Source organism: Crinia signifera, chromosome 2, assembly GCF_055691185.1.
Source record: "Crinia signifera chromosome 2, ASM5569118v1, whole genome shotgun sequence".
In the NCBI taxonomy this organism is placed as follows: Eukaryota; Metazoa; Chordata; class Amphibia; order Anura; family Myobatrachidae; genus Crinia; species Crinia signifera.
Window position 1 is genome coordinate 138,550,400 of NC_139218.1, and position 72,089 is coordinate 138,622,488.

General features: G+C 42.7%; 1 protein-coding gene across 8 annotated transcripts; it reads right to left on the bottom strand.

Moving 5' to 3' along the window:
- Positions 1-6,161: 6,161 nt before the first annotated feature.
- On the bottom strand, positions 6,162-60,614 carry LOC146060089 (uncharacterized). Of its 8 annotated transcripts, none has more exons than XM_083172964.1 (10): positions 60,335-60,473; positions 50,138-50,216; positions 41,943-42,001; positions 26,785-27,146; positions 24,486-24,538; positions 23,893-24,402; positions 22,979-23,014; positions 16,728-16,955; positions 11,394-11,546; positions 6,162-6,652 (listed from the first exon to the last, which is right to left on the bottom strand). In XM_083172964.1, the coding sequence occupies exons 2-10, from the start codon at positions 50,189-50,191 to the stop codon at positions 6,452-6,454; spliced, it is 1,656 nt and encodes a 551-aa protein (XP_083029090.1). In that variant the 5' UTR covers positions 50,192-50,216; positions 60,335-60,473; the 3' UTR covers positions 6,162-6,451. The 8 variants fall into 8 exon arrangements, with proteins under 8 accessions (XP_083029090.1, XP_083029091.1, XP_083029093.1 ...); XM_083172965.1 differs by having other exon boundaries at positions 60,328-60,466; XM_083172967.1 differs by lacking the exon at positions 60,335-60,473 and adding an exon at positions 59,920-60,074.
- Positions 60,615-72,089: the final 11,475 nt, after the last annotated feature.

Below are 72,089 nucleotides of genomic sequence, written 5' to 3' on the forward strand. Positions count from 1 at the left end.
TGGAAAAAAGGTCACTTAAGAACAACTTAAGGGTGACTGGGCTAGCTGATTCTATAAAGGGAGCTGAGCTGCATAAGTTTCTACAAACCACTCTGCCTGAATTTTTGGACATAACTGATATTTGTGGGGATATGGTGGTGGAGAGGGCGCACCGCATAGGCCCTATACAGAGGGGCTCTGGAGGACGGCCCAGAGTAGTGATCTTTAAAGCTTTAAACTTCCAGCATAATGAAGCCATTTGGCACGCATCTAGGAAAAAGCATGACCTGAGCTGGGATGGCACAAAAATTTGTATCTTTCAAGACTACTCTGCTGAGGTCACCAGAGCTCGCAAGGCATTTACCCCAATCTGTACGCGACTGTTCAAGGATTCTAAAAAGTTTGCCCTAATATACCCTGCAAAACTACGTATATTCAAGTGGGACACCTGCCACGAATTCTCTACAGCAGCGGATGCTGAACAGTCTTTAAATGAAGGCCTCCCGCTCATGGCACATGATGATATATGAGACTTGAGGAATACCGTTTGTTGAGTTTGACTGTATTGACTTACAGGTATTGTTTATACCACGGATGCTTTAACTATAATTACACCGTTGTCTCAGTAACGCACGAGTGCACGTCTGGGATGGGACGAAACACTTAAAGGCTTGGATGGTTCGAGGTAACACGGGCCCTTATCTTTTAACTGAACCAGCACTAAGATGTCGACTTTCTGGAGCCGGGTTAGGCCAGGAGTTTTTCTTTTTCTTAGGATTTAGACTGATGTTAAAACCAGCCCCAGTACTGGTTTCCAAAATACAGGGGACAAAATAAGTAGGAGTCCCCCGTATTTTAAGAACCAGCCCCAGGCCAAACCAGCCAGCAGGGTAATGGCACAGCCAGGGGGAGACTTTTTATACAAGTCCCCCCAGCCAAAGTATTCATCCCTCCTGACCAGTCAGCCTGGCCAGGGGCCCTGGGGGAGTGGGTACCCCCCAATAAAGGGGTCCCCCCCCCCTCCAGGACTGGAGCGGTGGCCACCGGACTGATTCAGTGTAAAAAAACAGAATAAACAATTTTTTTAATACTGTGAAACTATACTCTCCCCCCAAACTGGGAGTTGGAGAACCACAAGTCCCAGCATGTGAGGCATTAAAGGGCCCGCTGGCACTTGTAGTTCCACAGTATGAAAAATAGTCAAATAAACACCCTGAAACACATGAAAAATAAAGCTTTATTACATCCAAAGCCCACACATACTGATACTTACCTATCTTGATCCCGTCTGTAGGTCCCTGGGTCCGGGGCTCCAGGATCCGGGGTCCGGTGCCTTGGTTCCTGGGTCTGGGGCTGCAGAGTCCGGGGCCTTAATTCTGGGGCTCCAGGGCTGAAGAGTCCGGGGTCCTGGATCCGAAGAAATCCATAGGGGGACCTGTGGAAGGAAATCCAACTTACCAAGGTCCTCAGGCGAAGATCTGTCCTCTTCGTTCCAAAGTAGTCCAAGTCTTCAGAAAATAAGAAACACCGGCTATTCCGGCCGGTAACCGAGACGGACTGAGGAGAGACGCAGAGATGTTTCATCTTCTGAGCCTCTCCTCTGAATGATGCAGGAGCCGGCTTTCTTGTTGACCCAATGCATGTCGACCTAAGGACCGTATACCAAAAAAATGCCGTTCTCAATTTGTTGACCCAATGCATGTCGACCTAAGGACCGTATACCAAAAAAATGCCGTTCTCAATTTGTTTAGCATACAACCTATGAGGTTTACGGTAGTGGGAGACTTCCCACCTGTTGGTGGTTATTATTTCCTTGATGAAGCTACATGTCTGCTTATCAACAGTGAAACTTAACGCAATCACATTCAGTATGAATCAGATGTATGAGTTAGTGGTGTGCTTAAATGTTTTTATCAAAAACCCTTATTACACCAGTGGGCAAAATTAAAACCCTTAGGCTGGCTACACATCTATAAAAATATATCTGGACTGTGGCGGGTGTGGACGTAGCACTCCAGACATTGTAGTAATCCAAAAAAGTTTATTTGCAGACAAGCAACGTTTCAATGCATGTGCATTTTCGTCAGGCTCCTGACGAAAATGCACATGCATTGAAACGTTGCTTGTCTGCAAATAAACTTTTTTGGATTACTACAATGTCTGGAGTGCTACGTCCACACCCGCCACAGTCTACATAATCTTTGACGGTGCACCCGACCAGCTACAGCAACAGGGCAGTGTGCTCGGCCACACCAAACAAGTATAAAAATATATCTGCAGATATATCTATAGACAGATTGGGCAGTGTGTTCTGCATACACAATGCCAGATCAGTGGTGATTGACGTCACAACTAGGCATACCACCTGGTACCACTGTCAGTCACAGACGACTTAAGCAGCGAGTGTACAGGCGGCCAATGATGCGCCAATATATATCTTTAGATAATGTGGCTGTGCTACGTCGAAGATGCGATATATCTGTTACTGATGTTCCCAGACACACTGGCCTACAGACCCTGGAGATACCAGCCTTTGCATTACACATCATCACAATGGTCTCCCAGTATAGCAAAAAATAGCTTTTAGTCTCTCAATCAAAACAAAATAATACAATTAATTTAATTAAAATAATGAATTACAACTATTGAATTTAATAATAAAATGTTTATTTTATATTTTAGAAATAAAAAAATAAGGTCATAGCAAAATAGCATAATTAATTTCTCTTGAATCAAATTTAGACTGTTAGTGTTACAATGTACAGGATTTATTCAGAACATAGGCTATAGGTTTATTAAAATTAAAGTATTTAAAAAATATATACTGTATTTAGATTTTGGAAGCATCATAGTTACATCACATACTGTAGCAGACAACATCAATGCAAGAAATAATACTGTGACATCAGAAAGTAAATACTACAACTCAAATTACTATTCTTGTGAATGAAATGTTATGCTCGGTACACACTAGTGCAGTGGTTCCCAACCCTGGTCCTTAAGTACCCCCAACAGTGCACGTTTTCCAGGTCTTCTCACAGAATCACAAGTGACATAATTAGCTCCACCTGTGGATCTTTTAAAATGTGTCTGAATAATGAGTGCACCTGCCGGGTGACCTGGAAAACATGCAGTTGGGGGGTACTTGAGGACCAGGGTTGGGAACCACTGCACTAGACAAAAGGCAAAAGTAAATGGAAAGGTCGTCAACGATTTCCATTTACCTCATGGACAAACAATATAGTGCACACACTGTGTGCATTCATGCAAAAGACCTTATAATATACTTTCAGTGGCCAAATACAGGAGTATGCTGTTATTGACGATATCCTCAGGTTGAGCTTCATGAAGGGCCAGAAGACGTCGCTTATGACTGAAGGAGCACGCAGATAGTGCATACACTGATTTGAATGATTTGTCATTACGATGCATCAGAGTCACCCATATCATTCAAAAAATAGTCTAGTGTGTAGGGCCTTAAGAAATGGGGAAGGGGACAAAACGAGAGTATGTCAGAAAAAGAGGAGAAAGGCTGAAGAGGTATGGGAGTAAGGAATGGAGAGCCCAGCAACAGGTGACCCAGATTTGGGAAATCAGGAGACAAAAACAGGACCATAGTAGGGAGGGAGTACTTGACATCTGCAGTAAAATTAAGATTATGAACCACTTTTTAGGAGAGATCATAAGAAGGATTAAAGAGTAATGAGGGAGGCATACAGTAAGTGCTGGAATCTTTGCAGTCGAGCAAAGTAGACAAACACAAATACTTATGCAACATATTAACAATGGGCATTTAAAAGTCTATCCTTTGGCACCATTTGCTGATGGATGTTGGCATTTGTGCGCCCAGAGAACAGGTAAACCTACCCTCACTGCATTGTTGTTATGCTTTAACAGACTTTTTATACGAGGACACGGCTGTCAGAAGGAGAGGAGCAAAAACCTTGGTCCCGTCAGAACAGAAGAGCTCACTATTTCCTTGGCTAAGGTAGATGGCTTGGTATAGCTCCAAAAGGGTATTATTAGAAGACAACCATAGATAAAAGAATGCACTATTCACCACAGAGAGGGGACACTATGGGCGTATTGTATCTGGACATCTGTACCATCTCTTTAGAACTTTGTATTTTGTCTATAGAACCTCAAAGCTGGAAGAACATGCACTCCATCTTGTCTATATATTTCCCCACACTATTTTGTACCCTCTAGCCACTAAGAAGCAAATTTATTAAAGTGTGAGGTTTTTAGAAGTGAGAAATGTTGCCACATACCAACCAATCAGATTCTAGCTATTATCCTCTAAAAGTTGATAAGTAGAAAGCGATTGGTTGCTATGGGCAACCTCTCTCACTTCTAAAAACCCACACTTTAGTAAATTTACCCCCAAGTCTCTATTCTAAACCTATAAGAGGAGTCATCTCTAAAAAATAATTATTTTATAGACACCAGATAAGGCACAGGACATTTTCTACATGCACATCATCTCAAAAGGGTTCAACTGTCCACAAAGAGCAACCACATTGACTAAGGAGTACATATAATGTTGAATATGTCGGAATAACCAATATTCAAAGTTTAGGAGGCAAAATACAGTTCGGAGTAGGAATGCCAATCCCAGGATTGAAGTCATGCGCCTGTCATCCCTTCTTGCCAGGCAGGCTCAGGGGCTGCCCGGGAAACATGTTGTGTGGCTATGCAGTGGGATGTTAGAGGTCATGCACCTGCTACCATCTTTGTCTTCACCACATCTGTTTCCCCCAGTCAGAACTCGCTGCCATCTCTGCCCTCCCTCTCAGCTAAGTCCACCTGCCTGCTGAAAGGTTGCTTCAAAGCAGTTCCCAGCAGGAGGCCAATCCCAGTATTGACCATTTTTGGCCTCCCCAGTTCGGAGATCCTGGAAAGAGGACAAAAAAGTTGACCTACTCTTGACAGCACTGCATCAGCACATGATTAAAACTCATCCTGCAAGGTACCCAGTTAGAGTAAGTGGTTATGAAGAAAGGTAGTTAAGCAGAAATGGGACTTTAACCTCATTGTATTACCCTTCACTGCGATCAACAGTCACATTGCCCGTTCTTGTGTGCACAAGCACAGATCTTTGACATACTGTACAGAGGCAGATCCTTGCATTATCATAAAGAAATAGCCTGTGGTAACCATATGAGTAAGGGGCAGTGGATATGTGTAACCAGAAATTAGGTCAGCACTACCAATGTCTGAAATCTGAGGGGACACAAGTGAGCCTTTTTTTCTACCTATGTCCTAGAGCTTTCACCATTGGAACAAATGAGCGCTTCTCTACTGGAAATAGATTTACCCCGGAAACTCATGAGTGCTTCACACCACAACTTCAATTGCATTCTCTTTTTTGAAAAGAAGCCACAATATGTGGGGAATTAGGGCAGGACACATCAGTATAAATCATATAAACAGTATAGTCTTTAATTTATCTTGCAAGTGGGAATATTTGAAGCAGTCTGGGGTTCTGAACAGAAAACTATTTATCTCTGGTCATCTACATGATTGAGGATGAATTGTGAAGCACAACAATTTGAAGAAGAGATCTACTGTATGTATGAAGGCAAATATGATCAAAACACATCTCCACTCCTTCCTTCTCTCTTCATGTATATGGTCCTTCTGTCAGTCACTACAGAACACTGGATACAAGCATCTGGCCTGAGCTATGTTTATTCCTAGCCCTGTGATGTTTTAATGTGTTATACAGTTCCACAGAATCAAAGCTTAAATGTAAACAGTAACATGTAAATAGTGCAGGTGAAACCATACCAACATTACTTCTAGCAAACTCAAAGTATTTAGTCTTGGCTATAGTTTTTCTTTTAACATAGAAACTTAGTATGTGACTGCAGATCAGAACAATTTGGCCCATCTAGCCTGCCCCTTTTTTTAATTATATTTGTGCTTAAACCCTATTTGTTCCTTATTTCTTTGTACGGATATTAATATGTCTATCCCATGCATGTTTAACTTGCTCTACTGTCTTAGTCTCTGCCACCTCTGATGGGAGGATATTCCACTTATCCACTACTCTTTCTGTGAATATTCCCTCCCTTCAGTGTCAGTGCATGTCCTCGTGTTCTAATACTTCTCTATCACTTGGCATACATGGTACACCATCAACAATACCTCCATAGAAATAATCCACGTTTTTTTCCCCATTGCTGTAGGTCTTTATTTTATTCCATCTCCATATTTTGTTTTGCAGAAAAGATAAGAGAAAATAAATGTTTTTTTTTTCACTAGATGACAAAACACAATGGGGAAGACTGGAGCAAAATGTAATAAACATACTGTAGATAAGGAGTAATAGCAGCGGAAACAATGGTTCTAATGCCTTTGCAACAGAAGAACGGAAATTTCATTAATAAAAAAAAAATAGAATCAGGCTAACTCAGCAAGCCGATTGTCCTAATACTTCAGTCTGCACTAGCTACGCATACTGTAGGTCCTAGTCATTTTGTCTATTTGAACTGTCAACAAGAACTTTGTCATAGTGATCTATGAGGTTAGTCAGCTCCTGCACACATCGTCCAGCTACGTCCTGCAGACTAGATCGCAGGGCATTCGTCACGGCAGCTTCTATAGATGGATCTTTTTTCAGTAACGTGCTTGCAACACAAGCAAATGTCTTGCAGTCTTGAGCAAAGGCCTGGAGAGAAAAAAAGGACAACAGTGTTATTCACCAATGTCTGATTCTATGTGGCTACATTTACTATACAGCTCTTTTCAAACCACCGCTTCTTCAGTGGTTTCAGTCTATGTATCTAAGGGCCAATAATGTTAACTCCAACATAGGCCCTATAACAAAATATTTTTCCTACATTGTTTTACCTTTACAATACAGTAGCCAGACATATTTAGCCCCCCCCCCCCCCCCCCAAAAAAAAATACATCCCCACCTCTTTGAATTTTATAACATGGCTACAATATATAAGCACTGCAGAAGGCAGCACTACAACTGTGTTTATAGATAAATATGAAAGGCTTTAGCTGGGCGCACACTGGATGAAGCGTGTACTCAGCAACATCTAGTGCGGGGAGACGCGGTAGGGTGCCAACTTCGGCAAGTGCATACACACTTGCTGATGCTGGCCCAAGACAAGTGATGTTAGGGGGTGGAGCATGGCTCTTACTAGGGATATTCTCCATCGTCCTGCATGTACAGATGACGGAGGATGCCATTGGCAATGCACAGGAGCGGTCATCCTCAGCGACATAGTGCATACAAGCTGGATGACATGCTGATTTGGTTGTTCTGACCATCAGAGATAAGCTAAATCATTAATACCCCTTTTACACCAAAAACCCTGGTCGGACCCTGGTCTTTGAATGCTGGAGTATCCAGGGTCTGACCCTGCTTTATACCCCATTTACACAGCACTTTGACCAGGGACGGACCTGGGTCTGCACCATTTACACTGAACCTGGGTCAGCCCTGCCTTAAATAATATATATATATTATATTTATATAAATATAATATATATATATATATATATATATATATATATATTTATATAAATATAATATATATATTTATATAAATATATATTTATATAAATATATAATATATATATATATATATATATATATTTATAGAAATATATATATATATATATATATATATATATATTTATAGAAATATATATATTTATAATTGATATATATATATATAAAATATTTAAGGCAGGGCTGACCCAGGTTCTGTGTTTTTTAGGGGGTAGATGGGGAGTGCTGTCCCCGGGTGCTGGGAGGAGGGGGGTCCCTGCGGCTGCTGAGGGGAGGGGGGTACCTGTCAGCCTGAGGTCGGAGCTCACTCATCGGAGGAGATGATGTGCGCCGCTGCTGTACCCACTCCCCGCAGCCGCGAAGTTCCCGCGGCGAATGTACAGTGAGTGGCGGGGGTCCCTCTGGCGCATGGGAACTAGTACTAGTTCCTATGCGCTGGAGGGACCGCCGACACTGACTGTCAATTCGCCGCAGGGACCGGCTGCCGGGGGATGGTACAGCAGCGGTGCACATCATCCCCTCCTCTGAGCTCCGAGTGCAGGCTGACAGGACAGGTACCCCCCCCCCCTCCCCTCAGCAGCCGCAGGGACCCCCCTCCTCCCGCAGCAGCTGGGCACATCTTCCCCAGCGCTGCACGCTGTGGACCCGCTGCGGGTGCCTGCACTGCAGCGGGACCATTTACACCGCCATTTACACGGGTCCTATCTGGGTTCTACCCAGGTCAGGACCTGGGTAGAGGACCCGTGTAAATGGACACGGATATACCCCATTTACACCGCTGATGATCCGGGTCTGACCCGCAGCTGACCCGGATTTTTCGGCAGTGTAAAAGGGGTAGAAGAATGTCACCCAGTGTTAACAAGGTTAAATGAAAGCTCTGAAATAGCAAGATTAGCAGAGATACCTGCTGCCTACACCAACCAAACCAAGAAAATGTACAGTGTACAGAGAAGATAGTTTTAGAAAGTCTGTTATTATATAACTTTTCACATGGTGGAACAGTACAGTATTGCAACAAAGTTGTTGTCTTCATCATTCTATAAGAAAAATATACATGTATATAAGTGATTTAGCATAAGTAGCTGGTATACATTTCTACATTCATTTTATTTTATCAAAGTAGAAAACATAACTTCAAATACCCAGAGCAACCTGACCATAACTTTTAGTATAAACTAAGTAAATTACTTAGTTTATTTATTTATTAACAGTTTCTTATATAGCGCATACATATTCCACAGCGCTTTACAGAGAATATTTGAACATTCACATCAGTCCCTGCCCCAGTGGAGCTTACAATCTATATTCCCTACCACATATACACGCACACACAGACATTCTAGGGTTAATTTTTGTTTTTGGAGCCAATTAACCTATCAGTATATTTTTAGATTGTGGGAGGAAACCGGAGCACCCGAAGGAAACCCACGCAAGTGCGGGGAGAATATACAAACTCTGCACAGTTAGAGCCATGGTGGGAATAGAACCCATGACCTCAGAGCTGTGAGGCAGTAAGCTAACCATTACACCATCCGTGCTGCCCCGTTTTCAAAATCTAACTTGCGAGGTTAGACGAGCCTTAATACTAATTAATTATAAAATGCTTTTTTGTATTCAAGGACAAATGTTTGTAGTTTCACATTAGGAAACTGTGCGGGTGTAACCAAATCCTCCATCGTAGAGATAGGAAACCAGTTTTCGCATATACTCCATGACTGATCCAGACAGCAAATGACCTTGCTTCTCAGGGAAAGGAATGCTGGCTATATGTTGCATGATTATAGTTCTGAATTACCAACTAAACGGCACGTTGTAACTATAATCGTAAAGAGTATGGGAGCAAACAGCAACTACCGGTAATTCTTCTTCCACCCATTGAACAAAATCAGTTATAAAAAAAAAAGACTTTGCGTTGTTTCTTGTAGTCCATGGCAGCCATGTTTGGCAATCAGGCCAAGTTGGTATGTGTATACTGCCAATTTTCATTATTAACTTAAATATAGGGTATGGAAAACCTTTTGACTCAACGGTTATCTCAATGATGCTTTTACGGCTGGGATGTTGCTTGAGGACTCCTCCAGTGAGCTGGAATATTGATGTTTTGTTACTATAAGGTCATGTGCACCCTGTACATTTCACCTCCCACCCCTCTTAGATTGCTGTTCTCTTATCTCAGTTTTTTTCTCAGCGGCGATTTGCTAATTTGACTCTTAGTTCTTTAGTTATGTATGCTCCTGATGTGAGTACAGCTCATTTCATTTATTATTTGTATGCGCTGTTGAGATTTTGTCAAATACTCTCATGTGGTTTCATTATCTGTGTTATCCAAAACATTTATTCTTATGTCAGATAAACTATTCTGCTGTGACCGTGCTCTGCTTTCTTTGTGTTTTGGGGGGGGGGGGATTGTTTAAATATATTGTAATTTTATCACTGAAAAAAGGTCAATTAAAAAACCAACTATAGGGTACTGTATGTTGAACAGCTCTAGTGTTATTGTTAATGGGCTAGTAATACAGAGTAGGGGCTCAGTAAAACATTCTGCATGCAAACCTTTACCTAAATGAAACCAGCACCAGTGTCATCTAGCATGTGGCTGGTTGGAAACACGTGGGGGGTCTTCACACTGTGAGTCTCCCATTTATGGTTACAATTATGGAGGGACCCATTACAATTTTCACCCTTATTTATTATAACCAGCACCAGGTTGTTTGAAAACACTAGTGCTGATAAAAAAATTAGTGTGTGTGTGTGTGTGTGTGTGTGTGTGTGTGTGTGTGTGTGTGTGTGTGTGTGTGGGGGGGGGTTCAAAGCTTCCTGACCATTTCAGAATGCAGACAAGTTACTGTTGCTGGAAATTGAAAGACAAAGTAAAACTCAGGAATTCACCTAGCAGGTATACTGTAAGCACATTTTCACTTCTAGATCATGGATTGTACTAGAGATGCATTTATCAGCAAGAGCACTTTCCAACTGGCTAGGTACAGCATAAAATACTGGGGACTCAAGGAATAAAGTCTTATCCTCTATTACCAAAAATGTATGTACGCACCATTACACAAAACAAAATGGAGGAAATAAAAAAACAATCTTGTTGTAGTTGAGCAACGTTTGTATTGGAGCGCTCAATAGTGGTGATCAAGGGTTATCAATTGGGCCTTGATCTCCATATCCATTGGTAATCACACAAATCAGACAGGACTGGAAGTACTCTCCTACGTTACATACCACTTGGTGTTACCACCACATTGGAAGGCCTTATGAGAAAACTGCTCCAACTGTGGTGTCAATGTGTAATTTTTAGATGTAATTTCAGAACACCCAAGATTTAGGATTGAGGCTGCCTATATGCAAATCCAGATCATGTCCTCACCAAAAATCTAATCCCAAAATGTGAACACACTGGTCTGGGTTGTGTTGTTTGTCAAACTTTTTAATATAAATGTACACAATTGAAGGATATTATTAAAACATTAACATATAGGCTCAATGGAATTGTAAAACAATTGAAAGAATAAAGAATATACCTTCCAACACTGGGTAGGACGTAGTTGAAACTTTGTGTGCACCAAAGGTGTTCATAAAAGTTGGTGTTAACTTGTGTGAGACCACTCCCCCATTGCACAACTTTTGGAGATGTAAAATGCGTCCATTGTCATCATACAAGGGGGTTCAGCAGGTCTCTGGGGACTGCTTGGCAGCTCCCAGCCTCTTCCTGTAGTTATGTGACACCCCCCAACCCACAGGACACTTCAATTTAAGGATGGGACAGTTTGACAGTGTCCAAAAGACAGGGCAGTCCTTCTGAAATCAGGATTGTTGGAACGAATGCTAAGAACATTATTCAGCTTTGCAGCTTGATAACAGATAAAATGAAACTGACCTGCTCAATCTCTTCTTTTCTAGACAAAATATATTCTGTACGCAGATCTTGTGCAATGTCAGGCAGAACACATTCCACAGCAGATACAGAGTGTTCTTGTCCACTGGTGCCAGCGGGAACCACAGTCTCTGGGGACACATCTAAGAATTCCCCCTACAAAAAAAAATAAGATACTACCAAGGATTCAGACAAACAATCTGCATGTATTGTAGCAAATTGTAGTATAATAATGCAAGCAAGAAATCCTGAGAACAAAATCAAAATAGCTTTTAAAATTCAAGAACCTTAAGACTACAAAAGACTACAAAAGGAAACTGCATGCAATTCCTGGACCCAGTCACAAATGCGCCTACACCAGAATGTAAATACTGCCTAAATGTCCCACAATCCAAAACAATAAAACAAACAAAAGTTTAACTAGGGAAAATGGTAGAACATTTTGTAACTGTATAAGGGCATCAACATTCCTTATTGGGAAGTACAACCAATGCAATAGTTCAATTGACTTATGCAGCAATAAAAGCACGGAGAGCTGCTGACATTGAGATATAGAAAGGAATTTTTGTACAACTGAGGTGAACAACATACCTAAAATAAATGAAGTGGTTCCCAACCTCGGTCCTCAAGTACCCCCAACAGTCACCCAGCAGGTGCACTCATTACTCACTGACAGATTTTAAAAGATCCACAGGTGGAGTCAATTGTTTCACTTGCGATTCTGCGTGGACACCTAGAAAACGTGAACTGTAATGGTGTGTACACACGGTGAGATTTGTACTATTTGATTTCTCTACTCCTATTTAGATTTTCACTTTTTAACATTGGATTTATACTATGTAATCTTGCCTGGCAAGTCCACTTTTCGAATCGATTTACACTACACGGGAGCGTACATCGATATCGAATTAGCATTGAATGTTGCAAAAAACATTCGATGTGGAATCAATTTGAACTATATAGTCCAAAATGTAAGGAAAAGTCTCACTGTGTGTACACACTATTAGGGGTACAGTACCTGAGGACCAGGGTTGGGAACCACTGTAATATTCTATATTACTATGTAGAGCAGTTTTAATAAGGATTATGGTTTGCTTCCTCACATCAATTTGAAGCACAGTTTGTGTTCTAGAGCTATTATTTTGCTCTGCAGAAGTGCTATGATTAGGCCGTCACTAAGTATGTACTTTACATTTATTGAAGAAAGACATCTTTATTATTTTATCAACATGAATTTGTACAACACCAACATATTTCACTGGACTTAACAATTAACAACAAAACAGAGATAAAACACTGGTTCTAGAAAAAAAAGGTAAAAAGGACCCTGCTCACAAGCTTAGAAATTCAATAGGATAACAGGAGTTTAATACATAAGGCACATTGGACCAGCCAGAATTCAATGGGTTATATAATCTAATCACATAGCAATGTTGATCTGCGATCACATAGCAAGGCTTTTCTGAGCCTACAAAGAGAATACATGCAAGTTTTGTGTGAACTGTGGAGACGGGTGGTATCTGGATAGAATAGCTTATAGTGGTCACTTGTGCAGGTTCATGAATTTGAAAGCTTGCCTGAAAATGTATTTCTTCAGGGAAAGCATGACTGTTTGTAGGTACTGTAAAATGACTTGGGTGAGGGAAGGCATTACAGAGAGTGGGTGTAATCTGAAAAAAATCCTTACAAATTAAGGCTGTTGATGAGACATCGATCTTGCACAGAGCTGAGGAGTTGAGTTGGTAGTGAAATGTGAGGTGTATTATGGAGTAGTTTTTATTTTTACAGTCTCTCTGTTAGCACAAGTATTTTAGATTGGATTTAGGAACATTTAGACAGTCGCTGTAGGGACTGACAAAGGGTAGTGTGTGGAAAAAACTAATAATGAGGCTATTGCAAAACTTAATGCAGCGGCATCCTCAGAGTGTAATCATTTTATACTCTGAAGAACCCGCTGATTTCTTGAGGCGGAGAAACGTGTAAGAAGGAAAATTCTGGTACCAGTATCTTTCTCTTCAACCACCTGTGGTAACTATTAAGAGGACGGATCCCAGATCAGGCAGATTGGAGTGCTAACCAAGCCGGAAACTGACAACTACTGAAGTGCTATCTGGGTGGCCACCTGTGCATACTTTACATCTTCTGAAACAAAACATTAGCTATCACTTCGATTGTAACAGGAGTGGTAAGTATACTAACACCAATGATTGTACAGGTTGAGTATCCCGTATCCAAAATGCTCGGGACCAGGAGAATTTTGGATAACGGATTATTCCGTATTTCGGAATATTTTAATATTTCAATGATGTATTTTGAAGTATCTTGCATTTATGCTGTATAAACACATAATATACACACAAATATATTTTATTACCACATAAAATACACACAATTATATTTTATTTGTTCAAAAAACAAGGTTTCAAAACGTGAAACAAAATGTGTGTACTATCTCAGCACTGAATTTGAATGCCAAGCAATCATTGTCTTGCACATATATAGTGCCAGTTACATATCATGTCACCAGTGATGCTGTTACAAATGTCCCCACTGAGTTTTTAGCAAAAAAAAAAAATTTTTTTCACTTTCTGGAATGTCCGTATTTCGGAATAATTCGGATAACGGATATTCGGATACGGGATACTCGACCTGTATTAACATTCACTTATCATCATGATGCCATTTTGATATAAGTTCCTCATATCTACTAACAAGGATCTCTAGTGATATTCAATTTACTAACCAAACTGCCATCTATATCATCCTAGAGACTTAACTACATATATAAATCTTACTAACTCTTCTATTAGTGGCGATAGAATTATTACAGTATCGGTTGTTTTTTGTTTATTGCATTTAAAGCTTATTATACTTTTTTTTATAAATAGATTTTTTATTAAATTAGTTTATATTTTAGAGCATTCCTGTTTTTGTTTTATTTGGCTTTATGTGGTACGAGTAACTACATTCGACTGTTGCCTAAATAGTAAACCTAATTTTAAATTTTGATCTTTCTTTTTCATTTATTACAGTGTAGATCCATAGTGCACAAACGTCTTTCCTTTTTTGTATCATTGTGTCCCTGGGAGGGGGCCCTGCCTATTTTGTAAGTCACAATTTCTGATGGCAGTCCTAGAATGGAGAAATGGATAGTTTAGAGTCAAGGATAACATGTAGGTACTAAGACTGACGGATAGCATTTATTGTAGTGTTGTCAACAGATTTGTAGAGATCAGATAGCTTCTATTAGCTCTTCTTGAACGGTTAAGATTGAGGTGGCAATATGAAGTGGCAGAGGCAGTGAAAGACAATCAGCAACACAGATGGACACATCCTAAGAGGACAGGTAAACTTGACTGTCAACTCCATAGGTAAAAAATTAAAAGCTAAAAGGCTAATCAGTTTTTCAAGAGAAGTGGTATAAAGACGGTACAACCGAGGACCTGCACACACAATAAGAAAAACATTGTGATTACTTCTTATTTTAATATTAATCTATGGGGTGGGAGGAATTAGTAGGAAATGGAAAACGAGGAAGAAATGTTAAAAAGGTACATATCATATGAGTCTCAATTTTAGACAGAACAACACTACAACTAAGTATTAGTAATGTTAATATACCATTTTCTATATAAGAAACTGTAAATAAATAAATACATTTGGTGCCAAGACTGGGATCAGCTCATTAGGAGTATAAGGGAATGCTTAAATGTTAGTAGGAAATGGGGGAGAAGTCTCCAGAAAGAATATCGAGTAGGGTGTTAATATATTTGCTGATTATTTTGTGTATAAATCATGGAAGACCGACTGCATCAAATGTACACTATTTATAAACTGCAACAAAGTGCACATGTGAGTGATTGCCAATTTTTAGTAATAAACTAGACACCCCGGCACACGCTAAAATTTAGACGCTTTAGTGTCTAAATCCAGACTCCCTGCACCCCGGCACATGCTAAAATTTAGACGCTAAAGTATCTAAATCCAGCGTCTAAACCGCTAAGAAGGGGGCATGTAAATTTAGACGCTAAAGCGTCTGAATTTAGTTGGATCTAGGGGTACATAGGGGTGCACTGTGCAAAACACTCTTAAAAGCTGTTCACAATGACACTAGTCGACGTAACAGCTGTCGACCTTGTTCCACTATCCACGCCACCCCGAAGCGTGGCGAGCGCTGCGAGCCCCGCGAGGGGATGCGGTACGCGTCCGACCGACCTTTTCATACCCCCACTATCCACGTCGGCGTGGAGTTGATTTGATAAAGTGTGGCGAGCGCAGCGAGGCACCGAGCCCGAAGCGTGGCGTGCGCACCGAGCCCCGCGGATTACTTCACAGGTATACGCGTGCGCTCGCCACACTTCGGGCTCGGTGCGCTCGCCACACTTTATAAAATCAACTCCACGCTGACGTGGATAGTGGGGGTATGAAAAAGGTTGGTCTAAATTTTAGCGTGTGTCTAGTTTAGAAGCCCCATACGTTAGCGGTGTGCCGGGGTGTCCAGTTTACATGCCCCGTTGTCAGCGGTGTGCAGGACTGTCTATTTCACTGTGGAACTACAAGTACCACAATGACCTGTCAGCGCACGCTGCTGCTGCCAGCGCTACGCTGATAATGTAGATTACATATGTAAAGCAGGCACACGCTGCGCTGAGAACAGCTAGAGCGGCACGCGCACAGTTAAACACAGAGTCTGGCAAGCTGCCAAGTTTCAAACACAGACTGTGCGCGCTGTGGCGCCGTGAAACTACACAAGTACCGTATTGTTTTTAACTTTGTTACTTGTATAGTTTTACTATTATGTAAATATTCATCAGTTTATTTATTCAACCTCTGAAATGCTTAAGAACACTGTCCTTATACACCAACATTTATTTTGTATCCAATCTGTTATGGGACTAGTCATAGAACAATGTAACATATTAGTCTTTGTGCCTTTGTGCCAAAGTTTTGTTTACAGGTTGGTTGTACTTTATTAGTTATATTCAATGCTACTCGGCAAGCGGTTCGCCTCAAATGCAGCGAGTTTGGCCGTTTTGATGGCCACACTCGCTGTTTCCACCTCGCCTCAGGCAACAGACGAGGTGGAAACGGAGAGTGCGGGGGGTGACTTGAATACTGATAAAAAGCTATCAGTGCTGCCCACCTTATAGCTCGCCGTCAGCCGCTTGCCCCACCCCCGCACATTTAATACACCCCATAGTGAACAATTTCTTTTTAATATTAGAACAAAACAATAAATTATTCTTGTAAAAAAAAAAACAACAACAAAAAAAACACTTGCATTGCAAGTAACACAACATGACAGGTTGCAGTAACCAAGAAAACGGGATATTATACCAGCAGTGGAATCTGAACAGCCTTCTCCGTGTAGCTTCCATCCATGTAGTTTCCATCCATGTAGTGATCCTTACTCCTACATATGCGTTTTCCAACACAGGTTTCGACATCTCTTTGGTTTTCATAATGTATGAAATCTATCTCCTGCGAGGAGTGTGCCCTCTTTCCTGTATATACTCGCGTCGGCATCTGCTTTTCTTGAGGTATTTCCTCTGCTGCAACCATAGCCTACAATAACCAAAAATACACTTCTTTAATTAAAACAGTGCAAGCAAAATATGCACAGCATAACAGACCTCATGGGATGTAATTTTTTTAGAACGTAATAGCCCTGGTAAAGTCAACCTACAGTAACTGCTATTGCAATTAATGTACTTAAATGTGTGTGTGTGTGTGTGTGTGTGTGTGGGGGGGGGGGGGGGGTGTTAGACAGGGCCATACTTCAATTCATATAGATATGTTGATTCTACTGAATAGTTAAGTTGTACTTACTAAATATAATAAACACTATGTGCATATGTAGACATTATTTTTTAACTTATTATTGTTCCAGTAAACCTAAACAAAATTGAAAATATCAGGATACCATAAACTTCTAATTTAAAAAATCATTGGAAACCATGCAAATCAATTCTTATATAGTCTAGAGCAGCTGCAAACACATAACAAGGCAGAAAGTATGTGGATATATAAACCATATGTGTTGAACATCCTAATACAAAAAAAACAAGGTCATTACACTTCTTCAGCTCAAATGGTCTAGAGCAGTGGTTCCCAAACTAACTTGAATCACGGCACACTAGAGTATCAGCATTTGTTTCATTGGAACCCCTACATTAAAAGTTTATTATTGATATATTTGGAAAAAAAATATCTAAAATTAAGATAAGTGTGCCTACCTGTCACCTTTAGGTACAGTTATATGGTGGTATACAGTTGTGCTTTGGTTTGTCCATATGTTTTATGATTGCAAGTCACTAGCACTGGTTTTGCCTATCACTTTGACCATAAAGATTGTCATGTGGTCCTGGCTACAAACCCGAGGCTCCACTGCATGAGCCTCACAACACACCAGGGTGTCTAAGCACAAAGTGTGGGAACCACTGGACTAGAGAACCAATTAAAATAAAAGGAATTAGGATTCTGTAAAGGAGCTGTTTAAGGTACTGATACTGTGACCACACAACTAAGCTACTAACTAGATTAGAGTCTATATTTACTTATACACAAAGAGGATTACAAAAAATCCTTAAATTCTTCCTCAGTAACTTTATGTAGTTACCTTTATGTTGGCCAGCCGGAGTTAGAATAGCAGCTGAAAAAAATTAAGACCTTTTAGCAGGGACAGTAAATCCGGATATATGCCTGAAGAAGCACAGCCATTAAATGTTCATTTCAAATGATAACAAAGAACGATGTTTATCTTAATTCACTTAGTACAAAATAGCTTAACGATTGCGAGGATTGACTTATAAGTGAGTAGAGGATAATCAAAGCCAGTCAATACTTTTTAGGAATAAACTACCAACATTTCCACTGACAACCTACTCTTTAGACCACACACTAATAGTTTCCAATAGACAAAATCGGGTTCTCTAAGACAAAACAGAGTTTAAAGGAACCGTACAACTAAAGTGCACCGCCAAGCTCAAAGTCATAGCCCGTAGTTGCATCTAGGACTGTAAAAAAAATAAGGTTTAAGGATATATACAAAGGGTTAACTTAAAAACTTGCTGGTTGGCCCATTGAGAAGGTAACTCCAACTAACCCACTCCACACAATTATCACCTGTCAGGGGTACCATAGCTGCACACAATTCTTTAGAAAGTCATTGTGTGCTGTAATGAGACATGTTGCCACAGACAATATGGGGGGGGGGGGGTATGAACCAGCATTGAGTGCACATGCTGCACTTAACGCTAGTTAACTGGGGGGGGGGTTAAGGTTATTTTAAATGTATGAACTGTGCACTTAATGTTCACAAGGGACGGTCTGCCTCTTAGCTCTCGGCGCAGCTGTCCCCCTGAATCCCCCTCCAGTTTAAGGTGCTGCCGATGTATGACTGCCTGTCAGGCATACATCACCCTTTAAGACACTCGGTCCACTTTGCCAGGCCAGTGTTGCAGGGACAATGCTAACCTTGTTGCAGGCTCTGTGCTGTGCTTGAGATCTCACGATGATAGCAAGATCTCGCGCATGGTCAGTGAGCTGGACAGAACGGGCGCCAATATGGAAATGGAAACTAAGGACTCCTATGTTAGATTATTATTTGTGGACTATAGCTCCGCTTTTAATACCGTCGTGCCTGCGAAGCTTCGGGAGATAGGTTACAATCCTCCCATATGTGACTGGCTGTTGGACTTTCTGATGTATCGTCCTCAGTCAGTTAGGGTGGGTTCCACTTCTTCGTTAGAACTTGTCCTAAACATAGGTGTCCCTCAGGGGTGTGTTCTGAGACCTTTTTTGTACTCTTTGTACACCTCTGATTGTTTCTCAAATTCAGAGTCCAACCTCATTGTCAAATTTGCCGACGACACTACAGTGGTGGGTTTGATCAGTGGGGGAAAGGAAGACAGCTATAGGTTAGAGGTGCAGAGATTAATTGAATGGGGTGAGGTTAATAACCTTCTCCTAAATGGTAAAAAGACCAAGGAGGTGGTTATTGACTTTAGAAGATTAAGAAGGTCGACTATTAATCCGTTGATTTTAAATGGTGAAGAGGTGGAGAGAGTTACAAATACAAAATTCTTGGGCATTACGTTCTCGGAAGATCTGTCCTGGTCCACACATACCGCAATGGCAGTTGGAAAGGTTCAGCAACGCCTTTTTTTTCTGCGAAGATTACGGGCAGCTGGCCTATTTAGTCCTATTCTTATGAACTTTTACTGCTGCGTAATCGAGAGTCTGTTGACTTATGCCATTACGGTATGGTATGGGAATTCAAAGTGCTCTGATCGTAGATCCTTAGATAGGATAGTTAGGGCTGCTGAAAAGGTCATTGGCCAACCTTTGCCTAGGATGGCAGACATTCTTTTAAGAAGGGGGAAAGCGAAGGCTAAAAAAATCATTTTAGACCCTAGTCATCCCTGCTATTCTCTTTTCTCATTGTTGCCCTCTGGGAAGAGTTACAGGTGCTTGAGTTGCCGCACTAGCAGGTTGCGGAACAGTTTTTTCCCATCTGTTATTTTGTGTTTGAGTTGTGATATATGAATGTTGAATATAAGTATTTCCTTCTTCTCTTCTTTTCTTCCTTGTGAATTTCACTGTACATTTTTTTAATGTAGTGACAATAAATTATTATTCTATTATATTATTCTATTCTAAGGAGAGCCTAAAAGACAACATAATGGCTCTCTTTATTGGCTGAAGGGGGGTTAACACATCAGGGTGCCCACTGCTCATTATGCAGGAGAAGCAGGAAACAAGAAATACAAAATGTCAAATTACCCACTGAGAGAAATGTAAAAGTGGGTGAGAATCAGAAAGTGACAGATTTTGGGAGAGTTTTATCATTTTTTTTAATGTGGCAATCATTTACACTGAAAAACGGAAAAAAAAAGTAGATTTTTGCCATGTAATTGATTGCCGCTTAAAACAAAAAGGGGACGGATGGACCTCAGTTTACTGCTGGTGCAGCTCTAGCAGGGAAGATATCTGATAAACTTAATTGTAGTAAAGGTTGCACCCTATGACAGGGCCACAGTGAAAGACAATTGTACTGTGAATTTGTGACTATAGAGATTGCATGGATGCATACTTGCCGTTATGTTCTGGTTAGCAATGGTTGTGGCTGAAATGGCCAAACATGAATTAGAAGGGGTGTTCACATACATTTATCCATGTAGTGTAGAGTAACCATCCTCCCTCTCACACACACAAATTAACTGGCTTAGAAATACACACAGATACAGAACAACCAGCCAAATAGGCTTTTCTTGAGTTCCCAGTGAGGATGTGTACGGCTCTTTTAGATATACCTTACAATTATTATAGCTTTTACAGTGTATAAATGCACCTAATTTGGAACTTGGCCCATTTAGGTCCATTTGTTTATGGTCACAATATATATTTCAGGTTAATTTTAGGGGGATGCAGCCAAAATACCATCAGTCTGTATCCAGTTGAACAGAATCCTGGCACATACAACAGGGGTTGTGGCAACACTGGGGAAATCTGTGTTCTTGGCTGTGACCATGATGTGCGCTGGATACTGTAAACTTGGGGCTTTGATGAATTAGATGACATGCAGTAGATAGAGGAAGGATGGCACACACGGTGAACTGCTGGGACGGTGTTTACATAAACCAAGAATAGGGGTGTGGAGTCTAACCCGCCAGAGTTGGTCTTCGCCAGAGTGTGCCGCAAGGAGCTTTGGACTTTACTGCACCCAACAAGCAGGTCGATGCCCCCTGCTCTGGTACCCTGAACCCAACTGTCTAACCAATGTTCTGTACAACATAGGGACATCCTGCCACGGACTACGGCTGCAAATGGAGCGGACAGCGGGTCTGCATTGCAGGACGCATCAGGGTGCCGCTAAGTGACTCGGATGCGCACCGCTATTCCTGACAGGTTGTGGTTGAGGTTAGGCAAAAGGTGAAGGTTAGGATTAGGCTGCAGTAGGGGTTGAGTTATTGCAGGGATTAGGGTTATGGCAGTGGATCAAACCATGCATCGAGGCACCCTGACATGCCTCAGGAAATTAGCATGTTGTGCCCTGGATTGGTGGTCCATGTAATAGACAAAACTAGTGCTGATGGCTTCCAATTATATGTGTACAAACAAAAGCAAATCTCCCTCATAACATAACTGAACCTTAATATTAAATTAAGTCAGTTGTATTTATATGTAATTTTATTTCTAGATTTCTCAATAAGAAACTTTTGGCCCAGAGGTGCCATGATAAAAATGATGATACTCTAGGGCAGTGGTTCCCAACCTGGGGTATGTGTACCCCTTGGGGGGTATGCTGAAGAAGGGTTGGGATTACTGTAAAATAATATTGGTAATGGCAGAAGAGGTTTTCAGATGGCAGAAGATGCCACCTGTTGCCGTAGATATGAACCATGTTGCGTTACTTACGGTTCTGTCTGCAGCATCATCAGCATCATTATTTTTCATGGCCAGCACTTCAATGGGAGCTACCCACGCTGCCCTCAGACACCAACATTTATCTGCCCATCTCTGACTTGGATGTAGTAAGCACCAGCATTAATCCTTCAAGCCTAAAGGTGCCCATACACCGAGCCGTTTTGTGATTGTTATGAATCGGGCCATGAAATCAGCCCAAATCGGCCCGTTTTCTGGTCCCGTGCGCATCGGATGTGAGCAGGTGGTCGGACCGGTTGCCCGTCCGACAACCCATCCTGGGACCTCCTACTCCTGCAGCGGGGTCCGGCCAGCTGGTTGGTTGGCGGGGGTGGGCAGCGGCGGCTGGGAAGCGGTGTGGGGTGGGGGACCCTCTGCGGCGCTGGTCAGTGGGTGCAGCGGATGAGAACTGAGTGAGTAGAGCTATTCGCCGGGCAGTGGCATGGGAAGCACTGCTGAATTTGAAAACATTAAATACGGCAAAACACGGCAAATAGCGCCTCTCACTCAGTTCTCATCCGCCGCACGGACCGCTGACCAGCGCTGCAGGGACCCCGCTGCCCACCCCCTGCCAGCTCCCCAGGGATATACATGCAATAAATTGCTTGTATCATCAAGTGCCAAATCGCAAGCAGCCTTCCGGGGAGCTACCGGGGGTGTTTCAAGGGCAAACTGGTCTGACTTGTCCGAAGGACAAGTCGGACCCAGTGTATGGGGGCCTTTAGTCAGAACCCCAGAGACAGTACACATCCAGAGAACAGACACAGAGGTACACGATTCCTGACCCCACACTACTCATCTGCTACTCCTTAATATAAGGACAGGCATAAGGAGATGCATACCACTAACTTCCACTCCACTTGTAAGTACTGTGGATATCTCAAATTGAGTGTCGAGGTACTCATAAATGAAAAACTTTATCAAGGGGTACAGAGAAGAAAAAAGGTTGGGAACCGCCGCTCTAGGTCACCATGATTCCAAAACCTTTGGGAACCACTGGAGTATGGTAAAAATACTTACTGGGATCCTTTGTGATTCTGGCTGTCAGGATCCCGCTGTTAGTGTTCTTTACCGTCAGGATACAGACTGCCAGTATTTCAAACTCAACCCATTTTCGGGTTATACAAAACTTACCATATAATTAAAAAGAAGTTAGTTCTTACCTGGCTGATATTCACAGATGTTGTGCAGCTCTCATCCTGCAAAAATCAAATAGACTTTACTACCTTTAAGACAATGTACCAGCTATGTAATGTGCAATTACACACTTCTACAGAAAGTCCAACACAGAAATGGGAAAACACTGATTTCCTGCTATATTTTTCCCATTGCTCAGTTAGTACAATACTAAAAGCAGACTCAGGTTTCATTTTTACAGCTATGTAACTAAAGGTGGCTTTTCTAGTCTTCAGGATTATCCAGATTGCTGCTCCATACTTTCAAATTGAAAAATTTGAATATTCAGTTGCCATGATGGGAACAGTCTGTACAATGTATTGATTAAGCAGAATGACCAACAAGAAAATGTTCACACAGGGTCAGATGAAATAAGCCTGGTAAAGTGATAAAGTAGAAGGTAATAATGAACCAGCCAATCAACTCGTAACTAAGGGGTAGATTTATTAAGCTCGGTGAAGTGATAAAGGTCTGGTTTTTATCACCAGCCAATCAGCTCCTACCTGTCATTTTTCAAACCAAGCCTGTAACTTCACACTTAGGAGCTGATTGGCTGGTGATAAAAAACAGACACTTTACCACTTCACTGAGTTTAATAAATCTGCCCTAATTTCTCAAACATACCACTTTATAACTTTGCCAGGCTTAATATAGCTGCCCCACTGTCTGATGACCACATAGAAAAATGAATTTCTCTGTTGATTAACTGGTTAGCAGCGCGCACACACACCCTGTGTACTGTATGTTATCAACACAAAAGGCTCAAAGAAAGCTTATTTTTTTACATTTTATAAACAAAGTTCCATATGGTAGATCCTTCACTTATTTATAATTGATTGACCTACTTTTAATGGGCAGTTTTTGCACTTTTCCAAAACGTATATGGAGTTGCGCTTCTTACCTCTGTGGTTTTTATGACATTCTTTGTATCACAAGCATTAGGAGCCATTTCTACTTTCTCTTTTTGTCGATCACATACTTGATCCATGTACTCTTTTTTCATATTGTTTTTATTTTCACACATTTGCACACCCTTTGTCCGCTCTTGTGAAGGCTTCTCATACACATGTGCAGCCTTTGCACTCTCTTTTGAAGGCTTCATATCTACTTGTGTTGGATTTGCACTCTCTTGTGAAGGTTTCTCACAAACTTGTGCAGCCTTTGAACTTTCTTGGGAAGACTTCTCATAAAACTGTGAAGTCTTTGTACTCTCCTGTGAAGGCTTCTTATATACTTGTGTGGCCTTTACACTCTCTTGTGAAGGTTTCTTACAAACTTGTGCTGCCTTTGTACTCTCTTCTGAAGACTTCTCACTAACTTGTGCAGCCTTTGTACTCTCTTCTGAAGACTTCTCACTAACTTGTGCAGCCTTTACTTTGTCTTGTGTTGGACTCTTAGACTCACCTTCATTCTAGAACCATAGAAAAAATCCACATCATCAAAATTTTATTTTATACGTTTCAATACAAGATAAAGTGATACAAGAAGTCTTACCTCAGAGCTGCTGGCTGTTAACGTTAAAAGAGTGGGACCGGAATTATGGTTGACTAAAACACATGAAAAGACAGAGCAGGGTGATGTAAGTAACTAGTCTCTCTAGTACACATATACCAATTAGAATTTACAGCACTGACAATTTATTTCTGATAAACTATCTTGAAGAAAAAGGGTGGAGTAGAACAGAGTTGGGGGGTGTAGTTATGATGGGATGGAGATAGATTGGTCTATTTACAATATGGTTAAATAGGATACATACTTGATAAAATACCTTAAAAAATGTAGAAAAATAGAATTATGAAGAGTGTGTTTTGGCTGAGCATGGGAGTAGGTAACATTTTGGTTGCTTTCCTGCCACATATGTGCAAATACATTTTTCTTCAAGTACCAAGGTCTTCGTTTAATGGGATTTTGAGTTCTAACACTACTTAGTCTCCTGCCATATTGCTAGTGGTTTTCTGGATCCCGCTGTGCCCCTGATTGCAGCTGCCTCTGCGGTGTACTTCCAACAGCTTGTACGTATGCAGCATACCCGGGACTTACATTTTTTTTGTTTTCTGGATCCTTCACTAGTTTCACACATTTTTAATTGTCATTCTGCCAGTCCTGGGTGTATGTTTATTGGACTGGCTGGCATCATCCTCTGGCCATTTCTCTGCTTCAGCAGTTAATGAGTCAGCTGACTGAGCTCGTCTGCAGCTCTGCGCCATCAGTTATTGATTTTCAAATGACCGATGGCGAGGCAGCGCGGAGCTCCGTTGGGAGGGTACATGCGCGCATCCCCTGAGACCGCCACACCCCCTCTGGATGAAGCACGCTCCATCTGTATATGATAGATATGTACTAAGACCTGGATATTCTTAGACAAGCTTTTTATTCCATTGAGGGATATTTTGCTGTGTAGAAACTGACGAGACTGCCTTAAGAGTCCACACAGCTTTAAACTGTATGCCATCCACTGTGGGTACTAATATTATCAATTTATGTGGAGACAATAAGCAATACTAATTTGACTACTAATTGGACAATAATTGGACTAGTATCATCTTGTTTGCTAAATCAGTGACTCAGAGATGCACTATTGCAAGGCTGGTGTGAAAGGGGCCAACCAGGGAATGTCCCTGCATGATCCCTGGACTGCATTCCTGGGTAAGTCCCTGCATTTTCTGGTGTGAAAGGGGTATTTATCACTATAGGAAGCTTGATACATCTGGCACTGAGATAGTAAACAAACTTTATTTCGTGTTTTGAAACCTTGTTTCATGCACAAATAAAATATGTTTTAGTAATAGATCAAGGTGGGGCTGTAGATGTGGCATATCTAGACTTTAGTAAAGCTTTTGACACGGTCCCACATCGCAGACTGTTAAACAAACTTGAAAGCTTGGGATTGGATTCTAAGATGGTTAAATGGATAAAATCTTGGTTGCAGGACAGAAAACAGAGAGTTGTAGTAAACGGAGTACAGTCAAAGGAGGGAAAGGTTACATGTGGAGTACCCCAGGGATCTGTACTTGTACCAGTGCTTTTTAATATCTTTATTGGTGATACTGCAAATGAAATTGAGGGTAAAATGTGCCTTTTTGCAGATGACACAAAGGTATGCAACAGGGTAGACACGCCAGGAGGGGTAAAACAAATGATTGATGATCTAGGTAGATTAGAGGAATGGTCAAGAGCATGGCAACTACAGTTTAATGCCAAAAAAAGGCAAAATCATGCGCATGGGTCTCAAAAATCCAAAGACTAAATATACTATAAATGGCACTATAATGGAAACTACTGAGGAAGAGAGTGCTTTAGGTGTCACTATGTCAAGGGATTAAAGGCAGGTAGGCAATGTAACAAAGCAATGAAGAAGGCAAGTCAGATGCTTGGTTGCATAGGGAGAGGTATCTGATTGCAGTACAAATTTGTTTGGAAAATGGGCATAGAGTACGGTGTTCAGTTCTGAAGGATATAAATACATTAGAGACTGTACAAAGAAGGCCTACATCACAAAACGGTGCATGGCCTACATCACATGCTTGGGATAGGCATATTGATATCCTTACAAAAAAATAAGGATCAAATATGGTTTGATATAATATGTTTAAAAAAAGGGGCAGACTAAATGGGCCAAGTGGTTCTTATCTGCCATCTAATTCTATGTTTCTATATAGATACACGGCCAGGGTTTTTCCATACATCATCCTTTTAACTATAACAGTATTATAAATGGTTTGATAAATTAGTAAAATTTATTTTGGGTTGAATTATTTATAGGACATACTTTTCGGCTTAGATTTATACGCACCTGTTTGCAAAGCTTTTGATGTAGGGGTCGTTACTCGAACTTCGTTTTCTTTTTTGTATGTCTTGGCAGTTTTATAGTCATATTTCTTGTACTGGGGTTCTGATGTCTTGTTCTGATAATGTGAGGACTCTCCACGGCCCCGATGATAGCCTCCGCGGTAACGCGAAAATTTGTTATTGCCACTGTTATGACGCCCACCCCTATGGTAAGCAGGATCTCCGTGCCCTCTGTACTCCTTATAGTTTCTTTCTTCTTCATGGAAATTTCGGTAAGGAGTCTCTGGATATTCCACATATTCATGGTCACTGAAATTTCGGTCATTGCATGGACTTTCATGATATGAGCCATAGTTGCCATGTCCTCTGTTAAATCAAATACCAGTAGTGTTAGAATGTTGGTATCTAAGCATAGCTATTTTATCTACCGCATCTCAATCATCTCTAATGTAGCACACAAAGAATGCCCAAGAAAAATTTAGATTTGCGCTGCTGAAATACTCTGTGCGCACTGATGTCACAGGGGCTCTAATTACTGAAGCCTTTGCTTTTATCTAAAAATGGGACTTAAATATGTTAAACAAACTTCAGGGGCGAAATGTAATAGGGTGTGATTTTTGGACGAGTTCCAAACTCGCCAGAAATCGCACCTTTAAAAATCGCGGTTTTTGCCGCGAATTCGCATATGTAATGAGATGCGAATTAGCGGCAAAAAATGCGATTTGCCGTGATTTCGGGCGATTTTTAGTCATGAAAATGTGCGCATTTTCAGTCATGAAAATGTGCGCATTTTCATAAATGCGATTTTGTGCAAAAAAAAAAAAGTTGAAAAAAATACGGCGTGGGGTCCCCCCTCCTAAGCATAACCAGCCCCGGGCTCATTGAGCCGGACCTGGTTCCAAAAATACGGGGGGACAAAAAGCATAGGGGTCCCCCGTATTTCTGAAACCAGCCCCGGACTCTTGGACCGGTCCTGGTTCCAAAAATACGGGGGACAAAAAATCTGGGGGTCCCCCAGTATTTTGAAATCAGCACCGGGCTCCAACAGCCCACGGTGTCATGCCACAGCCGGGGGACACTTTTTATACAAGGTCCCCCGGCCAAAACATGAGCACCGTGGCTGGTCAGCCTTGGACGGGGTACCTGGAGGAGTGGGGACCCCCCCAATAAAGGGGTCCCCCCCCCAGGCTTCACCCGTCCAGGGCTGAAGCCCGGGGCTGTCACCGGCGTCCGTGGCCAGTGGACGCCGGCCTGATAGGGTTAAATCGATCATACTTACATTGCTTTATACCGGAGAACTACAAGTGCCAGCAGACCTCCCCCGCATGCTGGGACTTGGAGAACCACAAGTCCCAGCATGCGGGGCATTAATGGGCCCGCTGGGACTTGTAGTCCACCTGTAAAAAGAATGTTTGGTACTTGTGAGTTATCCGGGCGTCCGATTTTGTACTTACGATTTGCATGCGATTTGCATGCGATATCGCATACGATATCGCATACGATATCGGATCCGATTTGCGATTTACATGCGATTTACATGCGATTTAGCATGCGATTTGCATCAGATTTGCTATTCATTTCATTACCCCACTATCCCCAAAGTGTGTCTATCAACGTGAACCCGAAGCGTGGCGAGCGCAGCGAGCCCGCGAGGGGCGGCGGTACGCGTCCTCCGACCTTTTCATGCCCTACTATCCACTAGGGCGTGAAGTGAGAATAGAATAGTGTGGCGAGCGCAGCGAGCCACCGAGCCCGAAGCGTGGCGAGCGCAGCGAGCCCCGCGAGGGGACGCGGACACCTGTGAAGCCCGCAAGGGCACGCGGATACCTGTGAAGGTGTCCGCGTCCCCTCGCGGGGCTCGCTGCGCTCGCCACGCTTCGGGCTCGGTGGCTCGCTGCGCTCGCCACACTATTCTATTCTCACTCCACGCCCTAGTGGATAGTAGGGCATGAAAAGGTCAGAGGACGCGTACCGCCGCCCCTCGCGGGCTCGCTGCGCTCGCCACGCTTCGGGTTCACGTTGATAGACACACTTTGGGGATAGTGGGGTAATGAAATGAATAGCAAATCGGTACTTGTGAGGCTTCCGATTTTGTATTTACGATTTGCATGCGATTTGCATGCGATATCGCATACGATATCGCATACGATATCGGATCCAAAATCGGACGCCCAGATAACTCACAAGTACCGAATGTTTATAAAAAACACACACAGAGAGAAGTAAAAGTTTATTACACACACACACACCTCACTTTTACACCAGCGTTACTTACCATTCCTGGATCCAGCGCTGGTCTGGCTGCTTCACAGCCGGCTCCCCCCGCACTGACAGGCAGCGGGGAGAACCGGCTTTCTCCGTTGCCTCTAACAGCTTCTGTAGCGCTGTCCGAGTGCTACAGAGGCTGAGAGCGCGATTGGCTGAGCTATGCGTCTCCATGGAGACGTATCGGCCAATCGCGCTCTCAGCCTCTGTAGCGCTGGAACAGCGCTACAGAAGCTGTTAGAGGCAACGGAGAAAGCCGGTTCTCCCCGCTGCCTGTCAGTGCGGGGGGAGCCGGCTGTAAAGCAGCCAGACCAGCGCTGGATCCAGGAATGGTAAGTAACGCTGGTGTAAAAGTGAGGTGTGTGTGTGTAATAAACTTTTACTTCTCTCTGTGTGTGTTTTTTATAAACATTCTTTTTACAGGTGGACTACAAGTCCCAGCAGGCCCATTACTGCCCCGCATGCTGGGACTTGTGGTTCTCCAAGTCCCAGCATGCGGGGGAGGTCTGCTGGCACTTGTAGTTCTCCGGTATAAAGCAATGTAAGTATGATCGATTTAACCCTATCAGGCCGGCGTCCACTGGCCACGGACGCCGGTGACAGCCCCGGGCTTCAGCCCTGGACGGGTGAAGCCTGTGGGGGGGGACCCCTTTATTGCTGGGGTCCCCACTCCTCCAGGTACCCCGTCCAAGGCTGACCAGCCACGGTGCTCATGTTTTGGCCGGGGGACCTTGTATAAAAAGTGTCCCCCGGCTGTGGCATGACACCGTGGGCTGTTGGAGCCCGGTGCTGGTTTCAAAATACGGGGGACCCCCAGATTTTTTGTCCCCCGTATTTTTGGAACCAGGACCGGTCCAAGAGTCCGGGGCTGGTTTCAGAAATACGGGGGACCCCTATGCTTTTTGTCCCCCCGTATTTTTGGAACCAGGTCCGGCTCAATGAGCCCGGGGCTGGTTATGCTTAGGAGGGGGGACCCTACGCCGTTTTTTTTTTTTATAAAAACACTTTTACACATTTTTATTAACAGGACCATGCACAGATCTCAATGATCTGTGCATGGTTCTGTCAAATTCGCCTGTCAGAACCTGGTCTATTTTTTTGCGATTTTTGGTAACATTTACCAAAAATCACACCCTATTACATTTGCGAGTTGTATACTTTATAATGGGAAAACATCTGGATGCGAATTGAAATGTGACTAAAAATCGCACTTCTAAAAGTGCGATTTCGCGGTAAAAAGTGCGATTTCGGCCGTTTTTGACCCAAAATTGCACATGTCCAAAAATCACACCCTATTACATTTCGCCCCAGGTGTCTGTAATGGAGTGAACATGTTACTTTAATTCTCAACAGAACTACAGAGGAATGACTAGACATGCATTTTCCTTTTGGTTTTAGTCTCTTTTTAAAACACATCTCAAGGACATGCAGCAATTTCTATTTAAAAAAACACATCAAGGGAAATGAGTTTTTACCATACCACTTACCGACTAATAAATGTTTAGAACTTGTGTCTTCTCCCTTTTTAGCATGCTGAAAACTAATCATTAACCAGTTGGTCTTCAGTTAAAATTAGGACAGCTTTCTTGATCAACTACCTATACGCATTAGTTATTTAGCTCTGCAACAATGGAACAGGCATTGCAGTAGTTCTTAACCCATTGGATGCAGCCATCTCAGCAGTTGTTAGTCTCATTTACTCAGGTTAAAGACTGCTCAGATTTCCCAGCAAGTAATTTGAAGAGTCCAAAGCAAGGTCTAACATTTTTTATTTTAAATCTCTCCCCGGTGTCAAACTCTAGAGTACCGGCCAGTGCAGCAGCCAGCAATAGGCTCAGCAGAGATTGAGACTGTATGTAAAGACAAAGGTCAGAGACTGAGGACCCAGTGGCCAGTCAGTAGAACGGTCAATACATATGGCGGAGGGGAAAGCAGCAGCAGTGGAGCATGAGGGGAAGAATCAGAATCAGCTTCATTGGCCAGGTATACTTGCATATACTAGGAATTTGTTTTCAGTTTGCTGTGCAGCAGCCAGGAGAGTAACAAGTAAACAGCATACAGTATAAACAATAAACAGGTGGGGGAACATGTACAGTCATATAGAAAGTTATTCAGAGGGGACACTGTGTTAGATTATGTGCAAAGTGTTATAGCGCGACTAGACAGTGAGGTGTTCATGAGTTCAGGTGTCAACAGGTGAACCGCTTGAGGAAAGAAACTTTTTAGGCTTCTGGTGGACCTGGTGGTAATAGCCCTGTAGTGTCTGCCTGATGGCAGCAAGTTAAGCAAGCCATGGCCAGGATGTAGTTGGTCCTTGACTATTTTCGTTGCCCGCTTTTTTGCTCTGAACAGGTACAGGTCCTGGACAGAGGGAACGTCTATCCCGATTATCTTCTCCACAGTTCTGACTACCTTTTGGAGTCTGCATTTGTCTCTTTCACTGGCGGAGCCATACCAGACCAGTATTGAGGAGCACAGTACAGACTCCACAATTGCGGAGTAGAAGAGGAGCAGAAGCTTCTGTGGGATGTTGAACTTCCTCAGTTGCCTAAGGAAGAATAGCCTCTGCTGCGCTTTTACAACAATAGTAGCAGTGTTGGGCCCCCATTTAAGGTCCCGGGAGATTGTGGTTCCTAGGAACTTGAAGGGGTCCACTAGCGACACCACACTGTCAGCAGTTGTTAGCGGAGGAACACCAACAGCCTTCTTCCTAAAGTCCACTACCAGCTCAACGGTTTTGAGTGGGTTGAGCTCTAGATGGTTGCTGTTGCCCCACCGGGCCAATCGGTCCACTTCTTGTCTGCAGGCCGATTTGTCCCCGTCCTTGATAAGGTCAATGACGGTAGTGTCATTGGCAAATTTGATTATCTTTACTGATTGTGCCTCTGAGGTGCAGTCGGTGTACAGGGAGAAGAGCAGTGGTTTTGATGGACTGCACTTGGGAGGTGAATTTCCCCGCTTTCACAACTTGTTTTCTATCAGTGTCAAAGTCCACAATCCAAGAATACGTAGCTTCAGGGACTCCTAGGCGGAGTAGTTTGGGGTGGAGGATGTTGGGATTGATTGTGTTGAAAGCCGAGCTGAAGTTGACAAAACAGGACCATTGCATAGATACCAAGCATATCCAGGTGCTGCAGAATGTAGTGTAGGCCCAGGTTCACTGCGTCCTCAATGCATCGATTAGATCGGTAGGGGGTCTAGCTGGTGGCCAGTCACAGCTTTCAGGTGGTTCAGTAGCAGGCGCTCGAATGTTTTCATGATCACAGACGTCAAAGCTATCGGACGGTAGTAATTCAGATTTGTAATAGTTGATTTCTTGCGGACCGGAACAGTGGAGCTTTTGAGGCAGGAGGGAACCTTGCGTAGCTCCAGTGATTTGTTGAAGATCCTGGTGAATATGGGGCAAGTTGACCCACGCATACTCTCAGCGCAGATGGCAACACCCCGTCAGGACCTGGTGCTTTCCTTGGTTTGTCCCTCTTGAACATCTCCTCCACCTATACTTGGGCGACCTGGAGTAGGAGGTGGCTGTCGACATTTGGGGCAGCACAAAGGGTATGGTTTGGTTCACATTGGACTACTTTTTTAAACCTGCAATAGAAGAATAGCTAATCAGCTAGGTCTTGGTACATGGCAGTGGGTTTGGGTGTTTCCTTGTAGCTGGTTATAGATTGCATTCCTTTCCACACAGATACAGGGTCATTACTGGACAGGTCATTTGTCAGCTTGTCAGAGAACCGCTTTTTTGCTAGCCTGATTTCTTTTGTTCCTGGCTTTGTTGTATTTGGTTAGGGAGTTTTTGGCTCGGAAGGAGGGGAGCGATGAGAGTATTGGATGAACCTGTGGATGGGGCAAATGGGGACAACATGCTGTGGGATGCACAGTGTGGGATGTGGAGCAGGAGCATAGGAATACAAATTAAAGTATTAACTAAACAACTACTGCCTCTCCCTGCCACCTGCAAAGCCTTTTACAGGGGGTTTAAATATAATATTTGGATGAATGTATTAAACATATGCATAGAAAGAAGCTCATCAATGTGATCTGTAAGCAGTAAAATGGCCTCATTAGCAGTCACTTCACATCTGGTTTGTTCCTCTGTAGTGCTGATGAGCATGCACGTGTGTCGGGCATTCTGTGATAAGAGGTCCAGGAATCATTTTTTTTTTTGTCAGATAGGGTATCCATTTGATATTGCTACTAGTGTCTGAGTCGACACCAAAAGGTGTACATGAAAAAAGGCTGACACGTGAAAATGTCGACGTGGGTTTTTTACTTCCCCCCCCCCAATTTTATTCATACTTTAACATCCACGTGGACTCCGATTGGGAACAGTAAAGTCTGCTGAGCACAGAGGTAGTGGTGTGAGGAACCATGCCAGAAGAATGGTGAGGTTGGGGGTCTGTGTGGCAGGTGTCGACACTGGCACATGAAAAACTTTAACTCATGCTACCTTTTCTTGTGTCTTCACAACTTCACATCACAACATCATGAAGTAAAGACAATTTTGAGAAAACATTGGGGTCTTCTTAAAAAAAGACCCTGTAATAGGAGAAAAAATTCCCAAAGAACCTAATCTTATTTTTTAGACGTGCCCCCAATTTAAAGAACAAATTGGTACAGTGTATGTGCCCCCATTTCCCTTAAAAAATCAGTGGTCTCCTCTAAAGGTTTTTATCATTGTATGGGGTGTAAGAATACAACAAATACCTTTGGGATGAAAAAAATTTTATAAACTCGTCCATTAAGGTTAGACTGGGGAAACACCTCAGAAATATACGTAAGGGCCTAGATACACATGCACTTTCAGCCCATTTCAAAACTTGCCATCAGTGTTATCCTAGAGAAATATTTTTTTTTTTTTTTATGTATTACAGAAAGTGTTACCAAATGTTAGGTGGTGATTTTACAAAAAAAAATAGCAAAGTGTGAAATGTCTTTGATTTTTAACTATACAACCTTAATATCTAATGGTTTGAACAAAGAGTTCGAAACAAAATGGTTTTTATAAAGTAATGTTTTTTATGATTAAGTTTTAATACTTGTTTTTTCATTTTTGAGGAAAATATATTCACTACTGCACTTTAAATAATATAGGCCCTTATTCTGATCTGTGCGGCCGGAGCCGCATACGTTGCTCCGGCCGCACAAACCAATCCCCGCCTACAATACGGATCGCCACGGCCGTCCATACGCGGACGGCTGGCGATCCGCATGAAAATGGTGGGGCGTACGCCTCCACCATGGTGGGAGCTGCCCCCTGCATTCGATGGTCGGCGACCATCGAAGGCAGGGCCGCACGCTCCACCAGCTCCCGCAAGCTTAGACCACACGGACAATCGTCCGTGTGAAAGCTTGTATGGGGGCGGAGAGCTGACATCCGGCGATGTCAGCTTTCCGCCCCCATCACTGGCGTCATAGCCTTATTACCATGCATACGCCCCGCGTTTGCATGGGAACGCCCATGAAACGCTGGGCGTATGCATAGGGTAATGAGGCTATTAAGCCCCTCACGCCCCTATACGCCCCCTTTGCGGCGTATACATTTTTTGTGCGGCGATTTCCCCTGCACATGCGCAGAGTGACCTCTGCGCATGTGCAGAGTGAAAACATCGGCGGTACGGCCGCACGCGGGCCGTACCGCCGAGATCAGAATAAGGGCCAATATAAGGAACCCACAACTCTGATCACGGAAGGAGGTGGCAGGCAAACAGCATAATATGACCCGCAAACGTCAGCTCCGCTTTAGCCTGCAGTCTAAGAATAGACCGTGACATGCAGATGATACGCAGATGTCACTGCCTCCTCTATCTTCAACTAAGTATCAGAAGTCCAGGGAGGACGCTTGCATAAGGAGTCCTTGATACGCATGTGACACGCAAAAGTCACTACCTCCTCCCTCAGGGAGAACGCGCATACAGACCTTTAACTGGGTTCAGCTGAGGCGATTGTTGGACCCAAAATAAGGAGCGCATTTGGACCTTGCTGGGATTTTTTCCTTTATGTATTTAGGATTTTAGTTGTTAGATATTCTATGTCTGGAAATAGGTTTTTCCTACAAACTCCCAGAAGGGGGTATAAATACCAGTGTTGCACCACTGGTTCCACGTGCCTGGAGAAAGATACTTTGTATCGAAACCGGTCAGCTTGTGGACACAGAGGAGGACACCAGAGGACTCTTTGCCTTGATCAGCATCCAGGGACACTTGTCAAATACACCTATGCTTTTTTTGTCTGCACTTTCCTTGTAGACAAATGTACATGATGACCTTATCTTATTTACTTTGATATTGTTTTTATTAAAAACGTACTGCACCATAATATCTCTTATCTTATCCTTTGTGTGCACATTTTACCTATTTGAGCCAGAAAGGAATAGAGGAATCTGTTGCTGGAATTCATATTCCCCTCAATTAAGTGTTTGAGTCTACACAGTCAGTAGACAAAACGTTTTGGTATGAGTTGAAAATCACTCTGTTCTGGATTTTTGTGTTAATGGCCCTTATTCAGATCTGATCGCAGTACAAATTTGTTCTCAAAATGGGCAAAACCATGTGCACTGCAGGTGGGGCAGATGTAACATTTGCAGAGAGAGTTAAATTTGGGTGGGGTGTGTTGAAACTGAAATCTAAATTGCAGTGTAAAAATAATACAGCCCATATTTACCCTGCACAGAAACAAAATAACTTACACAAATCTATCTCTATACATGTTATATCTGTCCCACCTGCAGTGCTCATGGTTTTGCCCAATTTGAGAACAAATTTGTACTGAGATCAGATCTGAATAAGGGCCAATGTGTTAACAGTATTACACTATTTTTTTCTTATCTCTTTTTTGGGTTATATTACATCCAACGAGAGAAAGAAACCATCATTCATAGCGCTTTGGGATTATTCAGACACTTTTGTGGGTATATATATATATATATATATATATATATATATATATATGTGTGTATGTATGTGTGTGTGTTGTGTGTATATATATATATATATATATATATATATATATATATATATATATATATATATATATATATATATATATATATATATATATACACACACATATATATATACATATATATATATATATATATATATATATATATATATATATATATATATATATATATATATATATATATATATATATATATATATATATATATATATATACATACCCACAAAAGTGTCTGAATAATACATACACACACACACACACACATATATACACAAACACACACACACATATACATATATATAGAAATCGTTTGTCGGCCTGGCACTCCCCCAACGTAGTGCACGGTACCCAGGTGCCCTCCGGATCAGGTAGATACGATTGGAAGAAGAGACAGACAGCGGCACTCTGGGAAGTTTTAAAAAGGTGTATTTCAGCAAAAAAGCACACCAACGTTTCGGGGTATATGTCACCCCATTGTCAAGGTAAATGTGCAATAACCAATTGCATATACCCCGAAACGTTGGTATGCTTTTTTGCTGAAATACACCTTTTGAAAATTTCCCAGAGTGCCTCAAATGATCCACGGAGAGCACTCACCAGTTCAATGTACAATTTTAATGGTACTTTTTTGCAGGGTATAATAAACCTTACTGTTGCAGGCAGTCAGTCGACGTTTCGGCCACTAGAGGACCTTTGTCAAGACAAGTCAGCAGATACGTCCGTACAGCACAAGTACTTGAATCTCTTGTGCTGTACGGACGTATCTGCTGACTTGTGCTGACTTGTCTTGACAAAGGCCCTCTAGTGGCCGAAATGTCGACTGACTGCCTGCAACAGTAAGGTTTATTATACCCTGCAAAAAAGTACCATTAAAATTGTACATTGAACTGGTGAGTGCTCTCCGTGGATCATTTGATTCTACCCCAGTACTATATTTGGAATATCCTTGCAATATGCTGTAGCTGAGCACCCCACACGCTGACAGGGGCTGGCCGTGAGTGCGGATTCCTCCTGCAATATATATATATATATATATATATATATATATATATATATATATATATATATATATATATATATATATATATATATACACACACACATACATACACACATATACACACACACAAGGGGGGTACCCCAATCTGCGCCTTGATATCCTGGAGCAGCAACCCTGTTGGATCCCCTGTTAGACGGGACCCAAAATTTAGAGATGAACAAAGAGAGGGTACAGAGTGCGCTTATGATATACTAATATGCATATCATGTAAAAAATATTTATTTATAACAGGTTTTACCTTTATAATATTTTGTATACAAAAGATAAAAACAAACAAATACAATTCAGTTTGTATCCTGTATGTGGTTCATTCACAGCATGTGATCAAAACATATGAATCTGGCCCAACACGTTTCGTCAGCTAGGTGACTTCATCAGGGGCGAATAGAAGTTTCAAAATGAATCATACTAATAAGATGTCAATATGGATATGACCATAAGGGTAGGTAGGAGCATCTCCTTCTTAGGAGTTAGTTAAACAAGAATCCAATATGAAATTCAAAACAGATCGATGATCATCAAAACAGTGAATTCCTTCATACAATCAGGAGCAGATTAAACAGCCCAGCAGTAGGTTCTTAAAGGTTCAGACAACCACAAAGGAATTTACAATGGTCCCAGGTAGGTGTGTTAGCTCTGAAGTCTTTGGACTTCAGAGCTAACACACCTACCTGGGACCATTGTAAATTCCTTACTAGTATCATTCATTTTGAAACTACTATTCGCCCCTGATGAAGTCACCTAGCTGACGAAACGGGTTGGGCCAGATTCATGTTTTGATCACATGCTGTGAATGAACCACATACAGGATACGAATTGAATATTATAAAGGTAAAACCTGTGTATATATATATATATATATATATATATATATATATATATATATATATATATATATATATATATATATATATATATATATATATATATAGGGCGGAGTGAAAAAACTGAAATTGAGAAATTCAAAATCGGCTAGTGTGGAAAAGTTGTGACTTGACTTGAATAAGAAACGTGCAAAAGCTTTTTGATCTGAGTCAACATGTTCTGGCAAGAGGCCTGAAGTTTCACTTTTTTGGTGAAAATGACGAAAACTATGAAGATCTAGTTAAAATTATGTCAGGATGTCTTAGAGTGGTTCATTAATATACTTTAGTATAGTAAAAGAGAGTAGAGCTTGTCCTAGTGCAAAGTGAATGACTTTGGTGGGAGAAAAAATCCCTAATAATTGACCCATTTTCATGGTCACAATTGTGAATATTGTGTGTTTTCTCCTGAACGTGTTTATAATAGAAGAAGCACAAATACTCTAAATGGAATTTCGGTGACACTGTGTGAAATATAACACTGCATAATAGCCCTTAATCAGAGCTGATCCCAGTACAAATTTGTTCTCAAAATGGGCAAAACAAATGCTGCGTTGCAGGTGGGGCAGATGTAACGTGCTGAGAGAGTTAAATTTGGGTGGGGTGTGTTGAAACTGAAATCTAAATTACAGTGTAAAAATAATGCAGCCGGTATTTACCTTGCACAGAAACAAAATAACTCACACAAATCTAAAGGTGGCCATACATCTACAGATCGATTGTCAGATTGGGCCGGTTGGAACAAACAGCTGGTAATATCTGAATGACAGTTTTCAGCATTTCAAAGCAAATGGTCAACTGTCATTTGCTCTCATCTTTTACCAGGATTTTGTTCCAACCAGACAGATCGGACAATAAATCTGTAGATGTATGGCCACCTTAAATCTCTCTGCACATGTTACATCTGCCCCACCTGCAGTCCAGCATTTTTTTGCCCATTTTGAGAACAAATTTGTACTGCGATCAGGTCTGATTAAGGGCCACTATGCAGTGTTATATTTCACACAGTGTCACTGAACTACATGAAATTGGATTTATGCTGCTCTCTTTGCAGTGCATTTACAAATATAGACAATCCTGTGTATATAAATAAGAAATAACTGTTGCAGTCTGTTATTGAAAAACAGTAACTGTTACAATAAGTATTACAAGTAACAGTGTAAACTGTCTAATGTATCATTTTACATATCACTTCTGTTTATTGACAGAAAAACAGTGTTGCATCCTCTATACTGGGAACATGATTGGGCTGCATTACAGCATATAATTATGCCAAAGATAAGCCAATATATTAACTGTTAAATACGTTGAAGTGTATTATGATGTAATAAATTGTAAGCTTTCAGCAGGGCCCTCTAACCCCCAAGTCTGTCTGTCATTACCCAGTTTGTTTTATCACTGTCTACTATTGTAAAGCGCAACGGAATCTGCTGAGCTATATAAGAAACTGTAAATAAATAAATAAACAAATACATCTAATGTTTAGGGGAAAAAAAACAAGAACATTGATTCAAAAAATAACAGGTTAATCATTCTATGAGTGTTGTCCAGCAGTACATATATGCCAATTACTGTGTTAATTTCTAGGCAGCAGGGCCGTCTTAACAGCAGTGTGGGCACCTGGGCAAAGCAATGCACTGGGGCCCTTACCCATTCTCCCCTCCTAGGGGTGGGGGGTGGTATCAGCAGCAGCTTTGATGTCCCACGGGTGGCAGGGGGTGCTCTATCTTCCATTCAACATGTAGGACCTGGAGCAGTAACTTCTGCTAATTACTCCTTTACTGCACAGGTGGTGGGAGGGTGAACACTAACGTGTGGAAGGGGGCACTGAGCTGTATGAAGGGTCCCTTGCAAATGACTTCCAGGGAGGTAGGGGGTGTTTTATACACAGGGGACGGTTGGATAATGGAGTGGGCTTAATATTCGTCATTTTCCGGTGGAAGTGCAGCTTGTTTGACTGCAGATATCTCCATTATCTGGAAATAGATTTCTTAGCCTAGTATAAAAACCTAGAGTCCCAACTTTCAGGAGGTGCTGGGAACTTGGGTATCAGAGATCAGGAGCCAGAGCAATCCATTGACAAAAATATAAAACTACACCAGACGTTTGGAGCTGGAGCAGGGACCGGCTGCTTGAAGGCTGATATCTCTGGTTCTGGGCATGATAGAGACAAGCCGCTAGTGTCAGAGAGAACCTGAGAAATATGACTGGAAATTGTAATTAACAGGTCGGATGTGGACTGCTGCTTTGAAGTTGGATATCTGCAGTTCCCCAGGGCCGATTTTCAAAATTCTGGTATCCCTGGAAAAAGGGGATCCTCAGCTATCAACATAGAGCCCTTATACGCCTAAAGCCCCTGGGCAAGTGCCCATTAAGCCCATACAAAAAGACGTCCCTGCTAGGCAGGATTGATCAGCAATACTTATTACAGCATAATGCACTTTAATGTATTTAACTGTTAATATATTGGCTTATCTTTGGCATAATTATATGCTGTAATGCAGCTGCAGGTGGGGCAGATGTAACATGTGCAGAGGGAGTTAATGTGGCCATACATCTACAGATTTATTGTCCGATCTGTCTGTTTGGAACAAAATACTGGTAATGGATGCTTTGAAATGCTGATACTTTGCTTTGAAATGCTGGAAAACTGCCAAAAACTGTCATTCAGATATTACCAGGTATTTGTTCCAACCAGCCAGATCTGACAATCGATCTGTAGATGTATGGCCACCTTTAGATTTGTGTTGAGTTATTTTGTTTCTGTGCAGGGTAAATACCTGCTGCATTATTTTTACACTGCAATTTAGATTTCAGTTTCAACACACCCCACCCAAATTTAACTCTCTCCGCACGTTACATCTGCCCCACCTGCAATGCAGCATTTGTTTTGCCCATTTTGAAAACAAATTTGTACTGCGATCAGGTCTGATTAAGGGCCATTATGCAGTGTTATATTTCACCCAGTGTCACTGAAATTCCATTTAGAGTATTTGTGCTTCTTCTATTATAAACACGTTCAGGAGAAAACACACAATATTCACAATTGTGACCATGAAAATGGGTCAATTATTAGGGATTTTTTCTCCCGCCAGTCAGTCACTTTGCACTAGGACAAGCTCGTACTGTTTTTTACTATGCTAAAGTATATTAATGAACCAAACTAAGACATCCTGACCTAAGTATAACTAGATCGGAGCATCTTCATAGGTTTCGTTATTTTCACCTAAAAAGTGAAACTTCAGGCCTCTTGCCAGAACAGAAGATGTTGACTCAGATCAAAATGCTTTTGCACGTTTCTTATTCAGGTCAAGTCACAACTTTCCCACACTAGCCGATTTTGAATTTCTCAATTTCAGTTTTTTCACTCCGCCCTAATATATATATATATATATATATACACACATACATATACATATACACACACACACACACACACACATATACATCTCATTCTCACACATGCACAAACTCAGAAGGTAGCAGAATGGCTTTCAAAGCTTTTGCTTCCAGCGGGTTTACTAGTGGGTAATATCTGTGCAGGAGGAAATGTTCAATCATCTCCTCCTGGTTATTTAGCAGAAAATGTTTCGACCATTACATCCAGTCAGGCCAGTTCACTTCATTAAAGACTTGAAGATAGCATTCGGATTTACAATGCACATTACTGGTGTGATGCTAACTTTTCACTAATATGGCAAGTGGTGGCTGCAGCACACACCGTCACCCAGAACACTGCCAAACATCGCTGCCCAGCATTAGCTGCCAGTTGGTGTGGCTCCCCTATTTGAATTTTACGGTGCGCTGCAACCGCCCTCTGGAGCCAATGGCCTCGCACTCATTCCTTCCTTCCTTTACCTTTGGCATTTTAAAGTCATGAAAAGGTTTGGTGTAATGACATTTTAAATGAGCCAGCAATGGAAGACAATTTGAAGTGTGCCACACGTATATGTACAGTATCTATGTAAACAAAATATCAAGTAAGGTATATTGGAATTTGTCTCCTACCTATGATCATGGTAACTTCCTCTGTATGGCCTAGAGTGGGGTTTCCTTGGTGCATAAGTCTTCAAAAAAATAAATAAAGATTATAAATTAACCAAATACAAATATAACAGTGTAACAACTAATTCAACAAACATATATAATGTGCTAAGTTGTATTACAGAAATAAAAAGTAGCTAATCTAAAAGGAAAAAATAAACGCCAACCCGAAGCGTGGCAAGCGCCGCGAGCCCGCGAGGGGCGGCGGTATGCGTCCTCTGACCTTTTCATACCCCCACTATCCACGTCGGCGTGGAGTTGATTTGAGATAGTGTGGCGAGCGCAGCGAGGCACCGAGTCCAAAGCGTGGCGAGCCCCGCAAGGGGAAGCAGAATACATGTAAAGTAATCCGTGTCGGCTCGCCACGCTTCGGGCTCGGTGGCTCCCCACACTATCTAAAGTCAACTCCACGCCGGCATGGATAGTGGGGGTATGAAAAGGTCAGAGGATGCATACCGCCACCCCTCGCTGCGCTCTAATCCTTGTTCTCTTGTGCATGCACAATACACGAATCAGATCATGTAAATCATTGATTCAACTTGTTACGTCTTTACCAAAGCAGTTATTATATTTAGGAACACAGGGTGTGTACCCTTAAATAGCAAGATAGAGACTGTGGGACAGATTCTCTAAGCTTCAAAAGTGATAAAATGGAGAGTAATAAACAGCCAGCCAATCAGCTCCTGCCTGACATTTTTCAAACACAGTCTGTGACATGGCAGGTAGGAGCTGATTGGCTGGCTGTTTATCACTCTCCATTTTATCTCTTTTGAAGCATAGAGAATCTGGCCCCATGACAGCAACAAAAAAATGATTGGATATAATAATAGCAATCAATCTAGTAGGTGTTTTCAATACACTAGTTCCGAGGGCCTGATTCAGACACATGTAGGTAGTGATTCTGGTTGGTTTGCAAAAGCAAACTCCTTCTTTCATGGACAAAACCATGTGCACTGCAGGTGGGGGCTGATGTAACATGTGCAGAGAGTTAGATTTGGGTGGGCTGTGTTCAAACTGAAATCTAAATTGCAATATAAGAATAAAGAAGCCAGTATTTACTATGCACAGAAACAAAATAACTCACCCAAATGTAACTGTCTCTGCACATGTTACATCTGCCCCACCTTACATTTTATTACAACAAGCAGTTTTCATTCAGACCTACTGGACACTTTACATAAATGCCAACAGAAGTCTCCCTTCATTAACACCTTTCCACAGGAAGCTGCAAATTCCAGGCACATCACCAGGTGTGAGCACAGTGGCCAAAAATAAAGGCTTTGTCATTCATCATTCCTCCTGCTAGGAAATGACAACTAACTAGCATCCCTTTCCAAGTCACAGAAGAAACATTGGGGCAGATGTATTAAGCTTTAACAAGAGATAAATGCAAGGGTGATAAGGAGAGATAAATGCCCAGCCAATCACCTGCTAACTGCCATGTTAAGCTGGGTACACATATATACAATCGTCGGGTCGTTCTTCCGTTCTGGGTCGGACGGCTGTTCAATTGTATAGGTGTGTACGCTGTCCCGTACGAGCGATAAACGGCAAAAAACTGTCTTGACCGTCCATACTCGGTCGGTCGATGGTTCTTTGCTGTTTAATTTTCATCCGACAGGACGGCCTCATATCGGAACAAAAGTGCAGTGTGTACGCACTTTCGATCAATATGATGCCGTCCTTGCGACTATACTGACAAAGCTGGAACGCCCATGTGGGCGTTCCATAGCTACATGATCTCTTCTACAGATATAGTTACACTATAATAAGTACATTGCATTCAGAACGCACACATGAATAAATCATGTGTGGAGGTGACAGGGTTTATGTAGTTCACGGAGCCGCGGCTCCCCTGCTCATGATATATAGCTGTCACAACATAAAGGAATTTGAGAGACACAAGCAGACAGGCAATAGCCCTTAAAATGGCTAAGGATAATACAAGGCACAGTTGCTAATATTTCAATATGCATTACATAATGTGACACACTTGGAGCTATAAAGCCGGGTATGCGAGTATAGTCAGTTTGCGGTAGTCACCCTGCCAAACTGCTATAAAGCCGGGTATGCGACTACAGGGTGACTACCGCAAACTGACTATACTAGCATACCTGGCTTTATAGCAGTTTGGCAGTACCGCAAACTGACTAGTCGCATACCCGGCTTTATAGAAGTTTGGTGCTCCATGTGTGTCACATTATGTAATGCATATTGAAATATTAGACAATAGCCCTTAAAATGGCTAAGGATAATACAAGGCACAGTTGCTAATATTTCAATATGCATTACATAATGTGACACACATGGAGCACCAAACTTCTATAAAGCCGGGTATGCGACTAGTCAGTTTGCGGTACTGCCAAACTGCTATAAAGCCAGGTATGCTAGTATAGTCAGTTTGCGGTAGTCACCCTGTAGTCGCATACCCGGCTTTATAGCAGTTTGGCAGGGTGACTACCGCAAACTGACTATACTCGCATACCCGGCTTTATAGCTCCAAGTGTGTCACATTATGTAATGCATATTGAAATATTAGCAACTGTGCCTTGTATTATCCTTAGCCATTTTAAGGGCTATTGTCTGTCTGCTTGTGTCTCTCAAATTCCTATTAGAGTATTTTGTTCAATTAAAAATAAACTTTAATTAAACAGTCAGGACACTACATAGCCAAAATATGTCCCTCCTTCTCCTCTGTTCAGTGTCAATAGGAGCAGAGTGCCAGCTGCAGAAATAGAAAGCACTGAAGGAAAAATGGAGAACTGGTGCACCCAGGTCTCTCCAGTCAGTGACTGGACAATGTGCAGTGTAGGGTGACCAACTCATCCCTTTAATCCGGGACACATATTAATTACACAGGTTCTGTGGCTGGCTTCACCTGGTTTTAAACTGCCACAGAACCGGTGTAATTAATATGTGTCCCGGATTAAAGGGATGAGTTGGTCACCCTAGCGCAGTGTGACACTGCGTTACAATAGTTTTATTGTAAAACTAACCCCCCCACCACCACCTGTAACCGCCAGTATCTACAGAACTGCATTATCTTGAGGTATTCTGACGGCAGCTCCAGGAGCTCCCCAAGCCTTGTTACTGGGAGGAGGACTTGAAGCTCCAGCCATGTGGTGTTGAATCACAAGCCAATTGCAGTCAGGAGCACCCACTGCCTGATTGGCAGACGGACTGCAAGTTTCAGCGCCGCATTTGAAAATACTCTAATTCCTTAATGCTGCCTGTATGCTCGGCCACCTGGTGACCTCCTCTCTTTAGCACCGTACTCCGCCGCTTACCCCGGGGGCCTGCGCAATGGTCCTGCAGGCCCTTTCTACAGGGACCGGTCTCTGCTGTTTAAACAGGTGGCAGCTCCCGTGACTGATTGTCCAATCCAGTGCTCCCCAAGTCACCACGGGGTCTGCAGCCCCATTGTTACGCCACTGGCCACAAGTCTTGTGTGCCGGCTCTCTGGCCACCAAGCAGCAACAAATATAAGACAAAGGGCAGGATATACCAACCACTTGCAGTACGTCCCTCCAACTATCGCGAGGCTGCTAATCGCATATGTACTTACATATGCAATTAGCAACACAAATGGCAGCTCTACCAGTAAGAGCTACCCCCTTTGCGATGGATGCTGGTCCCTGGACTTCTGGGGCAGTTACTCGGGAGTATCTCTGCACGTGAGTGATGCCGGTGGCCAAGAGGCATGCTGGGAGGCATCAGTGTTGATCCTTCACACAGCCTTTTGCTGGAATTACCCTCAGCATTGAAGCCCTGGTGACAATCAAAAAATGCAGTAAAAACACAGAAAACTAAAGAGTTACCACATTTCTTCTAGTACATCAGCCCAATATCTGAAAATATATATAGCTCTATGAAAACATGTTTTACATGTATAAAAGTAGTGGAGACCATCTATCATTGAGAATAATACACAACAGCACATAAGCAAAATATTATCCCATGTTCATTCGCAATAACAAATATCATATCCTAAATTAATATTAAATTCAAACCAGTGACTGTGTATGCTAGAAAAGTCAGCATAAAACAGGATGTGGTGACAATATTTTAATAACATGGGCAACCAGATTTGTGATGCATTTATCAGTCAGGAAACCACAGGTTTTGTTACACAAGTCTGTACACAGTTGCACTGTTGAGTCTTGTACACACGGGGTGATTACAAGGCTATTTCTAAGTGATCTGTCTATATCGCTTAGTAATTAAGCACAAAAACCCCCATAGCTCCTTAGGCCATAATGGTGGTGATGCGTGGTCCTTTGCATCAATAACCCCAGACTAGATCTTGATTGCATGCAGTCAAAATCTAGTCAGATTGCCAGTGTTCTCACCAGAAAACACGGGCATACCTCCCAACAGTCCCGATTACCGCGGGAATGTCCCGGTTTTCGGGGACATTCCTGCTTCCCTCCCATGGCCGGCAGTGTCCCGCGGTGAGGGGGGGGGGGGCTGTCGGGAGGTACCCTGACGCATGCGCACAGCGTCTATTCCCGCAGCCGGGGGGCATGGCTAGAGGCTCACAGAGCCGCTGTGTCATGCGTGCATCCATCTGTCCCTCCTCCGTCTATTTGAAAGTTGGGAGGTATGCACTGGTCCGCACAGATCGCTCAGCACACATCACTGGTGCATCGCATGTGTGCAAAGCGATCTGTGCCCCTCACCCAGTGTGTATATACATTAACTTTTGTCACACAAAAGCCCCATACACACTAGACAAGTTTTTAAAAACTATCGTTCAGAAGGGCTCTTCTGAGCAATCTTTTTTTCTTTTAAAGTAGGGCGAGATGTAATAGGGTGCAAATTTTTTAGTTGTCTGAAAAAAATAACACCCTATTACATCTCATGTTTTTAGACATGTACCTTTTTTTAGTAACGTGAATGTGCAATGGGAGTGTGCAGATTTTTATTTAAAAAAATGGCATAGGGTCCCCACTCAGCATAACCGGACTCAGGAACATTAAATCATTGAGCTGGTTTTGGTTTCCCAAATACAGGGGGGAGTGAACACCCTGGCTAGGGTACCTTGGGGAGTAGGGAGTGAGGACCCCCCCAATAGAGGCCCCCAGGCTTAACCCTTCCAGGCTGTCCCTGGGTGTTGGATGCCAGTCTGATCATTTTGTAAAAAAAAAGAGATTAAAACAATTATACTTGTGTTGCAGAATTTTTTTTAATTACTACTATATGGGATAGTAGTAAAAAAAAAAAAAATTACCCCATGCCAATTTTTTTTTTTATAAAAATAAAAATCCGCACACTCCCATTGCACATTCACGTTACATGTCTAAAAACATGAGATGTAATAGGGTGTGATTTTTTTGCAGACAACTAGCACTTCGGTGTATTCTTCACCAACTAGCACTTCGGTGTATTTTATCACAATAAAGTTATTTTAGTTATTTACTACATCTCTCTAAAGAAGCTGCTGATAGCTGAAAACAGGTGGGGAAATGCGTAAGTGGTTTTATATCACTCAGCTCTGCACAAGAAAAGACCACCATCCACAAGATCCAGCAAACCGGTACCATTCTCGAACCGTCTGACCGGACATTAATATTTACACTTGCAAATAGTACAAGTAGACATCTGATTACTAAAAGTTATACAGGCTTTCTGCTTTATTTACTAAATACTAACAACTAGCAGCCAGCTGCCTGCTTCTTCCCTAAATAGTTCTTGCATAATTTGGAGGTGTGCTTTGTAGGAGGAAATTGGCTTCACTCAAGCCCTGTCCACAGGGTATGGCATGGCGTTGCAAAATGGAGTGATAGCCTTCCTTATTCAATATCCCTTTTACAAATCTCCAATTCTACCAGCACCAAATCAGACCCAGCCCATCACATTTCCTCCACTATGCTTGACAGATGGCGTCAGGCACTCTTTTAGCATATTTTCACTTGTTCTGCGTCTCACAAATGACCCAAACACCTCAAACTTCGATTAGTCTGTCTATAACACTTTTTCCCAATCTTCCTCTGTCCAAATGTCTGCGTTATTTTGCCCATATTAATCTTTACCTTTTTTCGGACAGTTTTCAGATTCAGCTTTTTTTTGTCACTCTGCCTAGAAGGCCAGCATCCCAGAGTCTCGTCTTCATTGTAGACGTTGACACTGGCATTTTGTGGGTACCATTTGATGAAGCTGCCAGTTGAGACATATATTTCTCAAACTAGAGACTCTAATGTACTTCTTGCTCAGTTGAGCACTGGGGCCTCCCACTTCTCTTTATACTCTGGTTAGAGCCTGTTTGTGCGGTTCTCTGAAGGGAGCAGTAGACACCATTGTAGGAAATGTTCAGTTTCTTGGCAATTTCTCACATGGAATAGACTTTATTTCCAAGAACAAAAACTAGACTGTCGAGTTTCAAATGAAAGTTCTCTTTTTTCCGGCCATTTTGATAGAACCCACAAATGTAATGCTCCAGACTATCTCAAAGGAAGGCCAATTTTATAACTTCTTTAACGAGCAAACCCATTTTCAGCTGTGTCAACATAATTGCACAACTGTTGTCAAGGGTTTTATAATCATCTATTAGTCTTCTAATGGGATTAGCAAACACAATGTACCATTAGAACACTGGAGTGATGGTTGCTGGAACTGGGCCTCTATACACCTATTTAGAGATTACATTAAAAAAAACAGACATGTGCAGCTCGTATAGTCATTTACCATATTAACAATGTATTTCTGATTAATGTTATCTTCATTGAAAAAGACAGTTCTTTTCTATTAAAAAAAAAAGGAAATTTCTACGTGACCCCAATCTCTTGAATGGTAGTGGGTATATTCTCCATTTCCCTGCACTGTCCTATGGCCTCTCCTTTTGAAAACATTCATTCTAAAATGTTGTACAATTTATTAAGCTGTGTGGAGGTGTTTCGTAGGTGTGCTATAGCATTTTAAACTGATGTGTGTGCCTATGGCCAATATTGGTGAACAATATTGCGAGGTGGTCAAAATTCACTGGAAATGAATGTTATGGAGTTTCAAAATTCTGTAGGATAAAAAACACGCCGAAATTATGTTAGTTGTTTTTAGCCATTTGAAGAGAAAAAAAAAGTATAGATAAAAGACACGTGAGGGTGTTTTTTGTTAACATCTCTCATTTATATTCACTACTTTGCAAACCTCTGTATATTTTTTACTATATGTGCATTGTCATATTATTCCCCATTTTAAAGCAGGTCTACTATCAACACAGTGCAACTGACAAAGAACTAAAAATAACAGCATTCACAACTTTACATAAATAACTCAGTAGTGTGATGCATACACTACAACTGGGTGTATGTTATGGTGTCAAGGTGGTGTCTAAATGCCCCATACATTATAACCGACTTGTCCGAATTACCTGATTTCCCTGGCAGCTCCCCAGGACGGGTCACATATGATTAGGCACTTGATGTGCCATTTTTAACATGTGGTAAATCGTATGCAATTTATCACATGTAAATCCCGGAGAGCTGCAGTTGGAGGGAGCCGGGCAGGGTGGTGCCAAACGAGCCGGGCTGCATGACAAAAAAAAACTCATACAAATGAATTGCTGATTGGGGGAGAGAGCTCTCAGCCAATCAGCAGCTGCCTATTCATTTGTATGTTTTTTTTTAATTTGCCGGCCATATGGCTCCTCCTACTTGGCTCTCTGCATCCCCCTGCCCGGCTCTCAGAGTCCCCCCGCATTGGATGCTATACAAATGGGTGCTAAAAAGCACCCAAGATGTGCCGCTGATGGCTGCAAATAAGATTTATCTCCGTCTCCAATCCAATGTACATGGGACCGCGCACTGGATCGCATCTCCTACACACTGGATCACATCTACACAATCTGGCGGATTAGGGCTGATTTCACAACCCAATCCACCGGAATCGGGTGAATTCGGGCCCAAATGGCATAATGCATTGATGGCTAACCTTGACACTCCAGCTGTTGTTGAACTACACAACTCAGCCCTGCTACAGTTTTATTATTTGACCATGCTAGAATTGATGCAGGGCATGCTGGGATGTGTAGTTCAACAACATCTGGAGTGTCAAGGTTAGCCATCACTGGCATAGTGTATGGGGGACTTAAGTTTTAGAAGCCTGTACATTCCGGTAAGTAAATTTACTGATAACTGGGTCTGGGCCAATCTAAGCACACTTACATCACTCTCATGATGTCCATGATGCCATCCTCTGTTTCCTCCACGTTGATACATCTCTTATGAACCGGTCCAGCTTGCCCTGGGAAGAGTACAATTAATAGTTGGATGTTAATTAACCAAAACACTTCCAGTAAGTATGATATGAGTACAATTTCGCACTTTATATCATACCAAATAGTAATAAATCATTCTCTACTGCCATCATCTAAAAAGCATTGACAATACTTGAGTCTGTACAATGATCACAATAAAAAATTACAGTACATCCAGAAAGTAGTCACAGCGCTTCACTTTTTCCACATTTTGTTATGTTACAGCCTTATTCCAAAATGGAATAAATTCATTTTTCCCCTCAAAATTCTATACACAATACCCGATAATGACTATGTGAAAAAAAGTGTTTTTATTATTGCTAATTTATTAAAACTAAAAAAATAGAAATCCCATGTACATAAGTATTCACAGCCTTTGCCACAAACCTCAAAATTTAGCTCAGGTGCATCCGGTTTCCATTGACCATCCTTGAGGCACACACCTGTCCATATAAGGTCCCACACATGTCAGAGCACAACACAAGTATGAAGTCAAAGGAATTGTCTGGATTGTTTTGAGGCACAAATCTGGAGAAGGGTACAGAAACATATTTTCGGCTTTGAAGGCTCGAGGAGCACTGTGGCCTCCATCATCCCTAAATGGAAGCGGTTTGGAACCACCTGGACTCTTCCTAGAGCTGGCCGGTCGTATAAACTGAGTGATCGGGGGAGGTTACCAAAAAACCTGATGGTCATTTTGTCAGAGCTACAACATTCCTATGTGGAGAGAGGGGGGAACCCTCCAGAAGGACAACCATCTCTACAGCAATCCACCAATCAGGCCTGTATGGTAGAGTGGCCAGAAGGAAGCCACTCCTTAGTAAAAGCACATGACAGCCTGCCTGGAGTTTGACAAAATGCACCTGAAGGACTCTCAGACCATGAGAAACAAAATACTGTATCCTGATGAAGGGGGTCAAACCCCGAAAACTTGATCATGACAATACAATTCCTTTATTAATGGATTGATGCCTCTGGAGTGCCATTACTTTTGGATCTTTGTATTTGTTTCTATGGTATATGCATGTTTGAAATAATTATATACCGTGTGCACCATCCTCACTTTAATAAACACATATGTAGATTGGATGTACACAATGGTGATAGTATTTGCATGTGATCAAATCACAGCAGGCTTTGCTGAGTGGACACCGCCTGAGCCTGTCACCTGATACATGCGTCCAGCCTGGTGTGCAGTCCCACCTTGGAATAGCGTTAATTTGTGTGCTATTTATGGTAAGAACTTTTTATTGGCACCCAATGGGTTAAATGAACAGTCGAGAATAACTGCATTACTTGCGTAATTATTATTAAACGGTGATTAATAATGTAATAAATGGTGTCATAATGAATTGTACCAGAATAATATTACGCTTGTCTATTTGATGTATATAGTATTGATTGTTGCATTGATTTTTAAATGTCTTTTGTGATAATGTGTTGTTGTATTGGTGGTGTCTTGGTGATTGAACAGCTGTGATGAGGAGGCGCTGTCCTGGGTGGGCGTTGACGCAGAGAGTGTCTCTGGGATTGACGCTGCTTGCACGCTTCCCCACCAACAATTTCAAAAGGTATTTAAATCGTTCTGTCTTTAATGCTTGTTGTACCTGATGAAAATATCTCCCCGATATTGAAACGTTGTCTGAATAAAGAATTGGATTACTGAGATTGGAGTGCTGCACATCCTTTTAACCTGTCTATGCGAACAGTGCGGGCACCCAACACAGCAGCGTGTACGGAGGCTGTGCATATTGGATCAACTGTGTCTAGACAATCACGTGGTCAAACACGTCTATTTAGAGGCCTAAAGATATTCGACCGTGTCTACATAGACAGTAACAGACAGTAACGAACGTGTTAGATGCAAGCATTAGATCAACATGGAAACCAAATAAGTGTACATTTTACATCTGCCCCCCTGCAGTGCACATGGTTTTGTCCATCTAAGAAGGATTTTGTCAGAAAGAGTGAACTTGAATAAGGCCCTCTGTGCCTTGCTACACTCAGCACACTATATAATCTCACTCTGTGCCCACTTGGATGGTAAAGTATGAATGAATTTGGTACAAATAAAAAAAAAAAGTGAAAAACTCACGTTGATGAACTTTTGCATCTTTCATTACTGTTGATCTAGATGCTGTTGACTATCTTTAGGCGTCTAACTAGACGCATTCAACCAACAGTGGTTAACCACGTGATTGTCGATCTGGAAGCCGCCGCTCAGATACAACTCCTAATCCAGGAGAAGAGATTTGAGGAAAGTACACACACAGCAAAAAAAATTGCTCAGTGTGTATAGGCGAGCACAGATCCGGTAATCGCTCCATCAGATCAAAGTATTTATCAGATCAGTAAACACTGGGGCTAATTCAGGTTGGATTGCTGCTGCTATCAAACCTGCATTCTGCCCAATGGTGCCTGTCCAGGGCATGTGCAGGACTCTTTCTGCATGAACTTGAGAGCAGCAAGCGCCTCTGCCTGAATGACAGGGATAGGCCTTCGTGGGGAGGGGCAGCCCAGCATTTCCAGAAACGGGTTAATGCCTTCCCTGTTTTCCCAGGAATGGCCTAGACAGTTTCCTTGGCCTCACAAGCCGGGATCCCACAGGCAGCCCGGATTAGACTTACTTAAACTGCATTGGCAGAGGAACACTGAAAGATATTCCTCTTGAACTGCAAACGCAGGCAGGAGGTGGCATGCTCCTCCGTTTGCATAAGGATTGCATATGCTAAGCTTCTGATCCATGCTGAAATCAGGCCCACTATTTGATAGTGTGCACCCAGTATAACTCACCAATCCAGAGTTTTGTTATGTGCAAATAACATCCTGTGCATTTTCAGCAGCCCCTTTATCTATTTATGCCATGGTTCTCCTCTGCAGGAGATAACAGGTCATTCTAACCTAGTAGAGTTGGCATTGGCAATGCTGTGTATCCTCCTCCTTCTCCTTGTGCCAAACCTGTTACTCTCAGTTTTGACTGGCTCTCCTGTTCTATTGCCTAATTTCAAACCTTGTAAAAGACCCTGGACTTTGTCTTAGTCACTTTAAACCCTTCTGTTTCTCCGTCTGCCCGCAGGTGTGCTAAACCCTGGAGTGTATCTAGTACCTGTCTTCTGTTAACACTTGTGTGCTCCTGCTGTCAGTAATACAAACAATCTCTGGTATGGGTCATTCCATAACAAATTATCACAGCTTCCAACCCGACCGTCTTAGATTTTCATTACATTTGGTAGAATGATTAAGGACATAAATTACTTTCATATGTCAAATTTTAGCTCTCAGTGCTACATTTAATTGAAGTCAGATCCATTCCGACATGCATTTGTCAGAATTATCCTACAATACCTATTCAATTGTGCAGCCAAATCCGACTGTTTGATTTGACTGCTGCTACTGCTCATCCGGCCCAGTGCTAGGACTGGGTGAGCAGTAGCGGGAGGACGGCTGGCTGAGCACCAGCAATGTTTCGTATCCGCAGGGTATGGCACGTGGGGTCCGGTGGAAAAACCCTATTCAAAAGACTGGGAGGCCACCGATTGACTGGGAGAGCTCTCTCAGCCAATCAGTGGCCACCAAGAGTTTTGAATGGGATTTTTAAACCTGCCGTCCTTGCCTGCAGCTCCCATGCTTCCATGTGATAAATTGCATGCAATTTATCACATGTAAAAAAAAAAAAATGGCACATCAAGTGCCAAATCAAGTGAGCGCTCCCGGGGAGCTCAGGGGAAGTCGGGCCGACTTGTCCTTAAGACTTTTTACCCATTTCCAAAAGCATGCCAAAATGAAACATAACAAAAAAGATTGTATTTAACTGTCTAACATTCTTTATGTACAAAAAAAAAATTGACCTTGAAATGTAGAAGTCCATATTAAGCCTAGAACTAATTTTTATGAAAACTATGGCCCCTTCGCTTCAAAACAAGAGCAACATGAAAGGTCTATCATAATTAGATGCAAAGTTATGATTTTTCAATTGACATTGCAAGCATAAATTTTACAATTTTTGACATTTGCAACCCTGTTGCATGAACACTATCACTGAGGGCTAAAATTTTTCATATAAAAGTCACTTTATTTCGTCTATCATCCTATCAAATTTCATGAAAATCTGAGAGACGGTCAGGTTGAAATGTTACCTTTTTTATGATGATTTGGCAAGGAATGACCCGTATGTGAATTGCATTGTATCTGTATTATTTACTTCTCTCTAATGTAGTAGAATTATACTGTTTGTACCACTCATGGATACTGGATTGAGGATTTGACCCAAGAATCCCTCTAGTAATGGCTCGGTTAACATGAGAGCATCTCTCTATGGGGGGTATTCAATCCCCCACTGATATTTGCGACGGGGGAAATAGCGGCGGGTGCCTATTCAATGCTGTCTTTCCAGACAGCATTGAACAGGCATCTCGGCAGAAGACACCCGACTTTAGAAGCAGTCGGACCGATTCTGCCAAGACCGGACGTGGATTGTCGAGCTCCTGGCCGTATCTCGATGATCCACGACCACACCCCCTTTTCAGCGATCGGCAGACGGGACATTGAATCCCACCTGTCGAGATTCAGTTGAATGGGCCGAGAACGGGACCGCGTCATGACTGTTAGGCCGGCCCAACAGTCATGACCCGGGAATTAATACCACCCTATGTATTAAATATTGCTTAGTGTCTTTGGAAATGGAACAAACTTTATAAAGTTTTGTAACTCCTCCCTTTTTCAACAATTTTAGTCATATACCATTTTCACTGTATTGTCCCTTTTTATACTGTGAAATACACAAGTATATAGAACTATAACCAAGGCAGAAAGATGTGTGACCTTTATACCGACATTACAAAACAACAGAGTATTTGGTCAAAATAAGTATTTCTGAGAACACGTCCAGAGTACTTCCTATGCGCTCATCGGATCAGGAATTAGCTCCAAGTAAGGTAACCCCCTACACACTCTATTGTGTTTTCTAATCTTTACCAAGGCCACAATATTAAAGCAATACTAAACCTTGCCAGAAGTAATGCATGCTTATGAATACTTTATCTCACTGTGCCAAATGTCCCAATATGTGTTTAATGTAGAAATAAGCAGAAGATATAGCTGCTTGCAAGTAGTGATTGTGGGCTGCTCTTTATGATCAGACATAGCCCTGAGACTATTATGCTCTCATTATTGGGTGATGTGTTATACCCCTTTTACAACAAAAATCCCGGATCTGACCCGGCATTTGGAACAAGGATCCAAGCCGGGTTGGATCCGGGATTTACCCCGTTTACACTGCGGTGCCTACCTGCAGTGTAGGTGGAGGTGGCGCTTGGAGATGACATCACCTCCAAGCGCCAGGACCATGGTCATCCCCACTGGGACCGCCAATCGCCGTGCATTTACACCGCCGCTGACCCAGCATGACAGGCCGATAACCCGGGTTTTTCCCGAGGTGTACACGGGGTATTAATCTGTTGAGTAATAAATAATCACATTATTTTTATGAATTTGAATCCCGACTATAGTTCATTAACATGTAACTGAATCAGAGTATTCAACAGTTTAGATAATGCACCTAATTCAGCTCGATCGTATATACCACGTTCATTTGCTAAAAACTGAGATATGATCGCAATTCTAGAGGAACATTACGACAATTGGTCATGATGTTCCTCTGCAGCTGCAGTTTGAGAAAAGTCTGACATTATCCAGACTTTCTGTCGCAATGGGCCTTGCGTAATCAAGTAAAGGCAATGCTTGGCCTCCACATGCCCCAATTCTCCCAATGCAGGCTAACTGCATCACTGCAAACTCCATCACTGAAACGCCACTGCCAGTCAATCAGGAGTTTGTATTATAGCGATGTGACCACAGGACCCGTTCTGTACATGCTCAGTATGGGTCCAATGCGTATGCAGTTTCCTGATAATCAGGAAACTGCAGGTTGGATAATGTATACCATCCAACCTGAATAAGGCCCCATGTCAACCAAAGCTATGGTAAAATAAAACGTTATTAACTGATACGGTGGGTGAAATTTAATAGGATGAGAGATTCAGAAGTGAGAGATTTGGTAAGAAATCTCCAGTTTTTAAAATCAAACTCGTTTTGCAGTGTAAATTATTGCCACCAAAAACTGGAGATTTCTAACCAAATCTCTCACTTTATTATTCTCTCACCCTATTACATTTTATCCAATATTTACACTTTATGGCATCTAAAAACACTGTTTATTGCTCCTCTTTTTGGACAGATGTATTTATGACATCCCTTATAATCATAACTCAACTAAGCCTTTGTCTACAAGGCTTATAAACAGTGGTGTACCTTATAGATTTGACACCTAGTACAGTAGAGGATAATCCATGCGCATCCTATAGGCAAACATCATGAAATGGGAGTGTGGCTTAATGGTAGAGGGCACGGTTTAGCGGACCAACCTCTATTTTTGTCATTTCAGGGTTCTGGGAGATGCGGGCTGCTTCCAGAGACTACTGTGGCTGCAGTGCCAGTTCCTATATTGTGAAAGGAGCTGGATGCTGCATGTGATGTTACAGTTACTGAGTAGGAGTCGGAACTTTGCTGTCACCTCTCAACATTTTACAGCAGGGTGTGGCCCACAACCACGTAATGATGCCACTGCTTATTGACACATAGAAAAATAATTTCCTGTACAGAGAATTTTGATGCTGTGTATGCTTAACATATCACATACATGAGACAAATTCTGAAAACAATATCCTCTGTGGGCAACAAGAAACACACTGGTGGGTTGTGCCGAGCGGATACACAGCAGCAGATTCATAAAGTCCAGCAAAAGATTATGGCAGAGCAAGAGGATAACCCAGTATTCTGTAGTCATGTTTGAGATACAGTATAGTACTTGCTTATTTCTCCATAGTGAGCTGGTGTCCTGTGTGTATATTAGGGAATTTATATAGATTGTAAGCTTGCGAGCAGGGCCCTCCAACTCTATGTCGGTTTGTTACTACCCAGTTTGTTTTATCACTGTTTCCTATTGTAAAGCGCAATGGAATTTGCTGCACTATATAAAAAACTGCAGTACTTGTTTCCTAGCACGGCGCCCAATATTTTCACCTTATGTGATCGCATCGCATGCCATATAGCCGCATACGATGCGATGCTATACAATTTTTTATTGTACAACCACCCTGATGGGTCCTTACAATGTTAAATGCCCCCCCCCCCATAGTCAACGCCACCCCCACGATCAACGCCAACCGAATCGTGGTGAGCGCAGCGAGCCTGCGAGGGGCGGCGGTACGCGTCCTCCGACCTTTTCATACCCCCATTATCCACGTCGCCGTGGAGTTGACTTTAGATACTGTGGCGAGCTCAGCGAGCCACCTAGCCCAAAGCGTGGCGAGCACAGCGAGCCCCGCGAGGGAACACGGATTACTTTACATGTATTGCGCTTCACTTGCCACGCTTCGGGCTCGTATTCCGCGTCCGCTCGCCACACTATCTAAAATCAACTCCACGCCGACGTGGATAGTGGGGGAATGAAAAGGTTGGAGGACGCGTACCGCCGCCGCCGCTCGCCATGCTTCGGGTTGGCGTTGAATGTGGGGGTGGTGTTGACTATGGGGGGCCATTTAACATTGTAAGGATCAGGGTGGTTGTACAATAAAAAATAAAAAATCGTATACGATCCCATCGTATGCCATCTCATGGTACTTACAATCTATATCCCTTATCACATGTAGACACATTCACAGTCGACATTGGGTTTTTCACTTTTTTGTCCCAAATGTCAACACAGTCGGTATGGACACTAAAAAAAAGTGCACTGCGTACCCTTGCATGGCTCGCTACACTCCTCATGCTTCGGGCATGGTGCCTCACTACATTTGGCACACTCATTTATTATACCACCTGTCGGCTCAAAAAAAGGTGAAAAGCCCCATGTCGACCTTTTGATTGTCGACCTTCCCCATTTCGACCTAACGCATGTGTGGACCCAATGTCCCTGTCGATCTAACCCATGTGGACCTTAAGTCATTTTGACCTAGTGACCGTATCCCGGGCCACAGGTGTGCCCATCTCATATTCAGCAAGAAACATGCCAATTTTCCCATGTTCACACAGCTTTTAAAAAGGGGCTATATACCAAGGTTTGGAAAGAGGTTAAAGTGAATGGAGATAAAGCACCAACCAATGAGCCCCAAACTGCCATGTCACAGGCTTTGGATGAAAAATTACAGGAGCTCGTTGGCTGGAACTTTGGGGCTGATTCTGGATCACTCGTAGTGTTTGCGCATGTGCAAACTGTGACTGCGAACAGTCGCGGTAACTTAAACAGTCGCCGGGCCCTTCGCAACGGGGAGGGAGTGGTGGATGGGGGTGTTGGTGGTGCTGTGCCATGGGAACGCCCATTGTTTTATGGGCATCTCCATGTAAACACTGGGCATTCCCAAGGGTACGTGGACAGGCCGATGCCTTCTGGGGGGCGGGTGACTGATGTCACATGGCATCAGCTGCCCTCCTTGTCTTCATCCTGCAAATTAAGGTCAGTTGAAATCCCCATCGAATGATTTCTCCTGCAGTGGAGACATGCCAGGGGATGAGTCTTCATTATACATCCTCTCGCATGTTAACACGGGGATCCAGCGGTGTGTGTGTGTGTGTGTGAGGGGGAGGGGGGGGGGGGGTGCGCAAGCTTACCGAGCTAATCAGAATTACCCCTTTATCTCTCCAAGGCTTAGTACACATGCCCCACAGTCACAAATTGTTAACATTTACAAGAACACTGCTGATACAATGTGGACTTCTACTGTCTTACTGTCTTTACATACCACTATGCCTTCCCATTATAACAATAATGACATTTGCAGTTTTGTAAACTACACCTTTAAATGTACATTTTTCTGTTAAGGCGGCCACATCCATATGCATGCCAGGTACAGGTGGTTGGCTACAGTGCTATGTTTCAATGAATAAAGAACATTTAAAAAAAAAAAAAAAAAAATTAAAACCTAAGCACGCTGCAGTTCTATTGCTTTGTTTACCTTTAGCTGAATTTTTATTATATATATATATATATATATATATATATATATATATAACATAAAGGGGGACATTTTATAGGATGAGAGATTCAGAAAGTGAGACATTTGGGGTGGGATGTATTAATATACAATCGCCGCCCTTCGCCTGACAGCGGCCACGATGCTACCGCATATGTACTAACATATGCGGCTAGCATCGGGTTGCGGTGACGGAGACCCCCGCTATACCTGTAATGTGGTGTGCGGGGGTCTCCGTCACATCCCGGCGGCTGTCAGTGTCCCCCTGCGTCTCCTCCTCCCCCCTGCAGCCGGATGTCCTCCCGGCTGTGACACCTGCTGGGGGAGGAGGAGATCCATGGAGGACGGGGGCACGTGGACGGCGATAGAAGCCCATAGGCGATATGGCGATACCCTGCCCAGCGAAGAAGGGGCGGATGGGTGATGGTTTTCCCTTTAGTACATCCCGCCCTTGGTCAATTCTAATTTTTTTTTTAAAGCGCCAATCATATACACTAAAGAAACAGTTTGATTTTGAAGTGTAAATGATTGGCGTTTTAAAAAAAACTGGAGATTGCTTACCAAATCTCTCACTTTCTGACTCTCTCATCCTATTAAATTCCACCTAATGCATCTCACACACCCACTAAAGGCTTTCCTAGTCAGTGAGCCATGCTCCTACCTGATCCTCCGCCAGCAGCAGCACACACTCACGTCCCAGACACAATAATGTTACACAGTTACAGTGTATGTCACTTAGCGCTCTCTGGTCCCTCCCCCACATCCTCCGAGCTGGTAGAAGCTGCACCACAGTGTATGGCAATGTACTATGTAGCGCTGCGCACACTCGGACCTCCGAGTCCGGTGCTGCCTCACACTCACATGCTGCCGCGCGTCCGTGCAGAGCGCGTTTCTGCGACTGCCGGCCGGGACAGGTAGCGCTAACCCTTACATGCCTGGAAAGGAACATGTGCAGGGCCGCTCAGAGGCTAAATCACATTACGTATTAGTACACACTCCCTGCTGTGCACAGCAATGTCAGACACTGCAGTATTATTAGACACGCGTCCCACAGCACACAGCCACTTGCCTCTAACCTTCAGCACATGGAGACGGGTCGCCGTATCTCGCCTTGCAGACAGCGTGCTTGGGTGCTTGCTTCTGTTGTATGAGTCGGACCGCCAGTTGTTGCTGCCCTGGGCCTGACCCCTCCCTAGCATAGCCCCTTCCTGTCTTCTTGTCTCAGCTCCCTTCAGAGTCCAGACTCGTCCCCCACATTACATACTGTACAGATAAGGAGGACTGTCCACACTGCAGAGAACCAGCTGCCGGGAGATAACGTTCTCCTTTACACATCTCTCCCCAGTCTGTGTGCTTTCGGGGAAACACCCACAACAAGCACTTCTGGGGCACTATACACAGCTTCCTTGCATAATATTCTTGCTGTTAATAACTGAAAACTGATACCAACACTGATGTCTGTGAAAAAGTCCCCAATGCGGGCCGAAATGCGTTTGGACCACTACATCATTGCTAATATCACCTTATACTTATACATTTACATTACATTTTATTCAAATGTATTATTAATGCCTATATGTGTATATTATAATAAACCCATGTGCTTTTAATACAAGGACTAGTGTTTGTTTTATTTGCCAACCCCTACACCCTCCAACTGTACCGTTTTAGCAGGTACAGTACCGGTTTTATTTTTATGGTCTGTACAGGCTAAAACCAATTAAACAGTTTAACTGGTTTTCAACAACCGCTCACTCCCGTCTGTCTGACAGCAATGCAGCTTGTGTTAGGGATGGCCATCGATTCAAAATCATTTATGGTCGATGTTGAATACTTTTGGGGGGAGAACCAGATAGTTTACCGCCATAGATGGCACAGCAAAACCGATGTTGTTTTTTTTTGTCAAGGTGCCAGGACACGGAGCATAGCTCTGCCCCCGACACCCGCAAATCTCTGCCCCTGTGTTTTGAATGGCCCACAGGCCAATAAGTAAAAAAAAAATGGATGACTATTGACAGGTAAAAACATTGATGCTAATCCAATGCATACTTTAACACTAGATTGCCATCTATAGTAAGCATCGATGACAATGGCAATGATGGCCATCGCTAGCTTCTGTCAGGGGAGGAGGAGCAGGAATACACAGGGTCGCAGCTGCCTTCACTGTAGGAGCCGCTGCGGGATCTTGGCAACTGTGACCACACCCCCTTTACCCATGACTACACCCCCTGCCTGTGGCCATACCCCTGTTTCTACCGATTTTTATGCATGACATTTTGGAGGGTATATTATTACCCACTAACCCACACTGCACATGGAGCATCAGAAAAAAGAACACTGGGACAGCCAAACAGAGGATCCTGAACCACAGGGTATGCTACCACGTACTTACCACCATCCCACTGTTTTATGCTGACACATCTTTCCCTGATATCTGAGGTACACAACAAATCGGAGGACTTAAGTCGGACCTGCTTTCCCCTGCAGCTTCCCGGGAGGGGTCACACACGATTAGGCACTTGGGGCGAAATGTAATGGGAGGCGTTTTTTTTTTTTTTTTGTGATTTTTCCCGCAAAATATGCCGTTTTCACCCATTTCCCGAAAATCGCATATTTTATAGGGTGCGATTTGCGGGAAAAATCGCATTTTTTAAAGGTGCGATTTTTAGTTAGACTAAAAGTCGCATCCAGATGTTTTCCCATTAAAAAGGATAGAAGTCGCATATTTAATGGGTTGCGATTTTTAGTAAAGCTTACTAAAAATCGCAAAAAAAATAGACCAGGTTCTGCCTGGCGCTTTTATCAGAAACATGCACAGATCATTGAGATCTGTGCATGGTTCTGTTGTAAAAAAATAGTTAAAAAAAAAAAAAAAACTGCGTGCGGTCCCCCCTCCTAAGCATAACCAGCCTCGGGCTCAAAAAGCCGGTGCTGGTATAATAAAATCAAAGGAACAATCAAGTTGGGGTTCCCTGGATTTTATAAAACCAGCACCAGGCTCAAGGTCTGGCGCTGGTTCCCAAAATACAGGGGACAAAATGACTAGGGGTCCCCCGTATTTTAAGAACCAGCACCAGACCCAACCAGCCAGCAGGGTAATGCCACAGCCGGGGGACACTTATTATATAAGGTCCCGCGGTCAAAGCATTAACCCCCTGGCTGGTCAGCATGGGCAGGGGTCCTGGGGAAGTGGGGACCCCCCCAAAGAAGGGGTTCCCCCCCCCTCCAGGACTTACCAGCCCATGCTGAAAGTCCGGGGCTGTCCCCGATGCCCCTGGGCGGTGGGCATCGGGCTGATGTAAAGTGTAAAAAAAAGATTATAAACTATTGTCTTATGCTGAAGAACTATGAGTCCCAGCAAGCCTACCCCGCATGCTGGGACTTGGAGAACCACAAGTCCCAGCATGCGTGGCATTAAAGGGCCCGCTGGTACTTGTAGTTCCATAGTACAAGAAATAGTTAAAGAAAACACACTGACACCCTGAAAAATAAAAGTTTAATACATACACAGCCCACACACACTGATACTTACCTACCTTGAGCCCGTAGGTCGGTCCCTGGATCCTGGGTCCGGGCTCCGGGGCTCCAGGGCAGAAGAGTCCGGTTCCGGGGCCTTGGTCCTGGTTCCGGGGCTGGTCCTGGGGTTCCGGGGCTCCTGGGCTGAAGAATCCGGGGTCCAGGATCCGAGGTAGTCCCCAGGGGTACCTAAGGAAGGAAATCCTACTCACCTGGTCCCCGGCGACGACCTCGGCATCCTCTCCGGTGACAGCGCTGCTCCCATCTGGTACCCGGCTCGCAGGACTTTGACAGGCGCAGAGATGTTTCCTCCTCAGCGTCTCTAGTCAGAATGATTTCTGGCCAATCAGGAGCCGAGAAAGTCGGCTCCTGATTGGCCAGAAATCATTCTGAATACAGAAGCCGAGGAAGAAACATCTCTGCGCCTCTAGAGCAGAGATGTTTCTTCCTCTGCGTCTCTAGTCAGAATGATTTCTGGCCAATCAGGAGCCGACTTTCTCAGCTCCTGATTGGCCAGAAATCATTCTGTCCAGAGATGCCGAGGAGGAAACATCTCTGCGCCTGTCAAAGTCCTGCGAGCCGGGTACCAGATGGGAGCAGTGCTGTCACCTGAGAGGATGCCGAGGTCGTCGCCGGGGACCAGGTGAGTAGGATTTCCTTCCTTAGGTACCCCTGGGGACTACCTCGGATCCTGGACCCCGGATTCTGCTACACTGCTACTACCCACCTCTCTCCCTGCCCGTCACTTGCACTGACCATTAGGAAATCTTATGTGCAGCCGGTCCTACTGCCTGACTCCGATCTGATACGCACGGGACCGTCGTGCGTATCAGACCCGACATCCCGTCAGACAGGATGTCTAAACATATACGATTTGGGCTGATTTCAAGGCTGATTCATCCTAAATCGCTCTAGTGTATGGGCACCTTTAGGACCTCGATTCTTTAGCCTGTGATACAGTATCATATGAACACCCAGCCTTAAGTGTCCCAGCAGACCTTTAAACACGTGGAACATAACATATGTCCTACACCTTTACTGCATAAGACTGGCTAAGAGGAACACTCTACCTACCGTTATTGCTTCCTAATGACTGCACAGGAACAATAGACCATTATACATATCAGACTATAGACTTTATAACACCCTAACCACACATCACTTAACTCCAGAGCACCATCAGTTCCTGTTTTGCTTTTACTCTATCTGGGGTCCAGGACTCCCCTTCTGGTGGGGTCCGCTAGGGGCCACATCTCGGAGAGATGTATTACAATTGCTTACTTGTCTCAAAAATGTATTTATTTACAAGAGTTAACATTCTAAAAAATGAGTGCTGGGCACATTACCGCATTAATATCACGTTAACGCACCAGCACATTATTGCGATTATTACGATTTTTAATGCAGTTAACCCGGGTGGCGCATGCACGTGCACGCGGGGGGTGCTGCAGTGGCAGGGAATGGGAAACGGGGCTGGCGGGCACTGGGAAACGGATGGGAGACAAGGCTGAGCTGCAGGGGTGCAGAGTCTCTGTCCACATGCAGACGGAGACCCTGCGCTCCTCCAAAAATGGCCCCTGCTGTGAAGGAGACAGACGCTAGAGGTGCTCTTTTACCTCTAGCGTCTGTCAGGGAATTGCAGAGTGCCCAGCGCTACCCGGAAATGCGGATTCCAGGAACACTGTGGCCTTGCAACCCCTGGCAACTAGCACATAACCCCCCTGGCATGGAGCATATAACCCCCTGGCAAGGAGCAAGTAAACCCACCTGGCATGGAGCATATAAGCCCCCTGGCAACAAGCAAGGAAAACCCCTGGCAACAAGCATAAACCCTTGGCAACAAGCATGTAATCTCACCTGGCAAGGAGGAGGAACCCTGGCAATGAGATTTTAGGTAAGCGGCACTTATATAAATTCCCCCCAATGTGTAATGTCCATTACACATTATGCCACACATTCCATAATGCCCATTACACATTATGCCACACACTGTTATGCCAATTAGACATTATGCCACACAATCTATAATACACCAAAATGCCTATTTAATGTTATGCGACACACAGTAATGCCTATTAAACATTGTATAACACACTGTTATGTCTATTCCAGAACATACCACACACTGTAATGCCTATTACATATTATGCCACCGACACCATTTGATGCCTCACACACATAAATGCCCCTTACAAACGATGCCCCACAGTAAGTCCTCACATTACTCATTGCCAGGTATTTAATGGCAAAAATGCAGCTTTCTGCATCTTCTCTTGGTGGCGCCAGAGTTCCCGGTAATGCTATACATGCAATGGCATAATTATACATTTTGCACAACCCCTCATGGCATTTTAGTGGCACTTACACATATTGCCCCCTGTAGCGTTGCTTTAATGCATAGTGCCACTTACACATATAGGGGGTTATTCTGGTTGATTCGCAAGGCTGCAAATTTGCAGCTTTGTGAGCCCACCAGATGCCCCCCCCCCCCCCCCTCGCACACCGCGTACGCTCACACGGCTGCAAGTAGATATTTAACATAAAGATCCATTTGCAGGCTGTGGGAGAACACCCACATCATTCGAGTAGTGGGTAGACAGGTGTAAATGCCCAACATCGGTCCCCCGTTCGAACAAGGTACATAGGGCCTGATTCTGGTTCACTTGCAAAACCAAATTCTCTCTCTAATGGACAAAATCATGTGCACTGCAGGGGGGCAGATGAAACATGCAGAGAGAGTTAGATTTTGGGTGTTATTTTGTTTCTGTGCAGGGTAAATACTGGCTTATGTATTTTTACACTGCAATATAGATATTAGTTTGAAGTACAAACCCCACCCAAATCTCTCTGCACATGTTACATCTGCCCCCGGTTTCGCTGTTCCACCGTTGGGTTTCAGTTATATGCGTGTCGGGGCAAGTTTAGAGAGCCGCTGATCACCACTGCTCCTGTGATCCGCTAAGCTGCTCCACTGATCACTGAAAAGATGCCATGCATCTATCAGTGCAGGGAGGAGAGCTGGGGGCAGCCCAGCTGGCCATGTCTAACCTACGGATTGGGATCAACTTTGTGGTTTTCTCCAATTAACTTGCGGCGAGCTTCCCCATAGTCTCAGGGAAAAGCTGCATGTGTGAGGTGATAAAGTGGTAGGTCACCAGCCAATCAGCTCCTAACTGTTAGTTTTCAAACCTGTCACTGTAACCGGAAACAAATTCCTAGTATACGAAAGTATGTCTGGCCAATAAAGCTGATTCTGATTCCCTCCATCAGAGGCCACACAATCCCTCTCATGGCTCTAAAACAATGGCGGTGAGATGGTGGATGGCACAACCATCTGCCAATAGATGCGTGTTAATATAGGTCCCTCAACAACCTTCACCAACACCAAAAAACACAAAAGTTGGAACACAACCTATCTGGCAATTCTTGTTCTTGAATGCATAGGATTTCTGCCCACAATAGAAGATACATGTAAAAAAAGATGGGTACTTGTTTCCTAGCAGAGCGCCCAGATTTGCTACGTACGCAAACATACTCAAATAGTATTGCATCGCATAATGCATAGTACTAGCATGCAATGAGATTTTCACGTTCCCGCTCCCTGTCAATCCCGCCCCCTGACACATCCTGACAGAAATCACTCTGAGGTGATTTTGTGTAGAGAGGAAGCATAACTGAGAGCTGGTGATTTTTGAATCAGTGTTACGACTGATTTATCGCTATTATTATCGAGATGGCTGGATCGATTAATATGTTTTCGCTTCCGCAGATGGAGGAGGAATCTGTCACGTTTTTCCAAGCCCATGGTCTTCTTCCTGTGGCGATGAATTGCGAAAATGGGCACGCCATGCGACTTTCTTTGAAGGAGTCAATGTGGCGCTGCCATGTCCGAGTGTGTCAGCTGAAGGTGAGCCTGAGAGCGGCACACTGGTTTCCAGGGTTCTGCTTGTCGTTTGTGACAATGCTGCGGTTTATTTATTCGTGGTCACAGGAGCTCACCTCTATTGAGTACTGCAGCCAGCAGCTGGACATCTCTAAAAAAAAAAACACTGCCCTCTATAACTGGTGGATGCGTGAGGCATGCGCTCTGGATAGAATGGCACAGCCCCAGTGGCGGATTGGAGGACCGGGCCTAATCATCGAAGTGGATGAGACCCTTTTTGTGAAGAGGAAGAACAACGCTGGATGCATTCTTCCACAGGAGGGGATATCCCAGGAGACAGGCCAGTGTTTTCTGCAAATGGTGCCCAGGCGGGATGCCTCTACCTTGATGGACTGCATCCAGGAGAATGTAGAGCCGTGCATGGCTATATATACACACTGTTGGAGGGTGTATTCTACCGCCCAACTGGAACTGACTGGATATCAGCACTTTACGGTAAACCACTGGTTCAATTTTATTGATCCGGCAACAGGGGTCCACACCCAAAATGTGGAACGACTTTTGGGTGCGTGTAAGTGGCGTAATAAGCGCCAAAGAGGCACTGCACGTCATGAGCTGCAGTCATACCTCACAGAGTTTATGTGGCGCAAAACTTTGGGGGCTGAGGACCCTTTCCTGCGTATAATTGTTCGCCTGAAGCTCCTACCAAAGGACAATTAAACATATTCTCATTTATTATTATTGTTCTTTTTATTCTTGCTGTTCTGTAATCATTCCTGTTTCTGAATTTAACGTTATTATATTGTAATTATTAATGAATGTTCTTAAATTATTTATGCTACATTAATAAAATTTGTTAAGAAAATTAGTTATTAGTTAACACATGTCATCATTACTGTGTCAGCTGTATGAATGTGTTCCTAAAACACCAGCACTATCCACACCACCCGAAGCATGGCGAGTGGCGGCGGAACGATTCCTCCGACCTTTTCATACCCCCACTATCCACATCTGTGTGGAGTTGATCTTATATAGTGTGGCGAGCGCAGCGAGCCCGAAGCGTGGTGAGCGCAGCAAGCCCCACGAGGGGACGAGGATTGCTTTACATGTATTCCGCGTCCGCTCGCCACACTTCAGGCTCGGTGACACGCTGCGCTTGGCACACTATATGAAATCAACTCCACGCCGACGTGTATAGTGGGGGTATGAAAAGGTCGGAGGACGCGTTTAGCTGCCGCTCGCCACGCTTTGAAGTGGCGTGGATACAGGGGGTGACACAAAACAATGCCAGAGGTGCTTACAATTGTAAGCACCCATCACATGTAATCACATCACATGTCATAGTAAGCACCCATCACATCTCATGACATGGGTGCTTGTACAATGAAATATCGAATCGCATCACATCGCATTTGGTGCCATGCCATCCTATGCGATATTTCATTGTATAAGCACACCTGTGCACTTAATATGGACATCGCATCGCACAGCACTATACATGTGTAGAGTTTTATTTTAGGGGTCATATATCTCTCTTATCCCAATAATGGTTATTGAGATTGAAATATTATATAAAATATATTTATTATATCTTGGATTGATATAATAACATATATATTTGACATCTGCAATTATATTCTAATAGACCTTACAATACAATATGCAGAGTACTTGTCATAATTTGATTCCCCAAATATGAGAGTTCGAGACTTGTAATTTTAGCTCCAATTGGAGGATTTTATTTATAGGCAAAACAAACCATTACAGAATACATTAACACAGTAATTAATGTATATGCTATTATATATATATTTATATACGCCTCCTTGCTTATATTACCTAAAACAACATTAAACAATTGACAGACTTAAGACTGCTATAAAACTAACATAAATTGTAGACTTCAGTATTCCATAACTTTATCAACAACTGAACATTTATATCTACCATGATTACTCACTCACTCCAGCCCATCGCTTCTAGGTTCCGTTCCTCTCTCCTGCTCGTGGCTCACATCTCTCCTCCTGACTCACTGAATGGGTTTCTTGCTGACTGTCCGTGTGTGTCTGTGTGCGAATGTGAGTGAATGTCTACTCTATCTCTCTCCTTATATCACAAATACATGAATTGAAGTTCCCTGTTCTCATGACGTTATTAAATTTATGGATGCTAATGGTGACAGGGTCTCCTGCTTGTCTGGACGCTAGTGGTAATCTCCATTGCGAGATCTCCTGTTTCTGGTCTCTCCCTGTGCATCAATCTATTTTACACTCCTGTTGTCAAAATACAATAGTGTCCTGTCTGTCCTGCAATGTAACTAGCAGTCTACATTCTCCAGAAAGGAAACCAGATGGCTGGAGTCTGGCCCATAGTGTATACATTGCTTAATTAATAAATATAGATATATCTGGGGAGGGTAACAACACTATATCTGCTTAATAGTATGCCTTAGACATTTTGTCTCCTAAATGAATTCAGTTGCATTTGATATGTTACAAAGTTGTCATTCATATTATTTAGTAAACCCAAAAGCTATACTACAATGTCTAAACATTAAACTCTGATGTCCTAATTATTAAGCTATTCCTATTTTTATATACACATACATAATATATACTATGGTTAAAATCACATTACATTAATGATGGTATAAAACAATATCTATATGCCTATATGGTAACAGTCCCCCGCTTGTGACCATGAGAAATTATTTTGATTGGTCACACAGTAAATTACCATACTTGCTTCATATATATTTCCAAACTTTCTTTTTTCAAACTATCCTGAACATAAATTAACCATTGGTATGAAATATCCTTCATTTAATTAACCTATTTTACCCAATAATAACTAAATTTGACCAGGACAGAAGTTATTTATATTCAGCATTCATGAGGAAAATATTTTCATTGCTACAGACAGTTATATGCCATGCCATGGCTTGCCTTGTAGATGTTGTTTGGTCGATGTGTGAGGACACTTTCCTTGTACTGTTGCTCACAGTGATTTCCTGGCTGAGGGCTGTCACCTGTGTGGGTTGTAGTTCTTGGAGACACTTTACATTTGCAGTATAATGCACGTAGAAGTAGAATTCTTCATAGAGGCTGTTGACTTGCTTGAAATGTTGCTTTACATGTATAGAGGCTGTTGACTTGCTTGAAATGTTGCTTTACTTGTGTGGCCCTTGGAGTGCTGTGGTCTTGATAAATTTCTTCACCACAGTTTTGCAAAACACAGTGCCTTTGATAAGCCTCATTAATGCAGTCCTTAGCGAGTTTGCTTTGTATGTCCTTTACGATCCTTTACGATTATCGCTGTGATCGTGACAAGTGTCCTTGTGCGTCCTTTAAGATTATCGCTGTGATCGTGACAAGTGTCCTTGTGCGTCCTTTAAGATTATCGCGCTGCAATCATGATAAGTGTCCATGTCTCTCTTTAACCCCAACCTCGTTGTGTTGAACAAAACAGTTTGTGATGTTGAATACAGCAGTTGAAACTTTAACCAAGTATTTTTGCTTTACTTGTTGGTAAGAACATTTATCTTCAGGCATTGGCAGGTAAATGTCTGGGGTAGATTCTAAAGGATCCACTCCATTTATACTAAATTTCCTCACTGAATAATAATTTACCATTCAGTCTCTGATCTCTTACCTACCTTCCTATATGCTATCTTATCTTAAACTAAAATAACCATACACCAGCTAAATCCAATAACTAACAATAATATTTTGATTTGACGTATCTATGAAAACATCCTATCAATACAACAAATGACTATGATTTTGCTTCAAACACATATTAGATATCTGTTAAGAATGGGTTTGACTATATCGAATTCCATCCAGTTTTGTGTGATATGCAGCCATGTGCATATACAATAACTACAATATTCTATCTATGCTATTATTTATTCTCTTAGACTTGGTTGAGTCTGTATTAAGAGAATGGTCCATCTCAACAACTAACAAAACGTTTCTCTTTTGCAATTTGATGTAAGGCATACCATTCTTTGTCTGATATTTAAATTAGTTTGAAGCTTTTTAAGAAGGAAGCGTATATATAATCAGCATATACTCATATGAAGAATATGAAGAAAAAATAAAATATTTACAAGGTATATACAATGACATAAGAATGAAGATCATATGTGTGACCAGATCAGCGATTAAAAACGTATGTACAGTACAAAAAGGATTCTGCATGCTTGCAGGGGTGAGATTCACACTGTAAATGGAATGTGCATGTGTCACAGTGTCCTGACAAACACACAAGCAATGATTGCTGTAGTGAGGGGGTTAATGAACTTCTCCTGAAGAAGAGAAAAGGGGATTTTGTCCATGTGTCCAGAAAACAAATAGTAGTTGCTGTATTTAAACCTTTTCCTTCTCTGAAGGACTGAAGAAAGAAAAATAAACTAAAAAAAAAAAAAAGTCCTTTGATTTTTGTCCATGTGACAGTTTTTGGATTCTCCTTAGATGACAAACACAAGCTGTGCAAGATACTGGCTCTTTGCATAATTGCAGCAATAAAAGGTTTAGTAGAGGTTGTTGTTGCGACTTGGGGCTTTCTTTAAAACTTTGCGTCCATTAGTATTGAAGCTGCTGTGTAGAACTTGTAACCTAAAATTGAAACAAAAAGAAATACAATTACTATTATTGCTATTTACAAACTGGTGTGACAATGCTGCTATATCTTTTGTGCTATCTACTGGTCCAACATTGCTGGCCATGTTTTCTGGTCTGTGCCATTTCTCTCCTCTATGTAATAGTATATGTCACTGACAACATAAACTTTGCTGCAGGTATGATGCAGGTTACATTTAATCTGGATCTTGTATCCATTTAAACATGTGGCAGTTCCTTACACCACCCAATAACTAGATTTAATCTATAAAGTAAATGAACGATACTCCCTGTTGTCATTGCCATGATGCATCTTTTCTCGATTTGCTTTTGGTGGTCCTGCGAGTTTCTTCAGTCTGGAAACTTGGAGCTTCTGAAAAATATACTTGTGTGGCGAAAAACTGGTTAAATATGCTTGGTATGACTCGGGGGCTTCATGTTTGACCAAACCTAAAATAAAATGATTAGGACTCCAGGACATATAAACATTCTCATCCTGGTGATGCTTTTTAGCATTCCTGTACTTCTGTGTGGTGTTCACAGATTGACACTCTGCATGTGGTCTCTCTAAGAGACTGTGGACATTTGCCCCACCACTAGATGTCTCTAACCGCTGTGTGGGGGTTACAGAGATGGTGGAACCTTTTGTGTGATCATGCATGCTCAAATTCATGCCATTGCTCAGCTCAGACATATTTGTGGCTGAATACATTTGCTCATTTAATTCTGTGACAACTCTACCTACAATTGGAGTGTGTGCATACAAGGTTATTGTTTGTTCCCTTTTCCCTGAGGGCAACACAAGTTTCT

Coding starts and splice junctions, on each gene's coding strand:
- LOC146060089 (XM_083172963.1), bottom strand. CDS start 60,457: ATGCTAGGGAGGGGTCAGGCCCAGGGCAGCAACAACTGGCGGTCCGAC. Junction 16,956..22,978: donor CATCTGTGAATATCAGCCAG/GTAAGAACTAAC, acceptor TGGTTATTGTAG/GCTATGGTTGCAGCAGAGGA. Junction 6,653..11,393: donor GAAAAGAAGAGATTGAGCAG/GTCAGTTTCATT, acceptor TTTTCTCTCCAG/GCCTTTGCTCAAGACTGCAA.